Below are 72,089 nucleotides of genomic sequence, written 5' to 3' on the forward strand. Positions count from 1 at the left end.
TCCCCTAACAACTGTCACTGAGTAATGGGCTTGCTGCCTGACGTGCATGGAAGCCAATACTATGGCACCAGCTTTTGAGAAAAGAAAGGCTTTACTGTGTGTTGACTGGCAAGGAGTCAGGAGGAAGTGCTCAAATCTGTCTCCCAGAGCTGGGATCTGAGGCAGGTTTTATAAAGAGGGTAATGAGGCATGATCTGATTGGATCTTGCAATGAGGTGATGCTGAGAGGCATGATTTGATTGGATCCCACCATGGGGTGACACCGGGGCTTAATCTGATTGGAGCATGGATCCCGTTATGTGGTGTCAGTTTCTTTTTCTTTCTTTTTTTTTTTTTTTTTTGAGACAGAGTCTCGCTCTGTCACCCAGGCCAGAGTGCAGTGGTGTGGTCTCGACTCACCGCAACCTCCGCCTCCCGGGTCCAAGTGGATTCTTCTGCCTTAGCCTCCCGAGTAGCTGGGGCTACAGGCACGTGCCACCATGCCTAGCTAATTTTTGTGTTTTTAGTAGAGACAGGGTTTCACCATATTGGCCAGGCTGGTCTCGAACTCCTGATAACCCATGAAAATCATACCAAAAGAGAGTTAGTGTGCCCACCTCGGTCCCCAAAGTATAGGATTATAGGCACGAGCCACTTCACCTGGCCTACAGTGTCAGTTTCTTAATTCACTGCCCTGTTCCTTGGTCTAGCACTTAGGTTCTGCCTGTGGTTGCAAGCTTGGTTCATCTGGATGTGTTCAGGTAACTTGCAATCTGGGGTCCATGGCAACTGAAAAACAATTCACAATTTTGTTATATAAAAGTTGAGCCAGATTGGCCTGGTTCCACAGTTATACAACCACCAGCTAGCTTTTTGTCTCTCGGGCTTTGCCTATTCCTGACATTGTCCAAAGTGGGATCACACATTCTGTGGCCCTTTGAGTCTTGCTTCTTTCACTCAGCATCAGACTTTCAAGGCTCATCCATGTTGTGGCCTGAGTCATTTACTCCTTTTGATGGCTGAATGTTATTCTACTGTGTGGATGGCCCATGTTTGCTTTATCCATTCATCAGGTGATGGACACTTGGGCTATTTCCACCTTTGCCTCTCTTTTTAAATTTTATTTATTTATTTATTTATTTATTTTTGAGACAGGGTCTTTGCTCTATTGCCCAGGCTAGAGTGCAGTGGCACAATCACAGATCACTGCAGTCTCAACCTTCTGGGCTGAAGCAATCCTCCTGACTTGGTCCCCCAAAGCACTGGGACCATAGGCATGAGCCAGTGTCCTGGCCTTTCCAAAGTTCTCTGGGAGGCCAAGGTGGGAGGATCATTTGAACCCAGGAGTTTGAGACCAGCCTGGGCCACATAGCAAGACCCCACCTCTATAAAAATTTAAAAACGATTAGCCAGGTGTAGTGGTGTGTGCCCGTCATCCCAGCTATTCAAGAGGCTGAGCCAGTAGGATCGTTTGAGCCCAGGAGTTCGAGGCTGCAGTGCAGTGGCTCAGTCATAGCTCACTGCACCTTCAAACTCCTGGGCCCAAGCGATTCTCCCCCGTCAGCCTCCCAAGTAGCTGGGACCACAGGTGCACGCCACCATGCCTGGTTAATTTTTTTAATTTAAAAATTGTTTTAGAGGCAAGGTCTTGCTATGTTGCCAGGCTGCTCTTGAACTCCTGGGCTCAAGCAAAATCTGTCTCTCACCTTGGCTTCCCAAAGTGCTGGGATTAGTACCAGTGCACTCCAGCCTGGGCAACACAGTGAGACACTGTCTCAAAAAAAAAGTTCTTTGACTTGCTGGAATTAAATAGCCTTTTTCCCTCAGATGGTTTGTGCTTTTCAGCCTCTATGTGAGAGACTCTTCTCCAGTCCTTGGTTGCAAAGATGTTCTGCATTTTCGATTCCCATTTTAAGTTTTGTATCTAGGTCTTTAATTGGCCCTGTGGCCGTTTTCACGGGCGATGTTAGGTAAAATCCAGTTTTAGTTTTCTCCCTATAGCAAGCCCTGTTTCCTGATATGATCTACACTAAGCAGCCTGGCCGTTCCTTGTCTGGGGAGCACATTCATGCGTGCATCTGCTTGAGCTCTGTTCTGTCTCATGGGCCTTTTTGTCCTTCATCAAAGCAGTAGCTTTATTACTAAGACCACCATAGCTTTGAAGTAGGTGTTCATAACTTTATACTTAGCGTTCAGGTTGACTTAGCTATTTACAGACCTTTTGTTCCACCACATACATTTCCAGATTAAATTTGTGGAGTTCTTTCAAAAATATCCAATTGAAATTTTGGTTAAAATTGTTTTGAATATATGGATTTATTGGACGAAAACTGGACATGCGTTAATATTACATTGTCTCATGCAAGAGCATGGGATGTCTCGTTTCCTCTTCTTTGCCTTTCCTTAGAGTGGGTGTGCTTTCTCCATAGGAGTTTTATGCATACTTTATGGTTTTGTTTTCTTTCTTTGTGATTATATTTACTGGCTATGGCAATAAATGTAACTGACTTTTGTAGATTGATTGTGTATCTGGCAAACTTGCTGAATTTAAAAATGTTTGAAGAGTTTGTTGATTCTGCAGATTTTTCTAGGAGGATAGATCATCCCATCATCTGCCATAACATTAGTTTTATTTCTTCTCTTCCAGCCCTTTTCCTCTACTTGGTCAACATGCCCAATATGACATCTAACACATTCTTATATGGTTCCCAGTCTTTAGGAGAATTGAAACTTTCTACAAAAGTATAATGCTTTACTTTTATTTATTTTATTTTTAAAATTTTTACATCTTGCTTTTTCAAGAAAAAGTATAATGCTTGCTCTTGGATATTAACTGTAGCCTTTGCCAAGGTAGAAAATTTCCCTGATATTTCAAGTTTGCCCTACATCTATTTTAATCATAAATAGATATTGAACCTTATAAAGGCATTAATTGGGATAATCATATGTTTTTTTTCTCTGTGGGTTAATGAATGTACTTTCTGTTTCTGTTAATGGCTACGTAGTTCCTATCAGTTCAACCTTCCCATAAATAACTACGAACTGGATAAAATATTAACGGCGCAGCCTGCAGTCCCAGCACTTTGGGAGGCCAAGGTGGACAGATCGCTTGAGGCCAGGAGTTCGAGACCAGCCTGGTCAACATGGTGAAACCCCATCTCTACAAAACCATAAAAATTAACCAGGCGTGGTGGCACACGCCTGTAGTCCCAGCTACTCAGGAGGCTGAGTTAGGAGAATCACTTGTACCCAGGAAGTGGAAGTTGCAGGGAGCCAAGATTGCACTACTGCACTCCAGCCTGGGCGACAGAGCAAGACCCTGTCTCAAAAAATATGTAAAAAATAAAAATAAAAATATAAAACACAACTATGTGAAGACTTAGAAAAATGAACAGTTCTTTCAAAGTACCAAATTTTAACCTTATTGGCCCTCTCTCTCATGCATTAAATTTCTATTTAATAAATTTCTAATTAATTTTTGTTTTAGGTATGTCTCTTGTAATAGCATCTCTTTTCTTTTTTTTGTAACCATCTTGACAATCTTTGATTTTAACTGTATTATCTTGTAAGTTTAATGTAATTGCTGATGTTTTGGTTTTTATGTATACCTCCTTATTTTGTGCTTTCTATTTTTTCTTGCTTTTCTACATTTTCTCGTTTTCCCTGCCTTCTTGTGGATTGGCTGATTTAAAAAAATTTTTTTAGTTCTCCACTTCCTGCATTATTAATTACAATGACACACTCTGTTTCTATTCTTTCAGTGATTAGTCTTAAAATTACAGCTTGTAATCTTTAAAGTCTCAAGTTAATCAAAATCTTTACTCTCACCCTGGATAATACAAGACCTTAGAACACCTTAGCCCTACTCCCTCCACCCCAATTTTACATTTCGATAGCTAGTATTCTATTTTTCCCAAACCTCGTTAAATATTATTAATACCATTTTTCTATGATCAGTGTTCATTTACGTTTGTAAAGAGGACACTCCTAAGGGAACAGCTCAATGAATCTGTGTGCATGTGAGCCCACTTGTAACAACTATCTGGAGTCAGATCGAGGACATTCTGAGCTCCAGGGAGTCCCCTCCAACCCTATTCCCTTTTCATATCCCCCACCACAGCTACAACCCCATTCCCTTTTCATACCCCCCCATGGTAGAAGTTCATGTAAAGGCAGTGATCCCAAATTTAAGCATTGGACTGCAAGAAGGAATGGAGAAGAGGTCTTCTGGTTTTCCTGCAGTCTTTAACATTTGTAACTATCGTTACACCACTGGAGCACACCCTGTTATACACTACCGTCTCTCCCGTCTCATTCTCATTTATTATTAGTACAACAAGTGACTGTATTTAATGCTCACGACTCTTCCTTGGAGAAATGGCTTGTATGGAGAGGACCCTGAAGAGTAAATGTATGTGTGTGAGTAGAAAATAACAATGGTTGTTGAAAACAAATGAGGAATTCTGGAAGTGGCAGTGGCAATGACATAGAATTGAGGTCTCTCTGAATCTCCACATAAAATAGACAGAGCAGGCCAGGTGTGGTGGCTCACACCAGTAATCCCAGCACTTTGGGAGGCCAAGGTGGGAGGATGGCTTGAGGCCAGGAGTTTGAGACCAGCCTGGACAACATAGCAAGACCCTGTCTCTACTAAAAAATGTAAACAATTAGCTGGGCATAGTGGTGCACGTCTGTAGTCCCAGCTACTCTGGAGGCTGTGGTGGGAGGATTGCTTGAGCCCCGGAGGTCAAAGCTGCAGTGAGCTGTGATCACATCACTGCACTCCAGCCTGGGCGACAGAGCAAGACTCTGTCTCAATTTTTTTTTTTTTTAAAGAGCAACTGGAGAGTAAAAGAAACAGACGACATTCACAATAAAATTAGGTGATAAGGCTTGTCCTACTTCCCATATTACAAGCAGAGAAAGGTAAACCACCAACAGCCACAAGTCCCACTTGTTTACCAGTGTTGCTCGGTGGAAGCAGCATCGAGGGCCTGGAAATAGGAGATCCCTAGAGAGCCAGCAGCGGCTTACACATGGGCCAGCATAAGACAAGTAGCCCACACTACAGAAGGCACAGCTTGGGTAGGGAGTCGGCGGTGCTGGAGGGCCCCCCGAGCCTCCCTTCTGGGACCAGGTCCCATTGAGGAGACCCCATTGGCAGTGGAGGCAAAATTGAGCAGGTTATGGACAATAATGACAAAAGGAAGAGAAGGGCAGGAAAAAAGTCAAAGCGGGAAATGGAGACAGGGAATTTTGGAAAACAAGCTGCTACAGTTATGCATGGTACAGGAAAACAATGACAGATATCCTAAAGTATGCTTCTTTATGAAAGCTCGAAAAGACTTAATTTCTCACAAGCACAAGCAATGCAAAAGTGTTGAGATCAAATCTTCTGCAAGATTATTGCAAGAGAAAAGAGAATAATAATACCCCTACAGACAAGAAAGCATGCCAGAAAGAGAAGCACTCAAAAGAGGTGAAAACTGTAATCTACTATTTCAAAACAGATTTTAAAAAATGGCTGGGCTGGGTGCAGTGGCTCACACCTGTAATCCCAGCACTTTGGGAAGCTGAGGCAGGCGGATCACATGAGGTCAGGAGTTTGAGACCAGCCTGGCTGACGTAGCAAAACCCCGTCTCTACTAAAAATACAAAAATTAGCCGAGCGTGGTGACACATGCCTGTAATCACAGCTGCTTGGGAGGCTGAGGGAGGAGAATCGCTTGAACCCAGGAGGTGGAGGTTGTAGTGAGCCGAGATCGTGCCATTGCACTCCAGCCTGGGCAACAAGAGTGAAACTCTGTCTCAGAAAAGAAAAAAAGAAAATGGTTGGGTGTGGTGACTCACGCCTATAATCCCAGTACTTTGGGAGGCTGAGGCAGGAGCATCACTTGAGCCCAGGAATTTGAGGCCAGCCTAGGCAACATGATGAGACTTTGTCTCTACAAAAAAGAAAATTAGCCAGGCATGGTGGCACAAACCTGTGGTCCCAGCTAATTGAGAGGCTGAGGCGGGAGAATCACCTGAGCCTGAGTTTGAGGCTGCACGGAGCCATGATTGCACCACTGTACTCCAGGCTTGGCAACAGAGTGAGACCCTGTCTCAAAAAAAAAAAAAAAAAAAAAAAAAAAAAAAAAAGATACAAGACATGAAAAAAACAGCATAAGTCAGAATTAGAAAAACATAGAAATGAGGTGATAGTACTTGGGAAAATATTAAAATTTTAAAAAATCATCTCAAATGAAAAGCTAGCAGACAGGAAGGCAATTTTAAAAATGAAAGATGAATTAAGAAAAGGATAAGAAAGACTCAAGAAAATTGATAAGTAAAGTTTGATAAAATTGATTTAAAAATAAAGTAGGCAGAAGAGTTTAAAATAAAAACTAATAGAATTTCTAAGAAGAAAGGAAGATTCAGATACTAGAACAAATAATAAACTATAATTAAAACTTTTTCTAAATTAAGAAAAGTTTTGAAGCCAGGTGTGGTAATGACTCACACCTGTAATCCCAGCATTTGGGGAGGCTGAGGCAAGAGGATTGCTTGAGCTCAGGAGTTTGAGACCAGCCTCGGCAACATAGTGAGACCTGTCTCTACAAAAATAAATGAATAAATAAGCGCTAAAAACAAACAAACAAGAAACTCAAGTCTATATAACTTTAACAAGGGCTGGTAACCTGGAGTCAGTAAACTTTGGAGAAAAAAAGAAAAAGTTTGAAATGTTTTATTAGTGTTAAAATAGCACATTATCTACTTGGGACTCAATTCAGAAAGATCAACACTAAGACCAATGACATAGCGGAAAGAAAACGAATTTTTTTTTTTTTTTTTTTGTGACGCGTTTTCGCTCTTGTTGCCCAGGCTGGAATGCAATGGTGTGATCTCGGCTCACTGCAACCTCCACTCCTGAGTTCAAGCAATTCTCCTGCCTCAGCCTCCCGAGTAGCTGGGATTACAGGCATGCGCCACCATGTCCAGCTGATTTTGTATTTTTAGTAGAGACAGAGTTTCTCCATATTGGTCAGGCTGGTCTCGAACTCCCAACCTCAGGTGATCCGCCCACCTCGGCCTCCCAAAGTGCCAGGATGACAATGAATTATTAATATCAGATATTTTTGACAACAAGCCTCAATCTTATAATAAAATGGAGTTCCACATGTAAGATGCTTATTCAAAGAAAAAGGGAGCCAAGTACTTATATCCAGGAAGACTGCCCTTTGAATAAAACGAACACAGATATACTTGTAGGAAATCAGGGAAGGTTGCTTCCATGAGCCCTTCCTGAAACATCCATAAGAGACATTTATTCAAGGACCAGAATTAAATAGACAGTCACTTGTTGCACTAACACTACATGAGAGTTAAAGGGAAGAGAACGTAATTGGCGTGTGCTCCAGCGATGTAACTGTAGTTACAAATATTTAAGACTGCGAGGAAACGAAGGCCATACCAAAACATTTGAGCTGTTTTCAGTCATCATATTGGTAGTGTTCACATTAATGATGTGATTATGAGATTGTTGTGTGTGAATGTGTGACAAAACAAATGAATAATTATGGGCTATCACCTCCTTGAGAAACACATTATGCTCAATGGCGAAAATTGAGATTTCCCTCCAAGATCAAGAACGTGGCAAGGATGCCCACTCTCACCACTTCCATTTAATATGGTACTGGAAGTCTTTGCCACAGAAACTAGGCAAGAAAAAGAAATAAAATACATCCAAATAGGAATGGAAGAAATGAAATGGTCTGTTTTCAGATGACATTTCATTTCTTATGTATAGAAAACCCTAAAGGCTCCACCCAAAAAACCCCAACGAAACACTAAAACTGTTAGAACTGATGAAAGTATTCTCAATATGGAATACAAACTACAGATTGCTTTTTCTAAAAAAAGAATATAAGTAAAAACTCTGTAGCTCTGGACTTAAATTGGAATTTACATCCCAACTTCAGTAGCAATGATCTCCCAAGCACTCAGATCGTGCTCTTGTAATACTATGTTTGACTACAAAAAAACAAGACTTCTTGGGGAAGACATTCTTGGGGAATGACTGACTCTAGGTCTTAGGCAGGAAATAGACCAGATGAGCCTGAACATCTTATCAAACCATATAAAAGAAAGCTAGCAGATACCATTAGTACTATTATGCCCAGCACTGTTAAAAGGACTCAGGAACCAAGCTGGCAAAGCTCCTGTTGTACAAATATGGGGCAATTTGAGCTTTCATAGGAATAATAATTGCAATGAATTGAAACCCATCAAATATATTTAAATCCATGACCTAAAAATAACATTTAAAAGCTAATTGGCCCGCTTTAGATGGTGAAAAAGAACAATCACATGATCTCAAGAGCTTCTGAAGAAAAGAATAAGACATTGTCTTTTCTATATAAATTTGTCACTAGGCAACCAAATAGTAGATGACGAGATGTCTCTTTATAGAAGTATCTGAGTGACATCCAGCTTCCGGTTTGGCATGTAAACAAGTTGGAAGTTATCACTCCCATCCTTACAACAAGAAAAAAGGTGAACAAACTAAAAATCAACAACTTTTCTTAGATTCATAAGAGAAGTGAGGTCACAGAACAAAGCACCTCCCTGAACACTGGAGAGACAGAGAGGTGGACAGAGACAATCACAGCTTATGGGGAGGAGAAGCCCCAGCAGAGTCAGCACCAGTGGAAATACTTAAAGGGTAATTGATGAACTGCTGGAGACTAAGCATGGGTTAACTTGAGAGCTTAAAACTCCTCAGGGCCCACTTTTAGGGGTCCTCACACTTTTATGAGTTTTAGTCCTGGAAGCTACACCAGGCTCTCGGGGTGAAGAGCAGAGAAGAATCCCCCAGTGTTTGTGGCAGAGCAAGGAGAAAAGTAGCCAATTTTAAATATGCCCAGCACTGTCTGTTCTCATTAACCAAAGCCTGCCCTCAAGGGAAACTATTTAACCAGAGCCTAACTGACTTGGGTTCTATCAGTCTGACCCGTGGGAAGGGAAATACTGGAATCCAGCCTGCCCTAGCCTTGAATATTGGGAAATACCCAACGCCAGCCCATTATTTTCCCATCACACTTAAGGGGGGAAAGTGAAGGCAAGAAAAACACTTGGGTGGTGACCTTCTCACTAACAGACTGAGACCTAACCACAGAACTAAAGAATGCTTCCTCATCCCCACACCTTATCATTACATCCATGGGGTTCCTATGTAATATCAGAGGATTACAGAAAGAGCTACTTGTTTATTTAAGAAGGAGCCTCCAGGAAGACCCAAAGACAACAGAGGAGACAAAAACAAGATCATTAGGGGAAAGTTCAGACTCAAACACCACAGCTTCAGGAGGCGGTAAACAGCCTAATTGCTAGTCAGATAAACCTCACACCAATGGCCAGTTTACCTCAGATCCACTTACTTAATAGATCATGTCTGGCTTTCAACAAAAAGTTACAAGCCATGCTAAAAGACAAAATAAGCAAAACAAAAACCCCACACAGCCTGAAGAGACCAAGCATCAGAACAAAACTCAGATATGGCAGACATTTTGGAATTATTGGACTGGGAATTTGAAGTATTAGCATTAATATACTAAGGGCTGAAACGGGAAAAGTGGGCCACACAGAAGAACAGAGGGGCACTGAAAGCAGAGCAATGAAACTCAAAGAATAAAAAGAAATGCTAAAGACAGGAAATCAACCTGAGTGTCCATCAACAGATGGTTGGATAGAGAAAATGTACATATATATCATGGAATACTACTCAGCTACGTGGATGGAACTGGAGGCCATTATCCTACATGAAACAACTCAGAAACAGTCAATTAGCATATGTTCTCACTTATAAGTGGGAGCTAAATAATGTGTACACATGGATATAGAGAGTGGATAATAGATATTGGAGACTCAGAGAGGTGGGAGGGTGGGACGGGGATGAGGAAGGAGAAATTACCTAATGGGCACAATGTTCACTGTTTGGGTGATGGTTACACTAAAAGCCTAGACTTCAGCACTATGCAATATATCTATGTAACAAAACTGCCCTTGCACCCCTAAATCTATGAAAATAAAAATAAAATGTGAAGACAAAAACCAACCAAACAAAAAGAAATGCTAGAAATCAAAACCACTGTAACAGAAATGAAGAATGCTATTGATGTCTCATCAGTAGAGGAGATACTACCTGGGAAATGGTAGTGTTTTTTTGAAAGTGGACATAGATTAGTTGTAATTCTTTATTGTGAACTCTAGGACAACTATTTAAAATTGTAAAAGAAAGTCCAGTTGACCCTTGAACAATGTTGGGGTTACTGGTACCCCCATGCAGTAAAAAATCCATATGTAGCTTTTGACTCCCCAAAAACTTTTACCGGGGTGAGGGGGATATTCTTTCTTAAATGTCTCAATTTCTTCCACAAAAATTTAGTCTATTTAATAAAACTTCTCTAGCTCTCTCTCTCTCTGTTTTTTTTTTTTTGAGACAGGGTCTCACTGTGTGGTCCAGCCTGGAGTGAAGTGGCACGATCATATCTGCAGCCTCAACCTCAAGGGTTCAAGCGATCCTCCCACCTCAGCCTCCAGAGTAACTGGGATTACAAGTGTGCACCACCATGCCTGGCTCATTTTTTTTAGACAGGGGTCTTGCTATGTTGCCCAGGCTGGCCTTGAACTCCTGAGCTCAAGTGATCCTCCTGCCTTGACCTCCCAAAGTGCTGGGATTACAGGCATAAGCCACAGTGCCCAGCCTAAAACCTCTCTACTGGGGTTAGTTTTAGTAAACTTGTTTTCCTAAAAAGTGCTGCTTTTCATTTAAATTTATTTATATAGAGTTGTACACTCTCTCGTGTGGTTTCTTACCTTGTCTCAGTTGGTGGATCATTTTCACTTGTCATTTCTCATTTTGTGTATTTTTGTTCTCATGTCCTATCTTGGGTAGGTTAGTGACCTCCCCAACCCCTGTCCACTGTTTGATATTTTCCAAGGAGCAGACTTTTGAAATATGAGTTTTCGGTGCTTTTCTGACTTGGGGCTCCTTCATGCTTCTACCGTGTTTGTTCCTTGCTTGTGTCTACTTTCAGCTCAGGTTACCCCCGCAACACACTTTTTTTTTTTTTTCCATTGGCTGTTTAAATGTCTGCAGCTGTTTTATATGTACAGGTGAAGGCACGTAAGCAATGACCTTTCCCTGGGCCTGGGCTTTGACCTCATCCCACAGATTCAGAGGAGTGTGTCTGTGTCATCGCCGCTCTGTTTCTGGAAAGAGCTGATTCGGCCTGTGCTTCTCCTTTCCTGAGAGCCTCAGGAAGGGTGATAGTCCCTCCTTTCTGTGCATGGAAGAGGACAACGACTCCGGCAGGGGAAGAAGGAGCCACACCGGTGATCTCAGAGGCTTGCTTTGTAAATATTTAATGATCTCATCAAATCTCAGGTGCACTCTGCCCAAGCTGGGTTCTCCCTGGCCAGACCCTCTCCGCCTTCCCTTTTTTCTTTTGTACACTTGCTCATCAACTCCTGGACTCAGCATCCACCCCCGGGATAGGTGGCCCTTGCCTGCTTCAGAGAGACCAGGACAGGAGATGCTTAGGGGTCTGGAGGCAGCTGGGCTGGGGCAGGGTGTGCAGCCGTGAGAATGCTAGAGTGGGTATCCTGACCTCACAGCACTGACCAGCCAGCCAGCATGGCCACAAGGATGCTGAGAGTGGCCCCCAGAGCTGGAGAGAGAGCAGGGGCTGGCTGAGCAGGAGTGGGCGTGATTTCTATGTTATAACATATCCATTTTGAGAAATAGGAAACACTGGCATACACTCCAGGGTACAGAGGGTTGGAGCAGCCTCGGCCCCAGCTCACAATTCCAATCTGCAACCAGCTGCGGTTGAATTCACAGACAAGTGGGCCCCCGGAGTCGCCCTAGAAAGGAAGAGAGAGTTTTTTGTGAACTGGGAGTCCCAGGCCTGCCGCCTCCTGCACCTGTCCCCCAGGGTGCAAGGGGGTGGCTGTGCAGACCCTGCTGGAAGGGGCCAGTGCCCCCCTCTCACCCAGCCTCTCTACTGGCTGCAACACAGCCCAGAGCTGCAGGAGAGGCCTGCTGTGGGCATGTGGCGTTCACACATTGTCATACATCGCCCTGCTCAGCTCGGGGCACGGCTGCGGGGCTCCCGCTAGTCAGTGGGAGGCCAGAGTGGGGTTCCCTGGGGTCCACAGGCACAGGGCACCTGTGACCTCTGTCTCATGGACCAGGAGGGGCACACCTCACACACGGTCTTAACGTTCAGGATGTCCCCAGCACACAGCATGTCAGGCATGATGTAGGACATGTGTCCGTAGAGCAGGCGGCACCAGGGCTCCGGGATCAGCGGGAGCTGCACCTCCTGCAGCTCGTCTGAGGTCTCACCTGTGGGAGGAGGGCTCCCGTGAAGGGGCAGCACCTGCCTCGGGTGGGGTGGGGGGATCCCTGCCCCACAGTGGACACCAAGGGGACAGCCCATGGAGAGGGGCCCCACTACACGTAGGAAGGAGCCCTGATGACACATAGGGAGGAGTCCCACCACACATAGGGAAGAGTCCTGACCACACATACGGAGGAGCCCCACTGCACATGGTGAGGAGTCCCACCACACACAGGGAGGAGCCCTGACCCTACATAGGGAGGAGCCCTGACCATACATAGGGAAGAGCCCCACTACACATAGGGAGGAGTCCTGACCACACATAGGGAGGAGCCCCACTGCACATGGTGAGGAGTCCCACCATACACAGGGGGGAGCCCTGAACACTGGGAGGAGCTCCACCAAATGAGGAGGAGCCCTCACCACACATAGGGAGGAGCTCCATCACACAGCGAGGAGTCCTGACCACACATAGGGAGGAGTACTGACCACACATAGGGAAGAGTCCTGACCACACATAGGGAAGAGCCCCACTACACATAGGGAGGAGTTTTGACCACACATAGGGAGGAGCTCCACCATACATAGGGAGGAGCCCCACCACACAGGTAGGAGTCCTGACCACACATAGGGAGGAGTCTCACCACACATAGAGAGGAACCCTGACCACTCACAGGAAGGAGCCCCACCACACGTAGGGAGAAGCTTTGCCCACTCACAGGGAGAAAACCTCACTACTCATGGAGGGTAGGGGAGGAATCCTTAACCACAGACAGGGAGTAACCCCAATGACCCATGAATGAAGTCCTGACCACAGATGGGGAGGAGCCCAGGTCTCACTGGGGAGGATCCCCACCACATATTGAAGGAACACTAACCCTAAGCCTAACCGCTAGCCCTAACCCCAATCCTGTGTTTGGTTTCCTGAATATTTCTATCAAAAAAGAAACAAGTATAAAAGTTAAAACAAAAGATGTCAGACAGAGTAAGAGAGTGTTCCATGAAGGGTCAAATCAGGACAGAACAGTCTGGGGAGTAACACAGAGGTTTTTGTGTTTGTTTTGTTGTTGTCGTTACTGTTGTTTTGAGACAGGGTCTCACTCTGTTGCCCAGGCTGGAGTGCAGTGGTACAATCTTGGCTCACTGCAACCTCCACCTCCCAAGTAGCTGGGATTACAGGTGCGCACCACCACACCTGGCTAATTTTTATATTTTTAGTAGAGATAGGGTTTCACCTTGTTGGCCAGGCTGGTCTTGAACTCCTGACCTCAGGTGATCCACCTGCCTCGGCCTCCCAAAGTGCTGGGATTGCAGGCCTGAGCCACTGTGCTTGGTTGGTTTTTTGTTTGTTTGATATATATTTTTTTAGACGGAGTTTCACTCTTATTGCCCAGGCTGGAGTGCAATGCAATGGTGTGATCTTGGCTCACTGCAACCTCCGCCTCCCAGGTTCAAGCGATTCTCCTGCCTCAGACTCCCGAGTTGCTGGGATTACAGGCATGTGCCACCACACCCGGCTAATTTTGTATTTTTAGTAGAGATGGGGTTTCTCCATGTTGGTCAGGCTGGTCTCGAACTCCCGACCTCAGGTGATTCGCCCATCTCAGCCTCCCAAAGTGCTGGGATTACAAGCGTGAGCCACCACGCCTGGCTGGTTTTTGTGTGTGTGTGTGTGTGTGTGTGTGTATGTGTGTTCAAAGATTTGTTGGGTGTGGCAGAATGGGAGAAGAAGGAAAATGAAAGAGGAAATATGTGTTGTTGTGGAATTGGATATCATGTAATATCATCTAAGTGACCCAAATAAATATGAGGGCTACTTTTCAGTTACATTTGGTTTCCTGGCCTTGACTGGGGCACCATAAACCAAGTCTTGCAGGCTGCGGCTCACTTATGCATCCTGGAGCCCTGTGCTACATTATGTATGGATGGCTTTTTTACTAATTCTGCCAAGAGAAGGCTACACATGTCTCATAGAAAGGGCAAGGCTATTCCTAGTGTCCGTCTCAGGGTGTTGGGAAAATACAAAGGCCCGTCCTCATTAGAGACGGTGAAGTCTACTGCTCCTTTGATCAAGGTTGGAGCTTTCCAATCTGTGGGCTGTTGTTCCTGAGGGCAACGGATTCTCTGCAAAGGCCTGGGAATCCATGGATATACTTACTATGACTTGTCTGTTAAAGATGCATGGTAAGAAGTTCCCTCAGAGACCCGGCATGGTGGCTCACACCTGTAATCCCAGCACTTTGGGAGGCCGAAGCGGGTGGATCACCTGAGGCTGGGAGTTCGAGACCACCCTGACCAATATGGAGAAACCCTGTCTCTACTAAAAATACAAAATTAGTCAGGTGTGATACCACATGCCTGTAATCCCAGCTACTCATGAGGCTGAGGCAGGAGAATCGCTAGAACCCGGGAGGCGGAGGTTGCGGTGAGCCGGAGATCACGCCATTGCACTCCAGCCTGAGCAACAAGAGTGAAACTCCATCTCAAAAAAAAAAAAAAAAAAGAAGTTCCCTCAGAAGAGGAGAGGTGGAAGGCTAGATGGGGCAGGGCCATTATTGTCAATGCTCTAGTTTCCCTGTTGGATTGGTGTACATATTATTATAAGCAAGCAAACACTGAAAAAGCACCATGCAGGAACCAATGTAGAGTAAATTTTTTTTTGATCTGAGAATTAGAATGAATCCAATTCTGTGCCCCAAACAAACAGAGATAGACAGACACCAGACATATGAAATGGCATTCAGTGTCTAAGAAGGGAGAGAGGGTGGAGCTGAATTTGGGAAAGCTTTCCTGGAATGAGAGTACCTTGAAGCATGGATATGACTTGGGCCTACAGATCATAGATGGACCTGCAGGCACCACTCGCCTGCCCTGCTGCTGTAGTTGGGCATGTTAACATTCAACTCCAAATGTTCGAGGTGGGCCTGATGGGAGGCATTTTGGTCCTGGGGGGCACATCCCTCACGAATAGATTAGTGCTGTGGAGGTGGGGGGAGTGAGTTCTCATTCTATTAGCTTCCAACAGAGAGCTGGTTGTTAAAAGGAGCCTGGGAACTCCCCTCCCCTCTGGCCATGTGGTCCCTTCCCCTTCCCCGTGAGTGGAAGCAGCCTGAGGCCCTGAAGCAGATGCCAGCACCATGCTTCCTGTACAGCCCACAGAACCCTGAGCCAAACAAACCTCTTTTCTAGAAACTACCCAGCCTCAGGTATTCCTTTACAGCAACACAAATGGACTAAGACAACTGCCTGCCCACATGCCCTGGCAGAGAGGAGGAGGATGCACACATTTGTGAGATGGAGCTGGAGATTGAGGGCTGTTACTGGGAGGTGGGTGGTCCTGGTTTTGGGTGAACTGAATTTGGGCATCGGGTCAACCCTTTCCTGGTTGTGGTTAAAAATGAAAGACTAGTGAAAAATGTGGTCAAGGATTACTGGATTTAAAGCAGCATTCATGCCAATATAATGTATAGAAGAAAAATACAGAACAAAAGTATAAGGGGTTAAAGAAGAAAATGGAGTTACACTATTTAAAGTGTTTGTACTGCTGAGTAGTAAAATACAAGTTCAGGGAAAATGAACTGCACTAGTGGGTCCCCTTCCCCGCCTTTCCCACATGGGTGCCCTCTGCCATATGTCTTGCGTTTCCTCTCATCAAGGTGCGGTGTCACATTTCACCAGTCCTTGGATCTGAATTTTGCCACGGACATGGTTTGGTCAATGGGATTTAAGCAGGGGCTTGGAAAAGTGCTTGTTTCTCACTGTCTTGAATCTTCACCACTGCTGAGGGGTGCAGCCAGGCCAGCCTGCTGGATGGAGACAGTTGCATGGGGCAGAGTCCGGCCCCCCAGCTCAGGCTATGCCAGGCCAGCCAGCAGCCCGACGGGAGAAGCTCAGCCCAACCAGAAGAACCCACAGGTTACATCACTGACCCACAACTGCCTGAGCTCAGTAAAGGCCCATTGCTGGGTGAACCAGGACTGCTCACTCTTTATAATGCAGCATTCTTGTGGCAATAGATAAAATGATACACAAATGGTATCTAGGAATTAGAGGCTTCTCTAAAATACCAAAAACGTGGTCTTGGTTTTGGAAGCTGGTGGCTAGCAGCACTCACAGTAGAATCTGGAAAAATGAAGGGAAAACTGATATAGGAGGTTGGGAAGATGGTGGCTTGGGGGATGAAGTGGCACAAACTGTTGCTGATGGAGACATGGAAGGTACAAAATATGTTTGATGAACTTGAGAGACTTTGCAAGGTGACTTCCAGGCTGAATGATGAAAGCCAAGTGGCTGGTTCTAGCTGAGGATAAGGCACTACAGAAAAGAGAGGAACTCGAAAGAGAAGATGCCAATTTTCAAACAACTGTAGAGGACACACAATGAAGAAGGGGCGAGAAAACAAAGAGTAGACACTGTAGGCTCTGCAGGCCATCTCAGCTCTGCAGCCGCTGCTCCACTCTCCTGTTGTGGAATGGAAACAGCCAGAGACAATATGTAAATAAACGGGCATGTATATGCTGGAAGAAAAATGTAGGGACACTGAATTTTGAGTTTTAAATAATTTTCATGTTTTATGAAATATTCCTCTTTTGGGTTTTTTTTTCCCCCAACCATTTAAAAGTGTAGGCTGGGTACACTGGCTCACCTGTAACCCCAGCATTTTGGGAGACTGAAGCAGGAGGATCGCTTGAGCCCAGGAGTTCGAGACCAGCCTGGGCAACATAGTGAGATCCCCATCTCTACAAAAAATATAAAAATTAGCCAGGTGTGGTGGCACATGCCTATAGTCCCAGCTACTCAGGAGGCTGAAGTGGGAGGATTGCTTGAGCCTGGGAGTTTGAGGCTGCAGTGAGCTATGATCACCGCACTGCACTCTAGCCTAAGACCGTGTCTCAAAATATAAAATAAGATTTTAAAAACAAAAGTGTAAAAACCATCCTAAGCTCACAGACAACACGGAACCAAGCAATGGAGTGGATCTGACTCCTCATCTGTAGTTTACTGACCCCTGTAAGACAGGGGCTGAGGTTTTCTGGGTTGGAAAATTAAACTGCGTCTGTTCACAAGTCTTTCTAGCTAGCAAAATATTCTCAAGATAAAGCCGAGGGGCAAAGAGAAAATCAAGCAAGACATGGCTCGGAATAAAGATCTGCTGAGGGTGTGGCTGTTGGCACCTGTGCTAAGTCCTGGGAAGAATTAAGAAAGTGCCTGGTAGGCATCCTCTGCTGGATGTCAGTGACTCTAAGTACCCTCAGGGTGCTGTTCCTCAACAGTCTAACACACCCAAAAAGGCGGCGATGACATTTAGGAAGTGTTACCTCAGAAAGAGTGGTGGCACATCGAGGATGTCAGGAGAAGACATAGGAATCTGAGATCTGCACTTGTAAAACTGTCACCAGTCTGAACTACAAGATGTTCACAGTCTCAAAAGGCCACTAAGCCCTCAGGAAAGTCTGAGAAAGTTGCTCAAATGCAATACATATTAAAGACCTTTTAAAATTTTATTTTTCAGTTACACACCTTTTTTTTTTCCTGAGACAGGGTCCTGCTCTGGTTACATACCTCTTTTTTCTTTGAGACAGGGTCTTGCTCTGTTACAGGCTGGAGTGCAGTGGTGTGATTATGGCTCACTGCAGCCTGGACCTCCTGAGCTCAAACCATCCTCCTGCCTCAGCCTCCCAAGTAGCTGGGACTACAGGTATGCACCTCCATGCCTGGCTAATCATTTTATTCTATTTCCTTTTTTGTAGGGATGGGGTCTCACTATGTTGTCCAGACTGGTCTCAAACTCCTGGCCTCAAGCAATCCTCCTACCTCAGCCTCACAAAGTGCTGGGATTACAGGCTTGAACCACTGCACCTGGCTCAGTTGCATACATTTAAACAGGGATGTGTTTTATTAAAGCATTCAGGCAACACTGACTTCCTTAGGGCTGGCAGGAAAGAAGCATAAAAATGCAAAACATTGTTGGCTGAACCTGATTGTATCCACGTTACCTCGCATGGACCAATTTGTGCTGCCAGAACACTTATTCCTTGGCATTAAAATGGAGCAGTAGAGCCAGACATGGTGGCTCATGCCTGTAATCCCAGCACTTTGGGAGGCCAAGGCAGGTGGATCACTTGAGCCCAGGAGTTCGAGACCTGGGCCTGGGCAACATAGTAAGGCCCTAGCTCAATTTTTAAAAATAAAATAAAGAATTTTATTTGAAAAAAGAAATACAGATATTGCATGTATTTACAATTATCATAGGCACACAAATTGGTGACATACTACAAAGAAATAGGAGTTTTCACATTATAATGGCCAAAACATCCATCTAACTTGCTCAAAGCAAACAAAACTTAAAGCTGAGTATGTAAGTCCTGTAGCTTAAGACATCCTGACATCATGACAAATAGACAGAATGAACATTTTTCAAAGCCTGCTTAAGGAGTAGCCAAGGAGACGAACGCAGAAGAAAGGATGTCTCAGGGAACTAGACCAAGAGCCATGGAAAACAATGGATCATTCGAAACCTTAGCAGGCATTTTGTAGAAATGAGGGGGCTGACTCCAAACACAAGTGGAAATGCAAAGGGTCCAGAGTGCCCGTGCTAGCCCTGACTACTAGACTACAACGCTCATCTGCAGCGGCGGTGCTCAGGAGAGGGCAATGGACAGCACCACAAGCCCGGCGGGGGCCACGCATGGAATCACAGCAGGCGTGACACCGCCACCAGCTGGCTCAAACTTGGCCTTTTCCTCACACCGTATGCAAAAATTAATTTCAGATGGATCTTATGCCTAAATATAAAAGTTAAATTCAAAACGCTTCTAGAATAAATGTTGAAAATTATCTTTGTAAACTTACAATAGGCAAATCTTTATAAACAGAATATAAAAGACCCTATGTGTGAAACCAAAATATTAATATAAAAATAAATTGGACTTCATCAAAATCAAAAACTTTTTCCCATCAAAAGACACTACTAAGAAAATTAAAAGCTGGCCAGGTGCAATGGCTCACGACTGTCATCCCAACACCTTGGGAGGCTGAGGTAGGAGGAACGCTTGAGGCCAGAAGTTTGAAACCAGTCTGGGAAACAGAGCAAGACCCCATCTCTAAAAAAGAAAAAGTAAACAAAAAAAGAAAATTACAAACCAAGCCACAGTCTGGTAGAAAATATTTGCAATACACGTTGAAGTACATGTATCCAGAATATATAAAGAGCTCCTACAAGTCAGCAAACCTCAAGAAGAGGCTGTGACACATGATTAGCGTAACTGAAATGAAAAAGATGGCACTACCAAGTATCGGCAAAGAGGTGCAGCAACTAGCGCTCTCCTACATTGCTCATGGGATTGAAAAATGGCATGACCACTTTAGAAACATATTTCGCAGTTTCCGATAAAGTTGAATTTATCCCTACACCACAGCCAACAGATTCTACCAAGCATAGACCCCAGACAAACAAGTACCTATATTCCCCAAAAGACTTGCACAGTGGTATCTGTTGCAGATTTGTTCACATGACCTAAACACTGATGGCAACCCAGACGTCTATTAGCAGGACTATGGAGAGAAGAAACTTTGCCGCGTGCAAACACTGAAAGAAGACACAACAGGAAAAGAAGGATGAGCAGCTGATATGGAAACAACATGAATGAATCTCAAAAACAGTAGTCAGCGAGAAAAGCTGGGCACAGAGGAATCCATGCTGTGTGATTTCATTAACGAAGTTTAAGAACAGGAAAAACTGGCCGGGCACGGTGGCTCACGCCTGTAATCCCAGCACTTTGGGAGGCCGAGGCGGGCGGATCACGACGTCAGGAGATCGAGACCATCTTGGCTAACACGGTGAGACCCCGTCTCTACTAAAAATACAAAAAAAAATTAGCCGGGCGCGGTGGCGGGCGCCTGTAATCCCAGGAGGCTGAGGCAGGAGAATGGCGTGAACCCTGGAGGCGGAGCTTGCAGTGAGCCGAGGTAGCGCCACTGCACTCCGGCCTGGGTGAAAGAGCGAGACTCCTTCTCAAAAAAAAAAAAAAAAAAAAAAAAAGAACAGGAAAAACTACTAAATGATGACAAAATTCAGAATAGTGGTTACCTTGGCAAGGCGGATTTGTCACCTGGGGATACTGGAAGTTTTCTCTAGCGAGGAAATGTCCTTTATCTTGGAGGGTGGTGATGGTGATGCAACAGGACTATTCATGTGTAAAAACTATCCAGGCATGGTGGCGCATGCCTGTAGTCCCAGCTCCTCTGAAGGCTGAGGCAGGAGGATCATTTGAGCCCAAGAGTTAGAGGCGGCAGTGAACTATGACTGTGCCACTGCACTCCAGCCTGGGTGACAGAGCAAGACCCTGCCACTAAAAGAATAAAATAAGATTAAATAAATATATAAATAAAATGTTTGTCTACACTGAAATATTTATGGATGAAATGTAGTGTCTGGAATTTGCTTTAAAAATTCATTGTAACTCCAATGTTACAGGAAATGAAATTTTAAAAAATGGAAAAAGAATATGTTAAAATAATTGAGCTGTATACTTAATATTTGTGGATTTTAGAGTTTGTAAACGATGTCTCAAATAAAAATGTAGAGTATAAAATAAAGGCATTCTCACATGAAAGATAAGAGTTTCCAATGAAAATTCTGTTATGGAAGCTTTTAATAAAAACTTTTTTGGCTTGGTGTGGTGGCTCACACCTGTAATCCCAGCACTTTGAGAAGCGGGAGGATCCCTTGAGGCCAGTCCGGGCAGTAAAATGAGACCCCCATCTCTACAAAAAATAAAGAAAATTACCTGGGTGTGGTGGTGCGTGCCTGTGGTCCCAGCTACTCAGGAGGCTGAGGAAGAAGGATCACTAGAGCCCAGGAGGTTGGGGCTGCAATAAGCTGTGTTCATATTACTGCACTTCAGTCTGGGCAACAGAGCAAGACTTTGTCTCGAAAAAAAAAAAAAAGGTAAAAAACAAACAAAAACAAAAAAACCCCTCTTTTATAACCAGAGTCTTGCTATGTTGCCCAGGCTTGTCTCAAACTCCTGGCCTTAAGCTATTCTCCTGCCACGGACTCCCAAAGTGCTAGGATTGCAGGCATGAGCCACCACACCTGGACAGCACTTTTTAAAAATCAAGGCAAAATTTACATTACATAAAATTAAGCATTTTAAAGCAGACAGTTCAGTGGCATTTAGTACATTCACAATGCCATATAACCATTAACACCATCTAATTCCAAAACATTTTCATCAAGCCAAAAGTCACCCCAGACCCTGTCCTTGGTAGCCACCAATCTGTATTCCATCTGTATTATTTGCCTGTTCCAGATATTTCTTATACATTGAATCGCACAATATAGGACTTTTAGTGTCTGGCTTTTTCACTTAGCATTGTGTTTGTGAGGCTCGACAGTGTTGTAGCACGTATTCCATTTTATGGTTGAAATACTTTTCCATCCTATGTTTATGCCCCAGTTTGTTTCATTTTCCCACTGTGGAACATGTGGGCTGTTTCCACCTTTTGGCTACTGTGAATAGTTCTGCTATGAACACACATGTACACGTACTTGTTTGAACACTAGCTTTCAATCCTTTGAGTACATACCTAGCAGTGGAGTTGTTATGCATGGTAATTGGGCCATAGGTTAATTCTATGTTTAACTTTTTTTTTTAAAGTTGAGGTCTTGCTATGTTGCCCAGGCTGATCTCAAACTCCTGGGCTCAAGCAATCCTCCTGCCTTGGCCTCCCAAGGTGCCGGGATTAAAGATGAGCAGTGCACTTGGCCTGTTTAACTTTTTGAGGAACTTCTAAACTGTTTCTGCAGGGAGTATGTCATTTTAAATTCCCACCAGCAATGAACAAGGGCTCTGCTTTCTCCACGCCCTTGCCAGTACCTGTTTTCCATTTGTTTGATTACAGCCATTTTAGCAAGGGATGAATGGACGCTGAGGTTCTGACTTGTGTTTCCTAATGACTAATGACGTGGAGCATCCTTGCATGGGCTTGTGGACCATTTACATGTTATTTTTGGAGAAATGTCAGTTCAAGTCTTCTGCCCATTTTTAAATTGGGTTGCTTGTCTTTTTGTTGAGTTGTAGGAGTTCTTTATATATTCTGGATACTAGGCTTTTATCAATTCATAATTTGAAAGTATTTTCTTCCATTCTTATCAGTTTCTTGGTATTGTCTTTGATATACAAAAGTTTTTAATTTCAATGAAGCCCAATTTATCAATTCTTTTTTTAGACAATTTAGGTCTGTTACCTAGGCTGGAGTGCAGTCTTGGCTCACTGCAGCCTTGACCCGCTGAGCTCAGATAATCCTCCCACCACAGCCTCCTGAGTAGCTGGCACTACAGGCACTCGCCACCATGCCCAGCTAATTTTTTTTTTTTTTGAGACAGAGTCTTGCTCTGTTGCCCAGGCTGGAGTGCAGTGGTGCAATCTCGGCCCACTGCAACCTCTGCCTCCCGGATTCAAACGATTCTCCTGCCTCAGCCACCTGAGTACCTGGGATTACAGGTGCACACCACCACGCCCAGCTAATTTTTGTATTTTTTGTAGAGACTGAGTTTCACCATGTTGCCCTGGCTGGTCTCAAACTCCTAGGCTCAAGTAATCCACCCGCCTTGGCCTCCGAAACTGTTGGGATTATACACATGAGCCGCTACACCTGGCCAATTTATTTTGATGCTCATGTTTTTGTTGTATCTAAGAACCCATTGCCAAGTCCAAGGTCGTGATTTCTTGACCTATGTTTCTGTATTTGTTTCCTAGGGCTGCTGTCACAAAGTACCTCAAACTGGGCAGTTTCAAATGACAAAAAGTTTTTCTCTCACAGCTCTGCAGACCAGAAGTCTGACATTAAGGTGTCAGAAGGGCCAGGCTCCCTCTCAGGAGTCTCAGGGAGGATCCTTCTTTTCCTCTTCCTAGCTTCTTGCAGTTGCCAGAAATCCTTGGCATTCCATGGCTGGCAGGTGCATGGCTCCAGTCTCTGCCTCTGTCATCACATGCACACTCAATGTCTGTGTCCCTTCTCCTTTTCCTATATGTACATCAGTCATATTGGATAAGGTCCCACCCTAACATCCTCATCTTAACTTGATTACATCTGCAAATAGCCTATTTCTAAAATGTCCCATTTATGACTACTGGGGGTGTCAATGTCAACATATCTTTTGGGGGACATAATTCAACCAACAACAGTTTTATTCTAAAATTTTATACTTTGAGTTGATGTACTTAGTCTTCAATAACTTCTGTGGTAAATTTTGTATGTGGTATGAAGTAAGGGTCCAACTTCATTCTTTTGTATGTGGTATGAAGTAAGGGTCCAACTTCATTCTTTTGTATGTGAATGTCTAGTACAATTTGTTGAACAGACTGTTCCTTCCCCATGGAATGGACTTGGCACCTTCGTTGAAAATGAACGGGCCAGTGATTCTGGACTCTCAATTCTATTCCATTGGTCTATATATCTCTCCTTATGCCATAACCCATGATTTTGACTATTGCAGCTTCATGGTATATTTTGAAATCAGGAAGTATGAGTCCTTCAACGTTGCTTTTTTTTTTTTTGAGAAGGAGTCTTGCTCTTGTTGCCCAGGCTGGAGTGCAGTGGCACGATCTCGGCTCACTGCAACCTCTGCCTCCTTGGTTCAAGTGATTCTCCTGCCTCAACCTCCCAAGTAGCTGGGATTACAGGCGCCCACAACCACACCCGGCTAATTTTGTATTTTTAGTAGAGATGGCGTTTCACCATGTTGGCCAGGCTGGTTTCAAACTCCTGACCTCAGGTGATCTGCCCACCTCTGCCTCCCAAAGTGCTGGGATTACAGACATGAGCTACTGCACTCGGCCATGTTGTTCTTTTTTAAGATTGTTTTAGCTATTTGTGGCCTCTTCTAATTACATATAAATTTGAAGATTGGCTTTCTTATTTCTGCAAAAAGGGGCATTGGTATCTTGATAAGGACTGTGTTTGTAGATCACTTTGGGTAATATTGTCATCTTAACAATATTAAGTCTCCCAATCCATGAACATCAGCTGTCTTTGCATTTATTTAGGTTTTCAAAAATTTCTTTCTGTAACGTTCTATAGTTTTCAATGTAGTTTTGTAGTTTTCATCTCCTTGGATACATTTATCATAGGTATATTTTGGTTTGGGTGCTATTGCAGATGGAACAATTTTCTTAATTTCCTTTTTGAATTGTTCATTGAGGTTGCATAGAAGCACAATTTATTTTTTTGTGTGTTGATTTTGTACCCTGCCACTTGGCTGGATTTTAAAAATTATCCATAGTTTTATTTTGTTGTTACTGTGTGTTTGTTTTCAGGATTCATTGGGATTTTCTATATATATAAGATCATGTCTTCTGCAAGTAGAGATAGTTTTACTTCTGCTTTTCCAATTTGGATTTCTTTTATTTATTTTTCTCACCTAATTTGTCTGTCTAGAGCTTCTGGTATAATGTGGAATACCAGTGGTGAAAACAGGCATCTTGATTTTGTTCCTGATCTTGGAGGGAAAGCTTTCAGTATTTAACCATTGTTATATTTCACCAGAATTAAATCAGTATTAATCTGACTGGATTGTGATAAACAAAGCAAGCCCTACAACCACTGTTTAGAAAACATCTTTTGAAATATAGTCTAAAAAATCAAGGGAAGAATGAAAATGGCATACCAAAAGGCACTTTGTTAACATAAAAGAAGGCATGGAAAAATGAATACAGGAAAGAGAGTATATAGATATATAGAAAACATTTAGCAATATGGCAAATTTAAATCCACAAAATCAATAATTACATTCAAAGTGAAGATGGACTAAATACTTCAACCAAAAGGCAGAGATTTCCAGACCAGATAAAAAAGGAAGACCCAACTGCATGCCTTCTACCAAAAGATACACTTTGGATTCAGAGGCATATATAGATTGAAAGTGAAAAGATGAAAAAAGATATCCATGCAAACAGTAATTGTAAGAGAGTCTAAATGGCTAGATCAATATCAGACAAAACAGACTTTAAAACAAATGTAACTAGGGATAAAGAAAGACAGTTGATTAAATGATAAGATAATCAACACACCAAGTAGACATGATTATAAATATATATGCACCCAATCAGAGCCTGAAAATACATGAAGCAAAACCCGGCATAATTGAAAGGAGAAATAAACAATTCAGCAGTCATAGAGATTTTAGTATTCTAAATAACTGCTTTTTTCTTTTTCTTTCTTTCTTTCTTTTTTTTTTTTTTTTGAGATGGAGTCTCACTCTGTCACTCAGACTGGAGTGTAGTGGTGTAATCTTGGCTCACTGCAACCTCTGCCTCCCAGCTTCAAATGATTCTCCTGTCTCAGCCTCCCAAGTAGCTGGGACTACAGGTGCGTGCCACCACACCCAGCTAATTTTTTATATTTTTAGTAGAGATGGGGTTTCACCGTGTTAGCCAGGATGGTCTCAATCTCCTGACCTGGTGGAGTGCTGGGATTACAGGTGTGAGCCACTGTGCCCAGCCCAATAACTGCTTTCAAAAGACAGAAAACCAATAAGGATATGGAAGACTTAAAAACATTATCAGCCAACTTGACCTGTGACTTATAAAAATTTCCACACCAATGACAGCAAGACACATATTCTTTCCAAACACACACGGATCATCTCCCAGGACAGACCATATGCTAGGCCATAGTACATGTCTCCATAAGTTCAAAAAGTGTAAAATTATAGCAAGTATTTTTTTCTAAGCACAAGGGCATTAAAATTAACAATAGGAAGAAATTTTATTTGGAATTCACCAAATACTTAAAATTAAGAAACTTTGAAGAAAAAATTATGAGGGAAATTAGATAATAGCCTCAACTAAATGAAAACAAAAACACAGTATACCAAAATTTGTGGGAAGCATTTAAAACAGCGCATAGAAGGAAATTTATAGCTTTAAATGCTTATATTAGAAGAAGAAGAAAGGTCACAAACCACTCTAAGCTTCTACCTTAGGAAACTAGAAAAAGAACAATTAAATTCAAAGCAATCAGAAGGAAGAAAATAAGAAAGATGAGAGTGTAAATCAATGAAATAGAAAACAGAAAAGTAATATGGAAAATCAGTGATCAAAAATCAGTTCTTCGAGAAGACAACCAAAATTGATAAACCTTTAGTTATAATGACCAAGATAAAAATAGAGAAGATGCCAATTACCAAAATCAGAAAAGATGAAATATTACTACTATCCTTTTAGAAATTAAAATAAATAATGAGACTATTATGAACAACTGTGTGCTATCAAATTAGACACCTTAAGGCCTGGCCCGGTGGCTCATGCCTGTAATCCCAGCACTTTGGGAGGCCGAGGTGGGCAGATCACCTGAGGCCAGGAGTTCGAGACCAGCCTGGCCAACATGGTGAAACCATGTCCCTACTAAAAATAATAATAATAATAAAAAAATTAACAGGGCTTGGTGGTGGGTGCCTGTAATCCCAGCTACTCAGGCAGGAGAATCACTTGAACCCGGAGGCGGAGGTTGCAGTTAGCTGAGAACATGCTATTGCACTTGCCTGGGTGACAAGAGCAAAACTCCATCTCAAAAAAAAAAAAAAAGTAGACACCTTAAACTAATTCAAGCAGAAATGGGAATCTGAATACACCTGTATAAGAAAAAGTAAAAGTAATAGGACAATAATAAATACATAAAGTAAATAACAAATTAATAATAAAAATATCTTTCCATAAAGAAAAGCCCAGGCCCAGGTGGCTTCGTCCATGAATTCTATCAAATCTTTAAGAAGGAAACAATACCAATACTATAAACACGAATATTTTTCTTATACCAAAACCAGACAAAAACATCACAAGAAAAATTCAGCCAATATGTCTCATAAATATAGTTGCAAAAATCTTTAACAAAGTATTAACAAATTGATTCCAGCAACCTAGAAAGAATATTATACACAATGACCAAGAGGAATGCAAGGTGGGTTTAATATCCAAAATTGAATATAATATATCAATAATATAAAAATCAAGAGCCACAGGAACATATCAATAGATGTAGAAAAAGCATTTCTTACTCCTATTCATAACAAAGATACTCAACAAACTAGGAAAAAAAGAAGTCTTCCTCAATCTGTTAAAAGATACCTACAAAAAAACCCCACAGCTCACATCATTCTTGATGGTGAAAGACTAAACATTTCCCCTACTAAGATGAAGAACAAGGCAAGGATATCCACTATTCCCAGTTGTATTGAACATTATATTAGAGGTTGTAGCCAGTGTAATGAGGCAAGAGAGAGAAAGGCTACCCACATTGGAAAGTAAGAAGACTGTCTTTGCTCACAAACAACATAATATATGAAAAAACTCATAGTGAATTACAAAGAATTTAAACTAGGTTTCTCAAAATGAAATAAGTAAAAATCAAGTGTACTTCAATATCCTAACAATGAACAATTAAAATGAAATTGAGAAAATTGCACACAATAGATTCAAAAATCATAAACTATATACAATATACTGTATATAGTAAACATATGTACAATAAAAGTATAAGTATATACAATATACTGCCTAAGGCCCATGAGCAAGAGCTAGTGAGAATTTCTTTGGGAATGCTCAAAAGCACTTCTTGGACAAAGGAATAGACATTTTTCAAAAGAAGGCATACAAATGGCCAATAAGCATATGAAAAAATGCTCAATATCACTAATCATCAGAGAAATTCAAAACCATGGTGAGACACCATCTCACACTAGTCAGAATGGTTGTTATTAAAAAGTCAAAAAGCAACAGAAATTGGTGAGGATGAAGAGAAAAGGGAAGGCTTATACACTGCTGGTAGAAATGAAAATTAGTACAAGACCAAAATGGCCAATTAGAAGCAGCTGTGGTCTGTGGCACTCACAGAGAGGAATGAAAGTGGTAAGTGAATTCAGCATTTTCAACTGAAATATCCAGGTTCTCGCACTGGGACTGACTAGGCAAACAGGTCCACCCACAGAGAATGAAGAAAGGCAGGGTGGGGTGATGGCCCGCCCAGGAGCCACATGGACCCAAAGGAATCCCCGCCCTCAAGCCAAGGGAAGTGGTGAAGTGATTGTGTGATTCCACCCTGGGAAACCACACTTCTCCCATGAATCATTGCAACCAGCAGATCAGGTGATCCTCTCATAAGCCAGTATCACCAGGCCCCAGGATTCCCAGCAAGGTGGGAAATCTGTCCCTACATAACCCTGGGGGGGTGGTCCCTTGTGAGAAGGAACAGAATCAGGGACCCACTTATAGAAGCAGTCTGGCTGCTTCTTGGTAGTGCAGCTGTGCTGCATTGTCGAGGACCCTTCTTTATCCAGATTGTCTGGACTCTCCAGAGCCGGCAGGCTGGAACAGCTGAGTTGACTCAACTGCAGAGATGGCACTGCTCCTCTCCCTGGGGAACTGGTCCTTCTTAAGCAGATTCCGGCCTATCGCGACTGGCAGGCTGGAATTCCAAGCCAGCGGTCTTAACTTGTGGGGTGCCATGGAAGTGGGGTTCACAGAATGATGCTGCTTGGCTCCCTGGACCCAAGTGATGGTAAAGGATTCAACAAGAAGAGCTAACTATCCTAAATATATATGCACCCAATACAGGAGCACCCAGATTCATAAAGCAAGTTATTAGAGACCTACGAAGAGACTTAGACTCCCACACAGTAATAGTGGGATACTTTAACACTCCACTGACAATATTAGACAGATCATTGAGACAGGAAATTAACAAAAATATTCAGGATCTGAACTCAGATCTGGATCAAGTGGACCTAATAGATACTTACAGAACTCTCCACTCCAAAACAACAGAATATACACTCTTCTCATCACCACATGGCACTTACTCTAGAATTGATCATATAGCAAAAGTAAAACACTCCTTAGCGAATGCAAAAGAACTGAAAACATAATAAACAGTCCCTTAGACCACAGTGGAATCAAATTAGATCTCAAGATTAAGAAACTCACTCAAAACCACACAACTACATGGAAATTGAACAACCTGCTCTTGAATGACTTTTTGATAAATAATGAAATTAAGGCAGAAATCAAGAAGTTCTTTGAAACTAATGAGAACAAAGAGACAACATATCAGAATCTCTGGGATACAGCTAAAGCAGCGCTAACAGAGAAATTTATAGCACTAAATGCCCACATCAAAAATCTAGAAAGATCTGAAGTTAACAACCTAACACCTCAACTAAAAGAACTAGAGAACCAAGAGCAAACAAACCCCAAAGCTAGCAGAAGACGAGAAATAACCAAGATCAGAGCTGAAATGAATGAGATAGAGACACGAAAAACCCTTCAAAAAATCAATGAATTCAGGAGCTGGTTTTCTAAAAAAAAATTAATAAAATAGATCACTAGCTAGACTAATAAAGAAGAAAAGAGAGAAGAATCAAATAAACACAATCAGAAATGATAAGAGGGATATCACCACTGACCCCACAGAAATACAAACAACCATCAGAGAATACTATAAACACTTCTATGCACATAAACTAAAAAAATCTAGAAAAGAAACTAGAAAATAAATTCCTGGACACATACACGCTCCCAAGACTGAACCAAGAAGAAATTGAAACCCTGAACAGACCAATAACAAGTTCTGAAATTGGAGCAGTAACAAATAGCCTACCGACAAAAAAAGCCCAGGACCTGATGGATTTGCAGTTGAATTCTACCAGAGGTACAAAGAAGAGCCGGTTCCATTTCTACTGAAACCATTACAAAAGATTGAAAAGGAGGAACTTCTTCCTAATTTGTTCTATGAGGCCAGCATCATCCTGATACCAAAACCTGGCAGAGATACTACAACAACCACAACAAAACTTCAGGTCAATATATTTGTTGAACATCAATGCAAAAATCCTCAACAATATACTGGCAAACTGAATCCAGCAGCACATCAAAAAGCTTATCCACTACAATCAAGTTGGCTTCATCCCTGGGATGCAAGGGTGATTTGACATACGCAAGTCAATAAACATAATCCATCACATAAACAGAACCAATGACAAAAACCACATGCTTATCTCAATAAATGCAGAAAAGGCCTTCGGTAAAATTAAACATCCTTTCATGTTAAAAACTCTAAACTAGGTGTTGAAGGAACAGACCTCAAAATAAGAGCCATATATGACAAACCCACAGCCAATATCATATTGAATGGGCAAAAGCTGGAGGCAGTCATTGCCCTTGAAAACCGACACAAGAGAATGCCCTCTCTCACCACTTTTTTTTTTTTTTTTTTCTGAGACGGAGGTTCACTCTGTCACTCAGGCTACAGTGCAGTGGCACTGTCTCGGCTCACTGCAACCTCCACCTCCCGGGTTCAAGTGATTCTCCTGCCTTAGCATCCCGAGTAGCTGGGACTACAGATGTATGCCACCACACTCAGCTACTTTTTTATATTTTCAGTAGAGACGGGGTTTCACCATGTTGGGCCAGGCTGGTCTCGAACTCCTAACCTCAGGTGATCCACCCGCCTCAACCTCCCAAAGTGTTGGGATTACAGGCATGAGCCACCGCACCTGGCCTCACCACTTCTACTAAGCATAATATTGGACGTTCTGTCCAGGGCAATTAGGCAAGAGAAAGAAATCAACGGTGTTCAAATAGGAAGAGAGGAAGTCAAATTATCTTTGCAGATGACATGAGCCTATATCTAGAAAACCCCATCGTCTCAGCCCAAAAGCTTCTTAAGCTGGTAAGCAACTTCACCAAAGTCTCAGGATATAAAATCAATATGCAAAACTTGCTAGCATTCCTGTACACTGACAACAGGCAAGCAGAGAGCCAAATCATGAATGAATTCCCATTCATAATTTCTACAAAAAGAATAAAATACCTAGGAATACAGCTAACAAGGGAAGTGAAGGACCTCTTCAAAAAGAACTACAAACCACTGCTCAAAGAAATCAGAGGAGACACAAACAAACGGAGAAACATTCCATGCTCATAGACAGGAAGAATCAATATTGTGAAAATGACCATATTGCCTAAAGTAATTTATAGATTCAGTACTATTCCCATTAAACTACCATTGACATTCTTCACAGAATTAGAAGAAAACTATTTTAAAATTCCTATGGCACAAAAAAAATAAAGCCTGAATAGCCAAGACAATCCTAAGCAAAAAGAATGAAGTTGGAGGCACCATGCTACCCAATTTCAAATGATACTATAAGGCTACAGTAACCAAAACAGCATGATACTGGCACAAGAACAGACACATAGACCAATGGAACAGGATAGAAAACTCAGAAATAAGACTGCACACCTACAATCATCTGACCTTCAACAAACCTGACAAAAACAAGCAATGGGGAAAGGATTCTCTATTTAATAAATGGTGCTGGGAGAATTGGCTAGCCATATGCAGAAAGATGAAACTAGATCCCTTCCTTACACCACATACAAAAATTAACTCAAGATGGATTAAAGGCTTAAATGTAAAACCCACAACTATAAAAAACCTAGAGGCCAGATGTGGTGGCTTATGCCTGTAATCGCAGCACTTTGGGAGGCTGAGGCAGGCGGATCACAAGGTCAGGAGATAGAGACCATCCCAGCCAACATGGTGAAACCCTGTCTCTACTAAAAATACAAAAACTAGCTGGGCGTAGTGGTGTGTGCCTGTAATCCCAGCTACTCCAGAGGCTGAGGCAGGACAATTGCTTGAACCAGGCAGTTGGAGGTTGCAGTGAGCTGAGATCACTCTACTGCACTCCAGCCTGGTGACAGACCAAGACTCTGTCTCAAAAAACAAAAAAATAAAAAACCTAGAAGAAAATCTAGGCAATACCATTCAGGACATAGGCACAGGCAAAGATTTCATGACAAAAACGCCAAAAGCAATTGCAACAAAAGCAAAAATTGGCAAATGGGATCTAATTAAACTAAAGAGCTTCTGCACAGCAAAATAAACTATCATCAGAGTGAACAGACAACCTACAGAATGGGAGAAAAATTTTGCAATCTATCCATCTGACAAAGGTCTAATATCCAGAGTCTACAAGGAACTTAAGCAAATTTACAAGAAAAAAAACAAACAACCCCATTAAAAAGTAGCAAAGGTCATGAACAGACACTTCTCAAAAGAAGACATACATGCAGCCAACAAACATGAAAAAAAGGTCAACATCACTGATCATTAGAGAAATGCAAGTCAAAACCACAATGAGATACCATCTCATGCCAGTCAGAATGGCTATTACTAAAAAGTCAAGAAACAACAGATGCTGGTGAGGTTGTAGGAACAAAGGAACATCTTTTACACTGTTGTTGGGAGTGTAAATTAGTTCAACCATTGCAGAAGACAGTGTGGCGAGTCCTCAAAAACCTAGAGGCAGAAATACCATCTGACCCAGCAATCTCATTACTGGGTATATTCCCAAAGTAATATAAATCATCCTATTATAAAGATATATGCACACAAATGTCCATTGCAGCGTTATTCACAATAGCAAAGACATGGAATCAACCTAGATACCTATCAGTGATAGACTGGATAAAAAAAATGTGGTACATGTATACCATGGAATACTATGCAGCCATGAAAAATGAGATCATGTCCTTTGCAGGGACATGGATGGAGTTGGAAGCCATTATCCTCAGCAAACTAACACAGGAACAGAAAAGCAAACATCACATGTTCTCACTCATAAGTGGGAGCTGAATTATGAGAATACATGGACACAGGGAGTGGGGAAACAACACACACTGGGGCCTGTTTGGGGGGATAGAGGGAGGGAAAGCATTAGGAAGAATAGCTAATGGATGCTGGGATTAATACCTAGGTGATGGGATAATTTGTGCAGCAAACCACCATGGCACATGTTTACATACATAACAAACCTGCACCTCTTGCAATATGTACCCCTGAACTTAAAAGTTGAAGAAAAAAAAAGAAAATTAGTACAACCTCTATTGAAAACTATATAGAGATCTCTCAAAGAACTAAAAATAGAGCTACCATTCAATCCAGCAGTCCCACCACTGGGTATTTATCCAAAGGAAAATAAGTCACTGTACAAAAAAATACCTGCACTCACATGTTTATTGCAGCACTATTTGCAATAGCAAAAATACGGCTATTAGTCTGTTTTGCATAGCTATAAAGGATAACCAAGGCTGGCAAAATTATAAGGAAAAGAGGTTTATTTTGGCTCACAGTTCTGTAGACTGTACAAGAAGTATAGTGCCAGCATCTGCCTCTGGTGAGGACCTCAGGAAGCTTACAATCAGGGCAGAAGGTGAAAGGGAAGCAGGCATGTCATATGATGCCAGAGGAAGCAAGAGAGATGTTAGGCTCTTAAACATTAGTCCAGCTTTTGCAAAAACCAAATGGAGCAAGAATTCACTCATTACTGCAAAGATGGCACCAAGCCATTCATGAGGAATCCACCCCTATGATCCAAATACCTCCTACTGGCCCCATCTCAAACACTGGGGAGCACATTTTAACATGAGACTTGGAGGAAACAAACATCCAAACTATGTCAATATAGAACCAACCTTCGAGCCCACCCAGGGACAGCATGAACAAAAAAGAAAAAAATAGAACCAAACTAAGTGCCCATCAACAAATGATTGGATAAAGAAAATGTGGTGTGTTTGTGTATACATATTATTTTATATTATATGTATAAATAAATAATACGTATCATACACATACACCATGGAATACTACTCAGCCATAAAAAGGAATAAAATCATGTCTTTTGCAGCAACGTGGATGGAACTGGAGGCCATTATCTTAAGTGAAATAATTCAGAAAGTCAAATAATGCTTCTTCTCACTTATGAGTGGGAGCTAAATAAAGTTCACAACACAAAGAGTGGAATAATATGCACTGGAGACTCGGCAAGGTAGGAGGATGGGAAGGTGATGAGGGATGAGAAATTACCTACTGTGTAAAACACTCACTATTTAGGTGATGGTTACTCTAAAATCCCAGACTTCACCCCTATGCAATATATCCATGTAACAAACCTGCACTTATACCTCCTAAATCTATAAAAATAAAAAATATATAATTTAAAAAGTAAATAAATTGGAAAAGATTTTTGGAAAAAGCACCTCTGTACTTGAGGGAATTTGGAAGGCCATGAACATGCCCAGGGTAAGACACACGCTCATAAGTAAACCTGAGAAAACCAAAGCTTTCACCTCAGGCTGATCCCTAGGCTTGGTGCAAGCATGGCTAAGTATTGAAAAAGTGCCTTGGCACAGAGCCAACCTGCAAAGGTCATAAGAAGAGATTTTTGGTTTTGTTGGTTTTTAGCTCCTGGCATTCAAGAAAATACTGTCAAAACAGTAGATAACAGAAGCTAACAGAAGCTAAGGAATAGCGACTTCAGTGACCACACATGAAAAAGAATACAGTCTTTGCAAAATAGTTTGGGAAAATCATTAAACAGACTACTATAGCTTTCAACAATCAAAACACCACAGAAAACCCTGGGGTTGGAGATAATCTTATTTCCAGAGTTAATACATTATTATAATCAATACTCAGCCACATATAACATTCATTATATATTCAAAAGTATAAAACTCAATACTCCTGTTTTCAATAATAGTAGTAATAACAACAAAAATCAGAAAAAAGCTATGGCCCACTTAAGAAAACAAAATAAATGGACAGAAACTGTCCCTGAAGAAGTCTAGACAAAGACTTTAAACAAGTGTATTAAATATGCTCAAAGAGCTAAGGGAAAACATAAACAAAGAAAGAAAATCAGGAAAATGATATATGAACAAAATGATACTATTAGTAAATAGAAATTATCAAAGGAACCAAACAGAATATTTGGCATTAAAATGCCAAATAATTGAAATGAAAACTTCACTAGAGGGGCAAAGCAGACAATTTGAGCAAGCACAAGAGAGCACAGGTGAACTTGAAGATAGGACAATTCAGATTATAAAATCTAAGGATTAGAAAGGACAAAAGAGGAAGGAAGGTAAAGAGAGCCTAAGAGACTCCTGGGACACCATCAAATGAACCACATATGTGTTATGGTATTTTCAGAAGGAGAAGAGAGACAGAATGAGGTAGAAAGAATATTTGAAGAAATAATGGTCCAAAATTTTGCAATCTGCTGAAATATTTAAATCTACAAATTCAGATTGAACAAACTCCAAGTATTATAAACTCAAATAACCCCCAACAAGACACATTATAATCAAACTGTCTAAACTAAAGGCAATGAATCTTGAAATGAGCAAGAGAGAAGTGTCTAGTCATGTACAAGGATCCTCAGATTAATAGCTAATTTCTCATAAAAAACTAAGGAGATCAGAAGACAGGGTTATGATATACTTAAAGTGCTAAAAGAAAAAACCTTTCAACCAGGAATCCTATATATCTGACAACATCATCCTTCAGAAATGAGGGAGAAATTAAGTCGTTCTTGGATAAACAAGAGCCATGGAAGTCTGCACCACTAGATCTTCCATAGAGGAAATGCTAACTGGAGTGCTTCACATTGAAATGAAAGAACACAAAACAGTAAGTCAAAGCCATATGACAAATTAAAGGACTTTGGTAAAGGTAAATGCATGGGCAAATATAAAAACCATTAAACCATGATATAAATCATTCTATTATAAAGATACATGAATGCATATATTTATTGCAGCACTATTCACAATGGCAAAGACATGGAATCAACCTAAATGCCCATCAATGATAGACTGGATTAAAAAAATGTGATACATGTATACCATGGGATACTGTGCAAAAAAAATGTGATCATGTCCTTTGCAGGGACATGGATGGAATTGGAAGCCATTATCCTCAGCAAACTAACACAGGAACAGAAAACCAAAACACCACATGTTCTCACTCATAAGTGAGTTTGGTTTTTAATTCCACTTTTTATTTGGTTTTTAATTCCACTTTTTATTTGCAACAGGATTCAAAAAACAAATGCACAAAAATGATTATAAATTTGTGAAATAACTTATCTCACAAATGAGATAACTTGGATGAAATAGACAAATTTCTACAAACATACGAATTATCTAAACTTACACAGAAGAAATAGGAAATCTGAATAGATCTATAACAAGTAAAGAGATTGATTCAACAATAAGAATCTCCCAACAAAGAAAAGTACAGGACCAGATGGCTTCACTGGTAAATTCTACCAAATATTTAAAGAAGAATTAATCAATCTTTATCACACTCCACCAAAAAATAGAAGAGGAAGCAACACTTCATAATTCATTCTATGAGACCAGAATTATCCTGATGCCAAAGCCAAAGACACCATAAGAAAATATAACTACAGATCATACCTTAAGAATATAGATATAAAAACCCTCAGCAAAATATTATAACCAACAGCATATAAAACCATGACAAAGCGAGATTTATCCAAAGAATACAAGGGTAATTCAACATAAGAACATCAATCAATATAATATACATTAATAGAATAAAAGAAAAAAGACAACATAGGATCATCCCAATTGATGTGGAAAAACTTCATCAACATTAAGGCATTTATTTAAAAACTGACAGCTAACATCATATTCAATGGTTAAAGACTGAAAGCATTTCCCATGAGATCAGAAACAAAACAAGGATTTCCACTTTGATCACTGCTATTTAATTTGTACTAGAAATTCTAGACAGACAATTTAGACAAAAAAAAGAAATAACAGCCATTCAAATTGGAAACAAAGAAGTAAAACAATCTCTATTCATAGATGACATGATCCTATACACAGAAAATCCCAATTAATCTTTAAAAAAAAACAAAACTACTACATATAATAAACAAATTCAGTAAAGTTGCAGGGTATAAGGCCAACACATAAAAAATCAGTTGTGTTGCTTTTTTTTTTTTTTTTAGATGGAATTTCACTCTTGTCGCCCAGGCTGGAGTGCAATGGGGTGATCTCAGCTCACTGCAACCTCCACCTCCTGGGTTCAAGTGATTCTATTACCTCAGCCCCCCGAGTAGCTGGGATTACAGGCACGTGCCACCACACCCAGCTAATTTTTGTATTTTTAGTAGAGACGGGGTTTCACTATGTTGGCCAGGATGGTCTCAATCTCTTGACCTTGCGAACCACCTGCCTTGGCCTCCCAAAGTGCTGGGATTACAGGCGTGAGCCACTGCGCCCAGCCAAAAATCAGTTGTGTTTCTATACACCCCCAAAGAACAATCCAAAAAAGATAGTTATAAAAGCAATTTCATTTATAATAGCATCTAAAATAATAACATATCTTGGAAACAAATTTAATGAAGGAGGTGAAAAACTCGTATACTCGAATCTACAAATCATTGCTGAAAGAAATTAAAGACTCAAATAAATGGAAATACATTCCATGTTCATGGATAGGCAGGTTTAATATTGTTAAAATGTCAACATTACTCAACATGGACTGAATATTCAATGCAATTCCTATAAAATTTCAATGGCCTTTTTTGTAGATATGAAAAATTTTGTCCTATACTTTTGGATATAGAAAAAATTAAAATAGGGTGCACATACTTTTGAGAAATGAATAACAAATATGTAAGAATTCAAAGCCTGTAACATGACCAAAGGAGACTTTAAAAGACAAGTTATAATCTTCAATTTATTCATAGAAAAAATATGAAATGTTGAATATCTTTTGTATTTTCAGCTCAAAAAATTAGAAAAGTTTGGTTAAGCAAACTTAGAGTATAAAAAGTTTAACAAATGAATAGATGGCTATAGGAGTGAATAGCAAAGCACCCAACATATAAAGTCCCATGCACCACCATCTCCCCACATACACCAATGCAAAATCTGTAGCAGGTAGTTTTATATAAAAAAAGGCAATAGAATAGACAATTTTGGCAACTATGATAAGGAATGAAGAGAGGTCAGAAAAATAATAAGAGCACATGAATTACAATCTTATACAATATCATTTTATTCAAAATCTGGAATAAAATGAACAACTTTCTAGAAAAATACAATCCATCAAAATTGGCCTAAGAATAAATTTAAAAATTGGAATGAACCAGTAGCCATTAACAGAGAGTAAGATAGAGTAATCATTTATACCCACAAAAGGTACTAGGATCAGAGTGTTTTATGGCCACATCAAACCTTCAAGAAATAGCTAATCTTTACTTTAATAGAAACTATTGCAGAGAATACAAATAGATGGGAAAGTTTTGACTCATTCTACAAAGTCAGCAGTACACTGATGCCAAAGATAAAATCAGCTAAGAAAAAAAATTCTAGACCCATCTCACATTAAATACCTTTTTTTTTTTTTTTTTTTTGAGAGAAGGTCTCACTGTTGCCCAGGCTTTGGTGCAAATATGCAGTTTTGGCTCACTGCAGCCTTGACCTTCTGGGATCAAGAGATCTTTCCACGTTAGCCTCCTGAGTAGCTGGGACTACAGGCACATGCCGTCAAGCCCAGCCCAGTCAGCATTTTTTGTAGAGACAGGATCTCACTATGTTGCCCAGGCTGGTCTCAAACTCCTGGGCTCAAGTGATCCTCCCACCTCAGCCTCCCAAAGTGCTGGGATTTACAGGTGTGAGCCACTGCACCCAGCTTAAATGCCTATTCTTGGCATCAATAGATTAAAAGAACAAAACTATATGATCCTCTCAAGAGTTGCCGCAAGCATTTCAATAAAATCAATAATTATCTATAATTTTTAAAAAATTAAGTAAATCAGCTATAAAAGGTAACTTTCTTAATCTGGTTTAATATATCAACCTGAAATCTCCAGGCCAGGCCACAAATGCTATAGTGAACCATTATAAGCATTTCCAATCAAACCAAAACCAAGACAAGATCTGGCATCATTTCTACTGGAGGCTCCAACCATTGTAAGAAGACAAGAAAAATAAAAGATAAAATATGGGAAGAGAGTGATAAAATAGTCTTTGCTAGAAGAAAAATATTATCTTTTATCTAGAACTGTCAAAATAATAAGTTGATAAACTACTAAAAATAAATTCTATAAGATGACTGGATATAAGATCAATGTGCAAAAATCAATAGCTGTGACTAATTAGCAAATGCAATTTAAAAAAATCTCTTTAAAATAGACCTAAATATTGAAAAGTGCCTGGGTATAAATCTAGAAAGAATGCACAGGACTTTCTGGAGAAAAGTTTAATAACAAATGGTTTTTAGATAAGCTAAAAGAGATTTCTAAGTTCCATTTACAATCTTAAGGAAAACTATGCTTTTAAATTTGTGTTCTTGATATACTGCATACCAACTTCACATCAAAGTAGCTGTATTTTTCTGCATACAACAAAGCCAGTCAGAAATAAAACAAAACAACAAAATATCCACACTGACAAACAAATAAATGTTGATTGACGGGTGGGGATTCCAGTCCCCAAACACCTGGACCCCCTTAGCTGGCAGAGCATTTTCTTCCCTGTGGTGGAAGAGAAGCCTTCATCCTGCCCACAAAGCCCTGCACTGTATTCCTACCTTGTTGTGAGACTAGTCCCCATCCCGTAGCCCAGCAGTTGGCACCGGTAAGGTTCACTTCTGGAGTTGCAAGGCAGACCGGGAGCACGGAGTCAGAAAACACAATGCGAGTCTTCAGCTGCACCAGGGCCACGTCACCTCCGATGGGGTGGTGCACCTCATATGTGGGGTGCAGGATCACCCTGTTCACCTCATACCACTGGGTGTGGTTGCTGGCCACCCTGAGGTTTACGAGGCCTACGTACATGTCATAGATTTTTATATTCTTGTCCCTGTGGGAGTGAGAACAGAGGCACAATGCCCGCAGCTTCCTGTGTGGTCAGCCCACAGGCCTGGAGAGGCCAAGTGCAAGGGGCTGGCACTCACTCGGTGGGATTGAAAAGCCAGCTTCTTCCTGCAGCATAGTAGGGACCTATCTGGCTGTCTGGCAGAGTTGCCCCCTAAAGAGTCGACTTGGCCCATGGAGGCTCTGGGGACCCAAGTCTGTACACGACCACCAGCTGTACAGGCCAGCAGCCCATGCATGTGAGACCTGCTCTGACTCTTACCGACAACCTGGCTGCACACATCCCTCTGGAGGTCAGATGACCACAGAAGAGGCATGCCTGCTGTGCGGGGCAGCATGCGGGGCTGTTGGAGGAGCAATCGGGAAGGCCAGGTGCTTAGAGACCAGCCTTGCTTATGGGGACCTGGCTGTGCACTTGAGGAGCAGCCTCATTTTTGAGGGGCCTGGCTGTGCACTTGAGAACCAGCCTCACTTGTGGGAATCTGGCTGTGCCCTTGAGGACCAGTCTCACTCGTGGGGACCAGGCTGTGCATTTGAGGACCAACCTAGCTCATGGGAACCTAATTGTACACTTAGGGGATCAGCCTTGCATGTGAGGACCTGGCCGTGATCTTGGGGACCAGCGTCACTCTTGAGGACCTGGCTGTGCACTTGGAGGACCAGCCTCAAGGATGGGGACCCAGCTGTGTGTTTGGGGACCAGCCTCACTGGTGGGGACCTGGCCTTGTGCCGGTCGACAGTGGTGAAGGGGGTCGATAGTGGTGAAGGGGGAGGCTTGCGTGGGGTCCATCCAAGCCGCTGTGGGCACACCCTGCAGGCCTAGCTACCCACACCGTCCCAGGCCCGCGCCCCCTTACTGGCGAAAGCAGTGCGCAGCCGACAGCACCCAGTACTCATTGAGGATGGAGCCACCGCAAACGTGGAGGCCCGCGTAGTGCACGCTGACCTGCCACGGCCACTTCCTCTCGGGCGCAGGGACGCCTCCCAGGATCTTCCCCTCCATGCTGGGCCGACCACAGGCTGCAGGGAGAACGGAGCTCACGGTGGAGCCACGCTGGAGCCACGGGAGAGGTAGGGCAGGCAGGGGACGTGGGGGAGGGGCAGGGGACACAGGAGGAAGGGAAGGCAGGGGACATGGGGGAGGGGAAGGGGCAGGCAGGCGACATGGGGGAGGAGGCCCCGGCACTGAGAGAAGCCCCAAGGGCACTGTCTCCAGCCGCCCATCCGCCCCTGGGGCAGGGCCTACCCACGCTGCCAGTCAGGGAGATTCCCTGGTTCTCTGGGTGTCTGTGGACCGAGGCTGCGACCCGGGGAGGGGGCACCACCAGGAGCAGCAGCAGAAGGCCCAGGGCAGAGGGCCCGAGTGGGCCCATGCTGGAAGCAGGGGCAGCCATGAGGCTCGAGGCAGCGCCCCCAGCGGGTGACTAGCTCCTGACACGTGACTGTGTCTCCAGCACAGGATTGCGCCCCCACCAGGTAGTTGCACCCCAGCAGGTGACTGGCTCCCACTAGGAGATGGCACTCCCAGCAAGTGAGGGCACCTGACCTGGACATGCGACTGCACCCCCAGCACATGTCTGCGTCTCGTGGATTCACCTCTCCTGACCTGGGCACATGATGGCTCCCAAGCTGGACATGTGACAGTGCCCCAACCATACCTCGTATGCCTAGGTGTGGCATTCCATTCCACAGTCAGGTCTAAACACACTGGTCCATTTGAGAATTCTGTGTTTTAAATCGTGATGTTCTCAGTTTTCTCCATGGCCCAACTTAATTCTGTTAGGTCAATGACAATTTATACATCTGCCACCCAGCTATCAAAAAAAAAAAAGAAAAGAAAAGAAAAAGAAATAGGCCAGGCGTGGTGGCTCATGCCTGTAATGCCAGCACTTTGGGAGGGTGAGGCAGATGGATCACTTGAGGTCGGGAGTTTGAGACTAGACTGGCCTACATGGCGAAACCCCATCTCTACTAAAAATACAAAAATTGGCTAGGTGTGGTGGTGTGCAACTGAAATCCTGGTTCCTTGGGAGGCTGAGACAGGAGAATCGCTTGAACCTGAGAGACAGAGGTTGCAGTGAGCCGAGATCACACCACCACACTCCAGCCTGTGTGACAGAGCAAGACTCCGTCTCAAAAAAAAAAAAAAAAATTCATCAAGCCTTCATTTATACCTGCTAAAATTTATCCCATTGATTTTACATTATGGTGAGTTGTATAATTATTTCATGATATATTACAATGTAATAATAGAAATATAGTGGACAATAAATGTAATGTGCTTGAATCCTCCCAAAACAATTTCCCTGCCAGGAGGCAACTTTGGAACTGTGTAACAGGCAGAGGTTGCAACAGTTTGGAGGGCTCAGAAGAAGACAGGAAAATGTGGGAAAGTTTGGAACTTCCTAGAGACTTGTTGAATGGCTTCAACCAAAATGCTGATAATGATATGGACAATGAAATCCAGGCTGAGGTGGTCTCAGATGGAGATAAGGACTGGAGTAAAGGTAATGCTTGTCACGTTTTATAAAGAGACTGGCAGCATTTTGCCCCTGCCGTAGAGATTTGTGGAACTTTAAACTTGAAGGAGATGATTTAGGATATCTGGTGGAAAAAATATCTAAGCAGCAAAGCATTCAAGAGGTGACTTGGGTGCTGTTAAAATATTCAGTTTTAAAAGGTAAACAGAGCATAAAAGTCTGGAAAATTTGTAGCCTAATGATGTGATAGAAAAAGAAAAACCCCTTTTCTGAGGAGAAATCGAAGCTGACTGCAGAAATTTGCATAAGTAATGAGGAACCAAATGTTAATGGCCAAGACAACAGGGAAAATGTCTCCCCAGGGCATATCAAAGAGCTTTCTCACAGCCCCTCTCATCACAGACCTGGATGCCTGGGAGGAAAAAATGGTTTTTTGGGCCAGTCCCAGGGCCCCCATGCTGTGTGCAGCCTAGGGACTTGGTGCCCTGCATTCCAGCTGCTCTAGCCATGGCTAAAAGGGACCAAGGTACAGCTCAGGCTATGGCTTCAGAGGGTGCAAGCCCCAAGCCTTGGCAGCTTCTACATGGTGTTGAGCCTGTGGGTGCACACAAGTCAAAAACTGAGGTTTGGGGACTTCCACCTAGATTTCACAGTATGTATAGAAATGCCTGGATGTTCAGACAGAAGTTTGCAGCAGGGGTGGGGCCCTTATTGAGAGCCTCTGCTAGGGCAGTGCAGAAGGGAAATGTGGGGTTGAAGCCCCCATACAGAGTCCCCACTGGGGCACTGCCTAGTGGAGCTGTGAGAAGAGGGCCACTGTCCTCCAGACCCCAGAATGGTAGATCCACCGACACCTTGCACTGTTCACCTGGAAAAGCTGCAGACGCTTAAGACCAGCCTGTGAAAGCAGCCAGGAGGGAGGCTGTACCCTGCAAATCCACAGGGCAGAGCTGCCCAAGACCATGGGAACCCACCTCTTGCATCAGCATGACCTAAATATGAGACACTCAAATCTCATCTTGAATTGTAGCTCCCATAATTCCCATGTGTTGTGGGAGGGACCCCAGTGGTAGATAATTGAGTCATGGGGGAAGTTTCCCCCATACTGTTCTCATGGTGGTGAATAAGTCTCATGAGATCTGATGGTTTTATAAGGGGAAACCCCTTTCACTTGGTTCTCATTGTCTCTTGCTTGCCACCATGTAAGATATGACTTGCTCCCCCTTGCCTTCCTCCATGATTGTGAGGCCTCCCCAGCCACGTGAACTGTGAGTCCATTAAACCTCTTTTTCTTTATAAATTACTCAGTCTCAAGTATGTCTTTATCGGCAGCATAAAAACGGACTAATACAATGCAATTCCATTTGTCTATTTTTCTTTTGTTGCCTGAGCCTTTGGGGTCATATCCAAAGATTCCTTGCCTAAGCCAATGTTGTGAAGTTTTTCCCTGTGTTTTCTTCTGGTAGTTTTATAGTTTCAGGTCTAAGTCTTTAACCCATTTTAAGTTGAGTTTTGTGCAGGGTGTAAGATGAGGGTCTAATTTTATTCTTCTGCATGAGGATAACCAGTTTTCCCAGCATCATTTATTGAATAGTCTGTCCTTTCTCTAATGTATGTTCTAAGCGTCTTTGTCAAAAATCAATTGACTATAAATGCACAGGCTTATTTCTTGGCTTTCTATCAGATTCTATTGGTCAGTGAGTCTGTTTTCTTTTGTTTGTTTGTTTGGTTGGTTTTGTTTTGTTTTGGCCAGGATCATTCTGTTTTGATTGCTTCATAATATATTTTGAAGTCAGGTAGTGTTGATGCCTCTAGCTTTGTTCTTTTTGCTCAAGATTGTTTTGACAATTTGAGGTCTTTTGTGGTTCCATATGAACTTAAGGATTATTTTTTTCTATGACATTTTCTATGAAAAATGACACTGGAATGTTGATATGAATTGCATTGAATCTGTAGATTGCTTTGGGTACTACAGACATTTTAACAATGTTAATTCTTTTACTCCATTAACATGGGATATCTTTACATTTATTTGTATTTTCTTCAATTTCTTTCACAAGGGTTTTATAGTTTTTAGTATACAAGTCTTATAAAGAAGTATTTGACAATAAAATATGAATATAAATAGACAATAAAATAAGTATTTTGTTATTGTTGCTATTGTAAATGGAATTGTTTTCTTAATTTCTTTTTCAGATAGCTTGTTATTAGTGTATAAAAATGCCACTAATTTTTATATATTGATTTTGTTTCCTACGACTTTACTGAATTTATCAGTTCTAATGGCTTTTTGGTGGAGTCTTTAGGATTTTCTTTGTATAATATCATGTCATCAACAGAGACAATTTCATTTTTTCCTTTCCAGTTAGGATATCTTTTATTTTCTTGTCTTCCCTAATTGCTCTGGCTAGGATTTCCAGAACTATGTTGAAAAAAAGTAATGAAAGTGGGCATCCTTGTCTTGTCCCTGATTTTAGAGGAAAAGCTTTCAACTTTCACTATTGAATATAATGTTAGCTATGCATTTGTCATCTATGGCTTTTATTGTGTTCAGGTATATTGCATGTATACCTATTCTGTTAACAGTGTTTATCATAAAAGGTATTGAATTTTAGGCTGGGCATGGTGGCTTACACCTGTAATCCCAGCAGTTTGGGAGGCCAAGGTGGGTGGATCACCTGAGGTCAGGAGTTCAAGACCAGCCTGGCCAACATGGTGAAACCCCATCTCTACCAAAAATACAAAAATTAGCCAGGTGTGGTGGCACATTCCTGTAATCCCAGCTATATGGGAGGCTGAGGCAGGAGAATTTCTTGAGCCCAGGAGGCAGAGGATGCAATGAGCCGAGATCTCACCACTGCACTCCAGCCTGGGAAACAGAGCGAGGCTCCATCTCAAAAATAAAAAAGGTATTGAATTTTATGAAATGCTTTTTCTGCATCTATTGAGATAATCATGTGGTTTTATCCTTCATTTTGTTACTGTGATGAATCACATTTATTGATTTGCGTATATTGAACCATCCTTGCATTTCAGAGATAAATCCTACTTGATCATAGTGAATGATCTTTTTAATGTGCTGTTGAATTTGGTTTGCTAGAATTTTGTTAAGGACTTTTGTATCTATGTTCATCAGGGATATTTGTATTTGTATCTGTTCATCTGTAATTTCCTTTTCTTGTAGTACCTTTGTCTGGCTTTAGTATTACAGTAATACTGGCCTCATAAAATGAGTTTGGAAATGTTGCCTCTTCTTCAATTTTTTGGAAGAGTTTCAGAGGGATTGATGTTGGTTTTTCTTTAAATTTTTGATAAAACTTAGCTGTGAAGCCATTAAATCCTGGGCTTTTCTTTGATGGAAGAACTTCATTATTGATTCAATCACTTTAGTTGTTATTGGTTTGTTCAGATTTTCTATTTCTTTATGATTCAGTCTTGGAAAATTTTATGTGTCTAAGAATGTATTCATTTCTTCTAGATATCCAATTTTTGGTGTACAATTGTTTATAGTAGTTTCTTGTGATCGTTTTTACTTCTGTGATATCAGTTGTTATGCCACCACTTTCCTTTCTGAGATTTGAGTCTTTTCTTTTTTTTTCTAGTCTAACAAGGGTTTGTCAACTTTGTTCTTTTCAAGAAACTAGCTATTAGTTTTATTTATTTTTTTCTATTGTTTTTCTAGTCACAATTTTATTTATTCTGCTCTAATATTTGTTATGACCTTCCTTCTGCTAGCTTTGGGCTTAGTTTTTTCTTTTTCTGGTTTCTCAATATGTAGCATTAGTGTGTTAGGCCATTTTTGCATCACTATAAAGAAATACTAGAGACTGGGTAATTTATAAGGAAAAGAGGTTTTTTGAATTGGCTTACTATTATTCGGGCTGTATAGGAAGCATAGCACCAGCATCTGCTTTTAGTGAGGGCCTCAGGAAGCTTCCAGTCATGGTGGAAGGTGAAGGGGAGCAAGCATGTCACATGGTGAGAGCAGGGGAGAGAGGAGGAGTCCCAGGCTTTTGAAAAACCAGATCTCATGTGAACTAACTGAGCATGAACTCACTTATTACCAAGGGAATGCTGCTAAACCATTCATGAGGGATCTGCCCACGTGATCCAATCACCTCCCACCAATCCCCACCTCCAACACTGAGGATCATATTTCAACATGAGATTTGGAAGGGACAGATATCCAAACCATTTCAATTAGAATGTTTATTCAAGATCTTTTCTCTTTTTTGCCATAAGCATTTCTTGCTATAAATTTCCCTTTTAGGACTGCTTTTGGTGCAACCCATAAGTTTTGGTATGCTGTGTTTTCATTTTTTGTCTCAAGGGCTTTTTAAATAATTTCCTTTGTAATTTCTTCTGTGATTTGTTGGTTGTTTAGGAACACGTTGTTTAATTTCCACATATTTGTTAATTTCCCAGATTTCTCATTATGATTTCTAGTTTCATGCCTTTGTGATCCAAAAAGATACTTGATATAATCAGTTCTTCAGTTTGTTAAGACTTGTTGTGTGGCCTAGACCTAACATAGGATCTATCCGGAAGAATGTTCTGTGTGCACTTGAGAAGAAAGTGTATTATGTTGCTGCTGAGTGAAATGTTCTGCATAAGTCTGCTAGGTCCAAGTGGTCTAAAGTGTAATTCAAGTCCAGTGTTTCCTTATTAATGTTCCATCTATATGATCTGCTCATTGTTGAAAGTGGGGTAGTGTATTATTGTAAAATACTATTATTGTATCAAGTCTATCTTTCCCTTCAGTTCACTTAATAATCATGTTGTGTATTTAGATGCCCCAATGTCAGGTGTGTGTATATTTACAATTATTATTTCCTCTTAATGAATTCAGCCCTTTACCATTATATAATGACCTTCTTTTTCTCTTTTTATCATTTTTGACATAAAGTTGATTTTATCTTATATTAATATAACTACCCCTGCTCTCTTTTGGTTTCCATCTGTGTTGAATATTTTTTTCCAACCCTTCACTTTCACTCTGTGTGTCCTTACTAGTAAAGTGAGTCTCTTGTAGGCAGTGTATAGTTGTTTCTTGTTTTTTTAAAAAATCTATTCACCCACCCAGTGTCTTTTGATTGAATAATTTGATTCATTTACATTCCAGTCAAATATTGATAGGACTTACTGCTGCCATTTTGTAATTTGTTTTCTGGTTGTTTCATAGATTATTTGCTTCTTCCTCTCTTGGTGTCTTCCTTTGTGATTTGGTGGTTTCCTGTGCTGGTCTGCTTTGAATCCCTTCTTTTTATATTTTTTGCATCTACTATAGGTTCATGCTTTGTGGTTACCATAAGACCTATTGGCTTAGTCCCTTTTCTGTTTTTATACCAGAATACCACAACCTGGGTAATTTATAAGCAATAGAAGTTTATTTATCTCATGGTTCTGGAGGCTAAGAAGTCCAAGAGCATGGTGTTGGTATCTGATGAGAGCCTTTTTGCTGAGTCATGACATAATGGAAGGCATCACATGGCAAGAGACCAAAATCAAGAAAGCCAGAGAGAACTGCTTTTGTAATAAAGCCAGTCTCATGATAGTGACATTAATCCATTCATGAGGGCAGAGGGATTACATTTCCAACACATGAACTTTTGGGTGGCACATTCAAATCCTAGCATTTATATAAAAATCTTATAATTAAAACAGGCTTTTTTAAGCTGATAACAACTTTGATTGCAAACAAAAACTCTACACTTTCACTCCCCCCAACACCTTTTATGATTTTTTATGTTAAAATTTACCTTTTTTTCTAATTTGTGTCCCTTAACAATTTCTTATAGCCACAGTTGTTTTCAATAGTTTTGTCTTTTAACCTTCATAATAGAGGTACAGTTGCTTTTCACACCACACTTACAGTATTTTGAATATGACTATGTATTAGTTATGCCATTGAGCTTTTACTTTCATATGTTTTATGTTATTAGGTAGTAGCCTTTCATTTCAGCTTAAATAACTTCCTTTAGCAATTCCAAGCCTAGTGCAAGCCTAATGGTGATCAAATCCCTTAGCTTTGTTTGTCTGGGAAAGTTATTTCTGTCTTGCTTCTGAAGGAAAATATTCTTGGATAGCAGGGTCTTTTTCCCTTCAGCACTTTGAATATATCATTCTACCCTCTCCTGGCCTGCAGGGTTTCTGCCAAGAAATCCACTGACAGCTGTATTGGGACTCTCTTGACTGTGATATGTTTTTTAGCTCTTACTGCTTTCAGTATTCTTTCTTTGTTTTTGATTTTTGATAATTTGATTATGATGTATTTTGGTGAACTGTTGGATTGGATTTAATTGACAGCCTCTTAGCTTTCAGTACCTGGATGTTGTCATCTTTCCCCAGATTTGAAAACTTTTCAGCCATTAGTTCATTAAATATACTTTCTGGGCCTTTTTGTCTCTCCTCCAAGGACTCCTATTTTGCATAGGTTAGTCTCTTGATGTTGTCCCATAATTCCCATAGACCTTTATTTTTCTTTTCCTTTTGCTCGTCTGACTGGATAATTTCAAAATTCCTATCTTTGAGTTCACTGAATCTTTCTTCTGCTTGATCAAGTCTACTATTGTAGCTTTCTGTCAAACATTTTAGTTCAGTTATTGTATTCTTTATCTCTAGGGTTTCTATCTGATTTTTATTGTTACTATTTTGCCCAACATAGCTTTTAAATGCACACTAAAAATTTATTTTAAAAGTTATAATTCATGTGGAAGAGTAATGGTTCAAGAAGAATAAGGCAGACAAAATTTCCCTATAAGATACCAAATCTTATTATGATGCTACAGTAATTAAAACCTCAGTGGTGCATATGCAGAGACAAAAAAATATTGATCGAGAATGCAACTGTCTTAGTCAATCAGGATGCTATAGCAGAATACCATAAGCTGGGTGGTTTATAGACAACAGACATTTATTTCTTATAGTTCTGGAGGCTGGAAGCCTGGGATCCGGGTGCCAGTATGGTTAGGTTCTGATGAGAGCTCTCTTCTGGGTTGAAGACTGCCATTTTCTCACTGTGACTTCACATAGTAGAAGGAGGATAAAAGAGTACTCAGGGGCCGGGTGCGGTGGCTCACGCTTGTAATCCCAGCACTTTGGGAGGCCAAGGCAGGTCGGGAGTTCAAGACCAGCCTGACCAATATGGAGAAACCCTGTACTAAAGATACAAAAAATTAGCTGGGCATGGTGGCTTATGCCTGTAATCTCAGCTACTCAGGAGGCTGAGGCAGGAGAATCACTTGAACCTGGGAGGTGGAGGTTGCGGTGAGCCAAGATTGCACCATTGCACTCCAGCCTGGGCAACAAGAGCGAAATTCTAAAAAATAAAAATAAAATAAAATAAAATAAAATAAATTGTACTCAGGGGCCCCTTTTATAAGGGAACTAATACCATTAATGAAGACGCCACTCTCAACCTAACCATCTCCCAAAGGCCCCACCTCCTAATACCATTACACTGGGGGTTAGGATTTCAACATCTGAATTTGGGGAGAACACAAACATTCAGTCCATTACAGGAGCCGAGCTCAGAATTAAATCCTTATAGATATGGAATTTCAATACAGACTGAGGTGGCATGGGAGATCAGTGGGGAAAAGAGGAACTATTCAATGAATGGTTCTTGGAAAAGTGGTTATCCACATGGGGAAAAGTGAAATAAGAACCCTACCTCATGCTGTATTTTTTAAAAAAGCAAACCCTTAAATGACAAAGAGAACACTTTATGACTTTAGATTGAAATACAGACATGTTTCCAATAATGGTGAACAATGTAATAAGGGCCAGCCCTCCCAGTGAACACAATTTTTTTTTTTTTGAGACAGAGTCTCATTCTGTCACCCAGGATGGAGTGCAGTGGCACAATCTTGTCTCAGTGCAACCTCTGCCTCCAGGTTCAAGTGATTCTTGTGCCTCAGCCTCCCAAGTAGCTGAGATTACAGGCGTGTGCCACCATGCTGGGCTAGTTTTTTTTGTGTTTTAGTAGAGACGGGGTTTCGCCATGTTGGCCAGGCTGGGTGTTGAATTCCTGGCCTCAAGCAATCCACCCGCCTCAGCCTCCCAAAGTGCTAGGATTACAGGAGTGAGCCACTGTGCCCGGCCACAACTAACAATTTATGACAAAACATAAAAGCCATCTCCATAGAAGCAGGAAATATCAAAAACATGGCAATGAATCACCAGAATAATATCTAGAGGAGTGAGGAGATCTAAGCATTCAAGCCTGTTTCTGCCCTTTAAGAAAGGGCAGCCAAGTGACTTTGTGTCATTTTTTTGGCAGTGTTTTTAGGCTAAGGAAACACATGTGGGAGTCTAGGATTCACCAAGGGTGTGGACCATGCTAAACCACACCTGCTTTGGGCTGAAAACAAGAATGGATGCACCCTAGGAGTAAGGGTGAATCAGAAGTAAACCAACCCTTTGATGGACTGAAGCCCAGCTTTGAGTCATCTTGGTGGCTCAGAAAATCTCAAACCCTGAACTTGGTGTAAGGTAAATCCAGATTCCTAGCGCCCCCATGTGCTTAGCAGAAGCAGATAATAATCCTCTTAAGGTGATGATAATATCACCCCTAGCTTTAAATTATTTCTAAAAATAAAATTTAAACACCTTTCAGTACATAAAGATGACCAGAAATGTGAGATATCATACCATGACCGAGAAACAATAGAAATCAGACCTGAAGAAATGCAAATACTTGAATTATCAGCCAAAACTGTAAAATGAATGTGCTTATTATGCTCTAGGGGATAAAACTAAGCTTGTGAATTTTTTGCAACAACTGGAAACTATAAATTTGATGGAAATTATTTTTAAGAATCAAAAAGAAACTTCAAGAAATGAAAGGCACAAACTCTAAATTCAGAACTCCCTGAATGGCTTTAACAACAGTTCAGACCCAGATAAAGAGAAAATTCATGATTTAGAAGATAAATCAGAAGAAACTACCCAGAATGGGAAGAAAAAAAAAGGATGCTCGAAAAGAAAAAGTATGAATGTACTTCAATGCTATATACATGTACGGTTTTTAAAGCACTATTTTTGTTTTAATTTTGTTTGAATCAAACAATAAAAATAATTTATACTTCTGGTCGCCAAGATGTAGTAACAAGAGCCAAATTTACCTTTCATCTGAAACAACAACAACAAAGAATAAATATAGAAAAATGAGTTTTCAGGACCTGAACATCAAGCAATGAATGACTGCCATCCCTGAGAGACAGGAAAGAAAAGGAATTAGCCCTGTGATTGTCTCAGCTTCCAGACCATAGCACAAGAAGAAGAAACCCATATTGAGCCTAGCAGAGTACCTGAATTGATGAGACAGGTGAGAGTCCAGGAGACCAAGATGACTAGAGTTCTCAGGACAGAGTACCAGAGATGTAAGATATGCATACAGAGAGAACCTTAGAGAACTGAAGAAAGTTTACTTTACATACTTAGCTGAGTGCTGATCCTCATGAGCATATGAGAAACATACCCTAGGCTGGATAAAGAATTTCCCAAAAGAAGGAAAATACTACTCAGTGCTTATATCCAGGGCTGGGAATAGTGCCTGTTTCTACTAACCAGATATGAAAAGTTCATAATTCGTGTTCGTATGATGTTCCTGCCTGAGCAATAAGGAATAATTCACACTAGACTGAGCAGTACTCAAATGTCTACTCAAAGAATACCAAGCATACAAAGAATCAAGAAAACACAACCCATAATGAGTAGAATAATTGGTCAACTGAAACTGACCAGTGGCTGACTCAAATGTCAGAATGAGTAGACAAGGACATTAAAACGGACATTATAACTGCATTCCATGAGATCAAAAATTTACATGGAAACCTGAAAGATGTAAAAAAGACAAACAATTTATAGAAATGAAAGAATAATGTCTGAAATTAAAAGTACACTGGATAACATTAATGGTAGATTAGATATTATAGATGGAAAGATTAGTAAACTTAAAACCAGCAATAGAAACTATATAAAAAGAAACGCAAAGAAAAAAGGTGACAAAACAGGCATGAGACATATAGAACACAGAAAGCAAAATGAAAGACATATATCCAACAATATCAATAATAACGTTAAATATAAATGAATTAAAATATCCAATCAAAATGCTGAGATTGTCAGACTGACAAAAACAAAGCAAAACAAAACAAGATCCTACTACATGTCCACAGGTGACATATTGTAGATTCAAAGATACATAGATTAAAAATACAAGGACGGAAAAACATATATTATGAAAACAGAAAGCATAAAAGGACTAGGGTAGTTATAATATGACCAGACAAAATTGTCTTTAAAACAAAAATTATTGCTAGAGAATAAAATTAGACACTTAAAATTATACAAAGGGTTGATTCATTATAAAGATATAGTAACTCCAAACATATATGCATCTAACAACAGAACCACAAAATCCAGGCAGCAAAAAATTGACAATTGAACAGAGAATAGACAGTTAAACAATAATGAGCTAGAAACTCTAATAGCCCACTTTTAAGAATGAATAAGAGAACTAGAATAAAGATCAAATAGGATGTGTAAGAATGGAACAACACCACTAACCAGCTAGCACTAACAGAGATTCTGTAGAATACTTCATGCAACAATAGCAGAATACATATTTTTCTCCAGACACATGAAATATTTCTCAGAATAGACCATATGCTAGACCAAAAAAAAAAAAAACTCAATGAATTTAAAGGATTGAAATCATGCAAATAAAATCTTCTAGCCAAAATGGAAATAAATCTGAAATAACAAAAAAAAAACTGGGAAATTCACAAATACGTAGAAATTAACACACTCAAATAACCAGTGGGTCAAATATATCACAAGATAAGGTAGAAAATATTTTGAGATAAATGAAAAGGAAAGCAGAACATAAGAGATGTAGCTAAAGCAAGTCATGGAGGTAAACTCATAGCTTTAAATGCTTACATGAAAAAAAAGAGAAAGTTTTAAAATCAATAACCTAATCTTCCACTTTATGCAACAGAGAGAAGAGCAAACCAAACCCAAAGCAAACAGCAGAAAGGCATAATAAAGATCAGAGTAGAAATCAATGAAATAGAAAATAGAAAAAATATAGAAAAATCAACAAACTAAAAGTTTGTTATTTGAAAAGATCAATTAATAAACTCAGCTAGAGTGACAATAAAAACAGAAAGACTCAAATTACTAAAATCAGGGATGATTTACAGAAAAAAAGGCTTATAGGGGAATACTATGAAGCACTTTATGCCAGCAAATGAGGTAACTTAGATGAAATGAACGCCTTCCTAAAAAGATACAAACTACCCAAACTGACTCAAGTAAAAATAAAGCAGCTGAATAGGCTATTACAAGAATAATTTTAAGACTTCCCACAAAGAAAAGCCCAGGTCTAGATGGCTCCAATGATTAATTCTACCACATAGTTAAAGAATTATTAATCTAATTCCTTCATATACTCTTCCAAAAATAGAAGAAGAAAGAACCTTTTATTTATTTATTTTAGAAGTAGGGTATCACTATGTTGCCCATGCTGATCTCAAAGTCCTGGATTCAAGCGATCTTCCTGCCTCAGCCTCCTCAGCAGCTGGGACTACAGGTGCATGCCACTGAGTCAGGCTTTCAACTCTTTCTTTGAGGCATTTCCCTGATGCCAGAACCAGATGCAGTCATCACAAGAAAATAAAACTACAGACCAATATCTCTTACGATAGGTACACAAATTTCTCAACAAAATGCTAACGAACTGAATCCAACAATATATTGAAAGTATTATACACCATGGCCAAGTGAGATTCATCCCAGGAATGCAAGGTTGGACTAACATTCAAAAATCAATTAAGTTCATCTGTCATGGTTGCAGTGTAAAAAAATAAATATAAAACAAACAAGCAAAAAACCACAAAAGTCAATTAAGAACAAAATCCACGTGATCATCTCAACAGGTGCAGAGAAAGCATTTGAAAGAAGTCAGGCGGAGTGCGGTGGCTCATGCCTGTAGTCCCAGCACTTTGGGAGGCTGAGGTGGGTGGAGAGCCTGAGGTCAGGAGTTCGAGACCAGCCTGGCCAACATGGTGAAACCCTATCTCTACTAAAAGTACCCAAAAAAGTTAGCTGGGCGTGGCAGTGGGTGCCTGTAATCCCAGCTACTTAGGTGGCTGAAGCAGGAGAATTGCTTGAACCTGAGAGGCGGAGGTTGCAGTGAGCCGAGATCGTACCACCGCACTGCAGCCTGGGTGACAGAGTGAGACCACATCTGAAAAAAGAAAAAGAAAGAAAGAAGTCAACACCCTTTCATGATAAAGTACCCAACAAACTAGATACAGAAGGGAACTTCCTCAACCTAGTAAGAGGCAACTACAAAAACCCCACAGCTAATATACTTAATGGTAAAAGATTAAATGCTTTCTCCATAAGATGTGGAACAAGACAAAGGTATCTCCTCTCACCACCTGTATTCAACATTGTACTGAAGGCTCCAGCCAGGAAAATTTGGCAGGAAAAGAAATAAAAGACATCCAGATTGGAAAAGAAGAATTAAAATGATCTCTATTTGCAAACATAATCCTGCATATAGAAAACTCTCAGGAATCCACTTAAAAAACTGTTAGAACTAACAATAGTTGCTGGATACAGGATCAATATATGGGGATTGATTTATTAATTTATTAATTGATGGCAAAACCCTCTCTCTGCTAAATATATACTAGCAATGAACAATTCAAACAATTGTTCATTGCTAGTGTATATATAAAACAATTCCATGTACAATATCATCAAAAGGAATAAAATACTTAAAAATAAAAGAAGTGTGAGATTTGCACATTACAAAATGTTGAAAGAAATTAAAGGATATCTAAATAAATTCACGGACATTTAATGTTCATAGATCAGAAGATTTAATATTAAGATGGCAATACTCCCCCAAATTATCTACAGTTAATGAAATTCCTATCAAAATCCTAATTGCCTTTTAATTTCTTTCAGAAATCAATAAACTGATCCTAAAATTCATATGAAAATTCAAGAGATCCAGAATTGCCATAACAGTCTTTATAAAGAACAGAGTTGGAAGACTCACACTTCCTGATTTCAAGGTTACAAAGTTACACAAAGAGCACTGGCTGTCTGTTGGTGTTGGCATAAGGATACATATAGAGGTCAATGGAATACAATTAAGGATCCAGAAATAAACCCTCCCATTTACAGTCAAGACAATTCAATGAGGAAAGAATAGCCATTTCAATAAATGTTGCTGGGGATGACTGGATGCTTAGCTGCAAACTAATGAAGTTAAACACCACCTCACACCACACAGAAAACTTAACTCAAAAGGGATCATAGGCTGAGCAAAGTGGCTCACACCTGCAATCCCAGCACTTTGGGAGGCTGAGGTGGGAGGATTATTTGATCCCAGGAGTTCGAGATCAATCTGGGCAACATAGCGAGACCCCATCTCAAAAAAAATGTATATATATACACATATATATATACACACACACACATATATGTATATATGTGTATATACGTATATAGACTATATACACATCTATACGTGTATACAGACATATATACGTCTATACGTGTGTGTATATATATATAGACGTATATATACGTCTATATACGTGTATATATATATCCAGGTGTGGTGGCACGTGCCTGTGGTCCCAGTTACTCAGGAAGCTGAGGTGGGAGCATTGTGTAAGCCTGGGAGTTCAAGGCTGTAGTGAGCCATGATCATACCACTGCACTCCAGCCTGGGTGACAGAGGAAGAAGAAGAGAGAAGAAAGAAGAAGGAGAAGGGGGGGGTGGGGGAGGGGGGAGGCAAATGAAAGATAGAAAGAGCCGGGCATGGTGGCTCATGCCTGTAATCTCAGCACTTTAGGAGGCCAAGGTGAGCAGATCGCCTCAGGTCAGGAGTTCGAAACCAGCCTGGCCAACATGGCGAAACTCTGTCTCTACTAAATATACAAAAATTAGTTGGGCGTGGTGGCACACACCTGTAATCCCAGCTACTCAGGAGGCTGAGGCATGATAATTGCTTGAACCTAGGAGGTAGAGGCTGCAGTGAGATGAGATTGTGCCACTTCACTCCAGCCTGGGTGATAGAGTGAGACTCTGTCTTAAAAACAAACAAAAAGAAAGAAAGAAATAAGGAAGGAAGGAGGAAAGGAAGGAAAGAAGGAAGGTAGGAAGGAAGGAAGGAAGGAAGGAGAAAAAATCATAAATCTAAATGTAAGAGCTAAAACTGTAGAACTCTTAGAAGAAAACATGAATAAATCTTCATGATTTTGGATTAGGCAATATTTTCTGATATGCTGTAAATTCCACTTCATTATGGTACATAATCCTTTTTATATGTTTTTCTTTACTAAATACTCCTTGGGTTTTGGCAAACTTTTGATTAATTTCCAGAGTTCTGAAAAAGTTGGTTTTGACAATATTTGTCATTGCTTTATGGAGAAGTGGATTTTTGGGGCAGCATGACTCTACACAGTGGTGTAAGAGCTCCTTGGAGGCGACAGAGCTGTTCTGTATCCTGGTGGCAGTGGTGGTTCCAAGAATCTCCACACAGGATCCAGTGGCATAGAACTAGATGTGTTCACACACACACATGCAAGAACGAAGGTTTTAAAAAAGGCTGAAAACGGAATAAGGTCTGCAGTAAAGTTGTCTGCATTGTACTCTACAGTTAAATAAGATGTCACGATTGGGGAGGTTGAAGGGCAATGGGGACTCTGAGTACTACAGCTGCAGCTCCCTGCAGGTACCTAGTCATTTCAAAACAAAGACACTGGATGGTTGGACAAGCATACACGTTCGACAGGTTACAAGAGGAGCTATGAAGATTCACAAATTCTTGTGGTGGGGGGGGACACACCCATGCATACTGAACAAACATGCATGTAACATATAGTGCATGTTCACTTTGGGGTCGAGACTTAACATTTAAATGTACTACAGTTAGGCTCTAGACATCAAAAGGTGAAGCAGGGACATGATGGCGTGGAAGTGCACAGCCTCTATAAACCGGCCAGAACCAGTTCGTAGTCACGGTCTCTCATCAGGAGAAAGCTCCTGAAATCAGTGTCCCATCCAGTGAATGCTGCAGTCATGGCTGGTGGAGCAGGGGGTCAGAGAGTCAGCCTCTGTGAGCTGGAGGAGCTGCAATTGTCTTAACGTTGCTTAGCTCGAGGCCAATGCTTGTTTGGCTGCTGGAAAAAAAGAAAACCCTTGTAGCACAGCCAGAACACAGTTTATTCTTTAAGTGTAGGGTTGTGTGACTTAACTCCTTGCCTGGCATGGTCTTAGGTTTTTTTACAATTTGGCACCTTCTGCCACAAAAAGTTTGTTCCGTCAGTCTATGGCCTCTGTTTTAACAGACCACAGGGACAAATCAGTCTCCAAGGTCTTCATCTTGACAATGGCCATGTCATCTCCAGAGTCTTCCAAAGAGTTTGGTGCAAGCCACCTGCTTTTGTCTGTAATCTTTGAAGACATGGTGCAATCTCCCATGGTGTGGTGTCTACCTGGATTCAGTAAAATTCGCCCAGCTGGACCTGCAGCAGATGCCACGTGTTGGGCGTCTTCCACATGTCCAACAGTCACACGGCAAGAGAACTGCCTACACGGACCCCACACGGTGTTAGGACAGATGCCTTATGATCTCTATGTCTCGTGTGACCCTCTATCACACAAACCAGCTTTAATCTCAGAATATGGGGTCTGGGAGAGTTATACAGCCTTCACATTAGAAGTGAATGGGATCCGCAGAGCCTACCGCCAGAAACGGAAGACACCCTGCCGTCCAGGTGCACAGCTGCCCAGCAAGGCCCCACTCAGAGGCACGAAGCTCCTGTGGCATCTTAGATGCCTCCCAAGCTTCAAAGACGGACAGGCCTAGAGCATCACGCATGGCTCCACTGAAGCCAGAGCTCCCAGGACCCAGGTCCCTCTGAGGGATGGCCCAGGGAGAAAGCAACGCAGCCACATGGCCCTGGTCCCACCACAGTGATCACAGAGGTCCAAAAGGGGCATTTCTCTTCTCTTCGTGTCTTCCTGTTCCATCTGGTGAATATGTCATCCTCATTCCTTTGGATTTTGTTAGCGATTACAAGAATCCAGTTGTGTTGGGTCACAGAAGTTGCTAAGGAATCTGGATCACCGTCACTTTCTGGATCTGTTGGGTGCTGTAGTCTGGCTCTTCCCCTTATGTCACTGGCCAGGTAACTAGACTCAAATATGTGGGTGAATTTACCGCCTCCCTTCTGCCTCCTGCTTTTTTTTTTTTTTTTTTTTTTTTTTTGAGACAAGGTCTTGTTCTGTCACCCAGGCTGGAGTGCAGTGGTGTGATCACAGCTCACTGCATCCTCCCACTCCCAGGTTCAAGCCGTCCTCCCACCTCACCTCCCAAAGCAACGTGACTACAAGAATGGGACACTATACCCGGCCCACATTTACCCTTTTAATTGATTTGTTTTCTACTGCCTTTTTGCATCACATACTTTGAAATGCATACATTCTTTGGGTACAGTTTAATGATATTCTACAAATTTACTTACAGCTGTGTTTATCTCCCCAACAAAGACACAGAATGTTTGCATCTCCTTGGAAATTTCCTACAGTTATCTGTGATTTTGTGCCCACCGCTACCCTCACAGGGACATCTGCTTCTTTCTTGTGGGTGGGTGAGGAGGCTTCTGTGTAAACTTACCTGGGCAGGTGAGCATTCAGGAGCGAAGCGGCCCCAGTCCTGTAGCAGGGCCATTGCCCCACAGACCCTGCAGTTATCCAGGCCAGCTGGAGCTGCAGGTGGTCCCTGAGCCATCGCCACACCCACCTTCCTCCTGTGCCCCCTCTCTCTCGAGGATCTCACAGCCCCCACCTGTGTGGAAGAGTGGAGTGGGGTCAGTGGTCCTGGGGCCCCCAGGCCACAGCAGCAACTCGGGCTTCCCGGGTCTTCCTGTCTGTGGACTGAGGATGCTACAGAAGTGAGGCTGTGGTCCTGGCACCACCCCTGCTGTGTCTGGAGCCACCTGACCCATCCTGGGTGTCTGCTGGCCACTCACCACGTGCCACCTTATTTTCAGCTGGGCAGAAAGAAGCTTGTAAGGCCATCATAGACAGAGAAACTGAGGCAGAGGAGAAGCTGGTCCGAGCTGGGACAGCCTGAAGCCCGGATGCTCGACAGATCCAAGGGCGAATGAGGGCTGCAGCAGGTCTGGCCTCGAGGTGGGGTGAGAAGGTACATTCCCAACCCCAGGAGGGTGAAGTGGGGGCAGCTGCATGCTGGAGGGTTTCATGGTCCCTTTGGAGGAAGGATTATGGGAGGCGCTTCTGGGTCTCTCTTGGGATGATGGGATTTGCTACAGAGACATCCTGGGCTAGGCCCCCTGGTCACTAAGCACAACTCCAGACTTTTTGAGTTAGGTGCACCCAACACCTCCACCCAGCCCCTTACATAGAACATGCTTCGTCAGGTCTCCTACCACCAGCCCATACCACCAGCCACCCCTGGGGTCATCCAAGCGCTCCTCAGGGACCCACCTCCTCCTGCTCTGCAGCCCATCAGGGCTCCCCCTTGACAGATGAGGCTGGAGAGGGCTGTGTCCAGGAGGGGACCGGACTGTGGGTGGGGCCGGCAGCAGCCCCAAGGAGACTTTGGGCAGCTGCTGTGAGTAACCAGCCTACCATGCACCATGCAGGGCACATCGCAGATACATGGCAGGGGGCTCCAGAGAGGGCCTGGGGTTGCAGGGAGTTCCAGAGCAGGCCTGGGGGTGCAGGGAGTTCTAGAGAGGGCCCTGGGGGGTGCAGGGAGTTCCAGAGCAGACCTGGGGGTGCAGGAAGTTCCAGAGCGGGCCTGGGGGTGCAGGGAGTTCTAGATCAGGCCCTGTGGGTGACAGTGGCTTCTGTTTGGAAGGACTTTGAGAGAGGAATGGGGATGTTAAGGGGTTTGTCCACCCAACTCTGCAGCCCTGTGGCAACTGTGCCCTGTATGTGAGACCACTGATAAGCCTCTGCATTGGGTGGGTAGATGGTGTGTGGATAGGATGTGAGGGGCTTTGGTATTTGACCTCTAGGCCAGAACACCTGTCCCTGAGCCGTGCAGGCTCCGAGAGCCCAGAATGTCTTACCAGTCACTGGCCTCTCTCAGGACGGGCTAGAAGCTCTGAAGGCCACACACAGTGCCCACAGTCCAAATCCCAGCGGAGCTGAGTCCCTGTGTCCAGCTGAGCTACAATCCCTGGGAAGCAGCTCTGCTCCTACACCTGGGGCCCTGCAGAGGCACTGGAGCACATGTTCCTGTGTGCAAGGAGCTCCCAGAGTGTCCCCAGGTCCCAGGCCACTGCGCACCCCCCTCAGACCAGAGCCCCAGGTCTGCTCTGCACCAGAGGCCAGGAAGGGGTAGGGGAGCTCCTGAGGAAGGAGGGGGTGGGGGGAGCTCCCGAGGGAAGGAGGGAGTGGGGGGAGCTCCCGTGGGAAGGAGGGGGTGGGGGGAGCTCCCGAGGGAAGGAGGAGGTTGGGGGAGCTCCCGTGGGAAGGAGGGGGTGGGGGGAGCTCCCGTGGGAAGGACAGGGTGGGGGGAGCTCCCGTGGGAAGGAGGGGGTGGGGGGAGCTCCCGTGGGAAGGAGGGGGTGGGGGGAGCTCCCGTGGGAAGGAGGGAGTAGGGGGAGCTCCTGTGGGAAGGAGGGGGTGGTGGAGGGAGCTCCTGAGGGAAGCAGGGGATTGGGGGGGCTCCTGTGGGAAGGAGGGGTTGGGGGCACCTCCTGAGGGAAGGGGGAGTTCAGGAGGTTGTGGGAAGACCCCTGCCGTGGCCCTGGCAAGGCTGTGGTGCCTTTGCTGCCCGCTGGGCTTGGAAGGCAGCGAGAAGGGACCTGCCCTGGGGCCCAGCCCCGCCTGTGTGTTGCTGCCTCTCCCCACAGCTGGGCCTGTCCCAAGGTGTCTTCCTCCAACTCTCTTTGCCCCTCATAGGAGAACAGCAGTGTGAGGCCTGGTGCGGGGCTGCTGGGTGGCCTGGAGGATCCCTGCCTAGAGAAGCCCCTGGGGTCTGGAGCGCAGGTGTCTGAGCACACTGCTTCCTTTGGAGCTGGGCCCTGCAGCCCCTGCCCCAGTGCCTGACCTTCCCAGCTACCCTCTGTGTCCTGCCAAGGACCCTCCTGCCAGGGCCACACCACCCCTCAGCCCTGAGCCAGCCACAGTGCCGCTCTCACCCTCTGTGATCCCCCACTCCAGGGCCCAGCCTCTGTGTAAGTCTCAGCCAAAGTGGAACTGATCTGTCTCCTCCCCAGCACCCAGTGGGCCCACCCACCTCGGCTCCCCGACTGAAGGCCAGCCTGACTTCCAGCTCCTACAGAGCCGTGGCCGCCCACGGCATTGGTCCTGTGCCCAAGCTGGTGTGGTGGAATTTGGCCCAGCAGCCCAGACATGGCTAGATCCTCCCTCTGCAATGGCTGGGGTGCCGGGGGGCTCCCAGTATGAAATTCCCTTCGCCACAGCTGTGGTGTTCCTGGGACGGCCCTCTGCAGCTGGCCTGAGGAGCATCCCAGTGGGCGATGCCCCTGCCCCCCGCTGCCAAGAGGCACAGAACCAGCTCTGATGGCACTGGGTGCTGGGGAAGCTGGGGGCCTATGGAGGCAGCCAGCGTCTCTCAGGGCAGGGCCCCGTGTGGCTGGACAGGGGTATGCTGCAGCTCCGCACCCCAGGCCTCAGTTTCTCCCACCGTAAGAGCTTCCTGGGGATTTCCTGGGAGCTAGGAGGGAGTGCATGGCCCTGCTCTCCCCGCAGGCACATCCCCCACTGCTGCAGCCAGCACAGCTGGTCCTGATTAGAGTCGGGCCCAGCTCCCCTCCTGAAATGAGCAAGTCAGGCAGGGGAGGAAACCCGATCCCAGTCCCTCATCCCACATTCCAGCCCAGCAGCCGCAGGCAGCATGGCTCCTGACTCCTCTTGGCCCCAGAGGGCTGGGGGGGCTCCTGGGAAGTGCGGCTGGGATGTGGCTTCCAGCAGGAGACCTGTTTGGAAAGAGGTCTCCTCCCATGGCCTGGCTTCCCAGGGATGCTGGCTTTTGGCTCAGGCCTCCTCGGAAGGCATGAGGGCTGCCTGTCTTCCTCCCAGGGCCAAGCACTGGCTGATCCCAGCACAGTAGGCTCCGAGCTCTGGGGCATTCGAGAAGATAGCCCCTCAGGCCACCTCCCATCCCCTAGCACCACAGGGCCTGCCCAGCAAAATGGAAGGGCAGAAGCCCCCAGGACCCTGGGGCAGCCCAGCCCTGACTTGAGCGGCCCCACCTTTCCTTCCCAGTCCCTCTTCCATACAGCTGGCTGGAGGCTAGGCTGCCCTGGCCCAGCATCGGGAGAGCAGTGGGTGGCACACTCGGTCACTTGTGCAGGAGGTTGTGCTGGAGTGACCAGGACTTCCCAGGACCCTTTGAGGAGCCCAGGCCCTGATTCCCAGCCTCCTTGGAAGAGGATCCTGCTGGTGTGGGATCTACCCCTGGGAGGTTTATGGGACACTGCACCCCCGTGAGCACAGGCCCCTGGGGCAGCGAGATGGCCCCATGCAGGGGGATCACCCACATCAGGCTGTGCCTCTGTCTCCAGCAGAGCGTTTGCCATGGGTTGGGGTGAGCTGTGCCTGCCAGAGATGCCACAGAGAGAGGCCCTTGACCCCCGCGAGGCCTGGCACAGCCCTGAGGTGGAGGGCTTCAGCCTCCAGACCCATGCTCTGGAGCAGAGGCCCCTGGAGCACCTATGATTGGCTAAGGCCCTGGCTGAGGAGCCTGTGGTCAACCCCTGGGGCCTGTGTGTCCCTGAGTTGTCCCCAGCTGGGGCAGCAACCCAGGATCCCCTCCCCAGGCTAGGCTTCTGTGGCCTGAGGTTGGCTGGGCATCTTGAAGGCTCCAGGCTGCCCCAAACACAGCCAGCAGACACCCAGCCTCAGCTGCGGGGTCCGTGTGGCTCTCAGCATTCACAGTGGGAGAGGTCGAGGACACAGCCCTGGGAGTCTCCGGAGCCCCGCTCAGACCCTCGGCCCTGCCCCTCCACCGGATGCTGGACACTCATGCACAAGGACCTGAGCAGCAGCAGCTCCCTCTGCTGGGCCGCTGAGACCCCCACTGTACAGATGGGGAAATGGAGGCCTGTGGAGGGAGAGACATGCCAAACTGCACATGGTGACCCAGCCTGGACAGGCCTCTGGGCCATGAAGCCTTCCTCTGTCCTGACACAGGGAGGAGATTGGACACGGTGTGTGTTGGGGGGTTTCCAAATGCGAACCCTGCCCTTCCTCAAAGTACCCGCTGTGAGCCCCACATCACATTTGGCCCCGAGAGGACAGCCCCTGACGGCCCAGACATTGAAGATTACAAAGCATGGAGATCTGGGGCATTGCAGCCTGGATGCAGGGTAGGCACCACAGGACCTCTGAGGCCTCTGGAAGGAGCCTGCTGGGGCCAGGGCCTCTCCTGGACTGTTCACAAATGAGATCCCAGGGCCCCTGCAGGGGGGTTCTGTGCTTCACCTGAGGAAGCAGCCTGACCTTCTGGTAACTCCATATTTACTTTCTGATATGTTCTGTGCATCACGGTGCTCCGTGCACATGCTGTGTGTGTGTGTTTCCCCGTGTGTCTGTGTGTGCATCCCATGTGCCTGAGACAGTCTCAGCATCTGCCTGCTGCTGTGCGTCTGTCTCTACGTGTTTGTGGATTTCAAACTTACTTTTGGCAATGAATCAAATGAAATCAGTATTTTGAATTATGCATTTTTATGTACGTCAAGCAGAATACCTCTAAAGGCAGTGAGGATAACAAGACTGTTTTGATACACACAAAAATGCAAAATCTGGGACTCTGAATGGCCGTGTGGTCTCAGCTACAACATATTGTGTTTTGTCCAATAAATTCAATGGCTTTTTAAAAAGCTTGACTTGCAACAGCAAAGCACATTTTAATTAAACTGACCCAGAAGTCAAGAGAAGGAAAACATTTGCTGCAAAGCTCAATCGTAGCTGCTTGTGTTTGTAATTATAAATAATACAAGTCAGCAAGATGCATCCAAAACTTACAAGAACCTTAAAACATCCCTAATACGTGAAGACATTTAGTTCAAACATAGGGTTAGGGCCCTGGTCAGGGTCGGGGTCGGGGGGTCAGGGTCAAGGTTAGGGCTAGCATTAGGATCAGAATTAGGTTAAGGACTAGAGTCAGTGTCATAGCTAGGTTCAGGGTTAGGGTTAGGATCAAGGTCATAAGGTCAGGGTTAGGGTTGGGGCCGTAGTTAGGGTTATGGTCAGAGTCAGCATTAGGGTATCAGTATCATAGGGTCAGGTTCTGGGTTAGGGTTAGAGCCTGGGTTAGAGTTAGGGTCAAGTTCATGGTCAGTGTTAGTGTTAGGATCAGGTTTAGGGCTAGACTTAGGGTCAGGGTCTTGGTCACAGTGTCACAGTGAGAGTCAGCGATACAGTGAGGGTTAGGGTCAGGGTTCATGTCAGGATCACTGGTAGGGTCAGTATTAAAGTCAGTGTTAGGGTCAGGGTTAGTGTCAGGGTTATTGGTAGGGTCAGTGTTAGGTAGAGGATCAGGGTTAGTGTTAGGGTCACAGGATGAGTGTTATGGAGCTCCTAGACACCGGGGCAGGTTATGAAGAGCACTGGCCTCAGGTGTTCTGCATCTCCTGCAAATCCCATTGCAGCCGTAGGTATCTGGGACCCCACCCAGCCAGCATGCCTTGGCAGAAGACCCTGCCTTGACCTCAGAGAGGCCCTCTGAGAACAGCTCTTTGTAGAAAGCAGTGCCTGGATTAAGCCTGCTTCTCCCAGGAAGCATCACCTATCTAGGTTCATGCTGTGAGGCACAGAAACACAGATCTATCCATCCTTGGCTTCGGCCCCAGGCATCTCAGAGGCCAGAGCCGTGCTCCACGGCCGCCTGTCTACCCAGTTTCATTGTCTGCCTTCTCTTCCAAACAGTGAGCACTCCCTGATTTCTATTCAATGTTGGTAGACCTGTTCTATCTCAAGCGTAAGAATACATGCCTTGGCTGGGCATGGTGGCTCATGTCTGTAATCCCACCACTCTGGGAGGCTGAGGTGGGTGGATCACCTGAGGTCAGGAGTTCAAGACGAGCCTAGCCAACATGGTGAAACCCAGTCTGTACTAAAAATACAAAAATTAGCCATGTGTGGTGGCGGGTGTCTGTAATCCCAGCTACTTGGGAGGCTGAGGCAGGAAAATCACTTGAACCTGGGAGGTGGAGGTTGCAGTGAGCCAAGATCGTGTCATTGCACTCCAGCCTGGGCGACAGAGATTCCCTCTCAAAAACAAACAAACAAACAAACAAACAAACACATGCCTTGGGTAAAGGGATTGGCCCATCAATTATGGTAGACCCTCATTATTCCATGATTCCGTATTTGTGGCTTTATTTTTCTCCTCCTCTGTTTGATTTTCTTAAACTTTTAAAAACCTGTTTGGCCTCTTTCAGGGAAGACCTGGAAAGGCAAAAATTGAGTTAAGGACAGCTTCCTTGGGCAGGGATGGTTTTGCCCAGTGGGGCTACTCAGGGGTCGACCACTCGAGGTGCTGAGTGGGGTCAAGCCATCTGGTTTGGTTTCTAAGAGGGCACCTTGCTGCAGTGCTCCTAGAGCGGAAGAACTTTGTGGGGCCTGCTGGGCAGGTGGCCTCAGGCAGCCTGAGCTCCCTTAGAGGGTCTCCGCTTCCTGTCTATCACAAGATCAGGCTTAAACCAAGGGCCTCTGCTTCTCATCAGCTGGGTTCCTAATCCACCTGGCTCTGGGCTCTGTGCTCTGTGCAGGCATTGGCTGCTCAGGAAGGAGGTAAGCTGGGCTTTGAAAAAAATGAGAGCCACAGTGGGGTGCAACCCTGGCCAGAGCCTCCTGTGGCAGCCACAGAAAACACCATGCGCTTCACAGGGATGTTCTGACCCACGAGGCATGGTGGACCCGGATGGTGCCTCCACACAGGGCCTGTCCAGCAGTCCGCAGTGAGGCCACTGAGGGTCTCCTGCCCCTAAGAGGGGAGCCAGGGGAAGCGGGGGCCCAGCCTGTGAGAGCTATGGCCACCAGGTGGCCAGCCTGGGCCTGGAGCCAGCCGCTGACATCGTCATCCCTCCCAGCCCTCAGCTGCTCAAGGAGGCACCCAGGCCTGGCCAGTGCCATGCCCAGAGCCCAACCCAAAGTCCTGGCATGGGGTCTGAAGGGCGGTGGCCAGGAACTGATCAGCTCATGCCCACCTGGACAAGCAGCAGACAGCCTGGAGGGGCCAGGGCTCAGGGCTGTGGCTGCAGGAGCCAGCACCTGAGATCAGGCAGGTGTGGGTGTGAAGCCCACTTCTCTGCATCTGCTGGGGCCTAAAGACGGGCATTGGGTGTCAGAGTCTTCTCGATGAATTAGGGAGAGTGCCCAGACCCCTGATCAGGAGGAGCAGGAGGACAGAAGACCGGGCCTCAGACATGTAGCACCCCCAGAAGGCTGCAGGAGGGCAAAGGGCAACTGGGGCGGGTAGGCCTGCAGGGTCTGGGAGGCAGGAGGGGAGTCTGAGCGGGGTCCACTCCCTGGCTCGTTTGAGGAGCGCCAGGGGGAAGGTGCCCTGAAGTCACTGGGGTGGTGAGCTGCGAGCTGATTCTCTGTCGACCACGTGGATCCCAGATGCACCCAGGGCTCCTTCCTGGTCAGGTTTGGGAAGCTCGGTCTTGGTTTGCTCAGGGCTGTCTGGTTCAGCACTGAAGCCCCACAAGCAGTGAAATCCCTCCTGCCATGGGAAGACGCCAGTGTTTGGGGAGGAATGTGCCAGACTGGAAGAAATGTGAAAAATCCAGAATGGTCCCCAAATGGGGGCTTGAAAGCAACAGAGTTCTTAGTGTCCGGTGGATACGGCCCCGCCCCCACTCGCACAGACAAGCAAAAGCCGAGCGCACACACACCACGCAGTGCACACACACCCGAGCACACACGACTCACCTTCCCTAGGCAGCAGGGTCCCTCCATTCCCTCAGGGATGCCCCACCTGCCCCAAGCCACCTTTGGAGCGGCGGGGAGGACGCACGCTCTGGTAGAGCTCCCGGGCGAACTCCTGCAAAGCCCTAGGTCCCGGGCGCTGGGCAGGCTGCGGAAGACTAGCCGGCCCGGGACTCCGAGGCGGGGGCGAAGGACGTGGGTCCCTTGGTCTTTCCTCCCCCACCCTGACACTCCAAGGCAACGCAGCATCCCTTCCGCTCCTCCGCCGCCCCGGCTCCTGCCCTCCACTCGCGCCCACGCGGGGCTCCGGCGGCCGGAGGGGGCTCCTGCGCTACCTGGAGGAGCCCGTATCTCCCCTCCTCTGCCTTCTCCGCTGGCCGCCCTGCTCCCACCCCCGGTCCCGGGCGCGGGCCCGGGCTGGACACTCCTTCCGCGCCGATCGCCCCGCCCAGATCCCAACGCGGGTGTCTACAGACCCCAGTCCCAGGCCGACCACTTCGCCCGGCCACGCCCTCCGTCCCCACCCCACGCCTTCTGCGCCTACCCACGGCCCGCCCACTTCGTCCCAGCCCCGCTATCACGCCCGCACCTAGGACCCAACCATCGCTTCCCACGCCCTCGGCCCGCCCCTACCCACCCAGGACCCCGCCCATACCCACCTAGGACCCCGCCCACCCTGCCACCCATACCATGGCCCCGCCCTTCTCCCCACCCACTCCCTCCCCTCCCACCCCACGCCTTCTGCGTCCACCCAGGGTCCGCCCCTGTGTCGTGCTCACCCCTAGGCCGTGCCCTGCGCATACCCCAGCTCACGCTCCCCGTCACGGCCCACCCAGGCCGCGCCCTAACCTCGTCCCCCGCCCGGCCACACCCACATCCCCTCCCTCGCCCGCCGCGACCTGCTAGCTCTGCCCTGGCTGGTCCCGGCGCCGGCACCTGCGGCGCACACTCCTCCCGAGCGAGCTCAGGAACTAGCCGGGAAGCGCCTCCCCAGCGCGCGTCTGGAACCTAGTCCACGCAGCGTAGCCCTCGGGGCTGTTGTCCCAACAGGCCCGGTCGCTACCGGTCTCCAAAAGTAAACTCTGGAGGGATCGCTTCCAAATCTAGGCCAAGACCTTGGTTTTGGAAGCGTCTCCTTTGAAATCACGGAAAGTCTATGCCGACAGGCTTTCTTCTGAAAATGCTGAACCATTGGTTCACTGGGGCTGCGCGCTCGCCGGGACGGCCGCTGAGCGTGTGCTTTCGGTGAAGCCCGGCTCTGCCGCGGACACTCTGGGCCTTGGATCGGAATCCGGCGGCCTCAGGACCGTGCTTCTGCTGGGCTCGTCCTGCCTGTCGCGGCCCGGCCCTGCAGGGCCGCCCTCCTCCCTCCTGCACTCGGATTCCTTCCCACTCATGGTGGAAAATGGAAAGAAAGCAAAGGAGACCGGTATCGTGGGTGCCAGACAGTGAATCGCTCCGGCCACACCGAGACCCCTACCTTCTCCGGCTCCCAGAGACCCTACGGAGGTTGGGCACCCTGGCTTTTCTGGGGACACGCCGGTGTCAGCGTCTGTGCCTATTAACAGCGCCCACCTCTCCGCAGCTGCAAAGCTGCAGTGTCTTGCTCTGTCTACTGCATTTCAGTCAGAGGCACCGCGGCCTGCCAGGCTGGCCCTGCCCCACACCCTGGTTCCCTCAGACTAGCTGTGCCCTGTGCCCTCCTGAGACACCACACACACCCACCTCTGGCTCTGGGCTCCTGCTCGGAGTCACAGTGGACGCTCCCGGTTCTCCCCACCAGCGGCCTTGCCTCTTCCTGATACCACCGGGGACCACGTTCTCCCTCCTCCGCAGGGAGGCCGGTGTGTCCGTTCCTTCCTCCCGGGACTCCGAGTCGCCTCGGTCCAGGGCGGCCTTGCCTCCTTTCCAGGGGGTGAGTGTGGCACGATCTCAGGGCCGCGCTCTGGAGTCTCCCAGAGTGGTTGGTGCGGGAGGGTGGCCTTGGCCCCGAGCCTCTGGCCATGCAGCATGCACAACCGACCCAACTCCCCCAGCGCCAGAGGGCCGGGGAACCCTGAGTGTGCGGAGCAAGCGGCTGAAGGCCGGGCCCCTGGTACCGCCGCCTCTCCCGCGGTCTCCTCCCTGGGACTGAGGTGCCCATTAAGCGTTCCGTATTCGTGACCAGTGGGCAAACTATGACGTCCCCTCTCGGGCTGGCCAGCAGCAGTGCCCCGTGTACTGGACAGGACTCCTGACCTCACTGCTGTAAATACTCCACCGATAGAAACCACTGAATTAAAACATGTGGGGCAAATTCTAGCCTCTCCATGGCGGAGGCTTGTATCCATCCAGCTGGCCTTTTTCACAGCAAGTCAACAGAGCAGAAGAAGCCCTCCTTTTCCTGGGGCTTACAGTTGCTGTGGGCCTCCACACCTCCCTGGCCCATCCTGGCTTTCCGAGCTGGCTGCCACCCTGCAGCCGCCATGCCCGGGAACTTGTAGCAGCCAGAAGTGCCTATGACAGGTGCCACGCCCTTCTCAGCAGCAGGGTCTCTCCACAGTGCGCTGCGTGCCTTCCACCTCCCTCAAAGACACCAAGGGAGGGGAAGGGAGGGGATGTCTCCCAGGCTTACCACCTCTGTGGGACTTCTGAACACGAGTGACCTTCAGGAGGGGCATCAGTACATCTCCATCAGCCCCTGAGCTGAGGGAGGAGGGCAGCAGTGGCGGGTGGTGACATGTGCTGTGAGTGGGAGAAGAAATTGCAGAGAGGTGGCAATGCCCACTCACTGGGACCTGCGTGTGGGGTTGGGGTGAGGTTCCCAGTGGGTGGGACAGTGTGTCTTCAGAACTGTGTGTGGGATGTGTGGACATCCCCACGTTATTGATTCAGAGACAGACATTCAGAGACAAGAGGTACTTTCCTGAGGCCTGGCACACAGTACATGGAGGGATGAAGCATCCACCCCGAGCAGGTAAGCGAGAGGGCAGGGCTGGCCCATGGCCTTCTGGATGGAGGAAACGCTGGGCAGTGGATCCCAAGATGCCTGAGACTCCTGGCCCTGGTGCACTGCAGCTTCTTTCAACCCCTCAGTCAAACACTAATTAAGGGCTGGAAAGGATTCTGCAGGTGTCATTAAGGCCCAATGATATGGGTTGGCTGTGTCTCCACCCAAATCTCATTTTGAATTGTAATCTCCGTAATCCCATGTCGTGGCAAGCGACTGGATCATGGGGACAGTTTCTCCCATGCTGTTCTTGTGATAGTGAGTTCTTATGAGATCTGATGGTTTTATAAGCATCTGGAAATTCCCCTGCTTGCACTCACTTACTTCTTCCTGCCGCCCTGCCAAGGTGCCTGCTTCTGCTTTGCCTTCCGCTATGATTTTAAGTTTCTTGAGGCCTCCTGGGCCATGCGGAACTGAGTCAATTAAACCTTTTTTTTATATATAAATTACCTAGTCTCAGGTATTTCTTAGACCGGGCGCAGTGGCTCATGCCTGTAATCCCAGCACTTTGGGAGGCCGAGGCGAGCAGATCACGAGGTCAGGAGTTCGAGACCAGCCTGATCAACATGGTGAAACCCCGTCTCTACTAAAAATACAACAATTAGCCGGGTGTGGTGACATGCGCCTGTAATTCCAGCTACTCAAGAGGCTGAGGTGGGAGGATCGCTTGAGCCCAGGAGGTCAAGGCTGCAGTGAGCTGTGATCGCACCACTGCACTCCGGCCTGGGCAACAGAAGCACTGTCTCAAAACTGGTAATAATAATTAAAAATAATAATAAAGAGGCCGGGCACGGTGGCTCACACCTGTAATCATAGCACTTTGGGAGGCCGAGGCAGTCAAATCACCTGAGGTAGGGAGTTCAAGACCAGCTTGGCCAACATGGTGAAATCCCGCCTCTACTAAAAATACAAAAATTAGCTGCACATGGTGGCGCATGCCTATAATCCCAGCTACTTGGGAGGCTGAGCCAGGAGAATTGCTTGAACCCAGGAGGCGGAGGTTGCAGTGAGCCAAGATCATGCCACTGCACACCAGCTGGGTGACAGAGTGAGAATCCATCTCAAAAAACAAAAAAATAAAAAGAGGAATAGTTTTAGGTTTACGGAATAGTTGAGTGGAAGATACAGAGAGTTTCCATATACCCCAGCTTACACCATCAGCCTCCCCTAATATAAAAATCCCCCACCACAGTGGTATATTTATTACAATCAATGAGCCTAGCTTGACACAGTATCACCCAAAGTTTACAGAATATTGTATATTCTAGGGGTTTTGACAAATGTATGACAACATGCATCCATCACTAGAGCATCAAACAGAACAGCGTCACTGCCCTAAAACTCCTCTGCACTCTGCCTGTTTATCCCTCTCTGCCTCCAATGCCTGACAACCACTGATCTTTTCACTGTCTCCATAGTTCAGCCTTTCCCAGTGTGTCCCATAGTTCTCACATTGGCTTCTTTCACTTAGCAATATGCATTCATGTTTCTTCCATTTCCTTTCATGACCTGA

The 72,089-nt window shown here is 44.4% G+C and overlaps 1 protein-coding gene across 1 annotated transcript; it reads right to left on the reverse strand.

Annotated features, from left to right (window-relative positions):
* Positions 1 to 11,631: 11,631 nt before the first annotated feature.
* PRSS38 (serine protease 38) lies at positions 11,632 to 41,525 on the reverse strand. The gene is made up of 5 exons (XM_030812763.1): positions 41,378 to 41,525; positions 40,989 to 41,151; positions 39,846 to 40,117; positions 12,228 to 12,370; positions 11,632 to 11,886 (listed from the first exon to the last, which is right to left on the reverse strand). The coding sequence occupies exons 1-5, from the start codon at positions 41,523 to 41,525 to the stop codon at positions 11,632 to 11,634; spliced, it is 981 nt and encodes a 326-aa protein (XP_030668623.1).
* Between the last annotated feature and the right edge of the window lie 30,564 nt (positions 41,526 to 72,089).

The sequence above is a fragment of the Nomascus leucogenys genome, chromosome 5 (assembly GCF_006542625.1).
Source record: "Nomascus leucogenys isolate Asia chromosome 5, Asia_NLE_v1, whole genome shotgun sequence".
In the NCBI taxonomy this organism is placed as follows: domain Eukaryota; kingdom Metazoa; phylum Chordata; class Mammalia; order Primates; family Hylobatidae; genus Nomascus; species Nomascus leucogenys.

Excerpts from the sequence above, each read along its gene's own strand:
- PRSS38 (XM_030812763.1), bottom strand. The coding sequence starts at position 41,525 with ATGGCTGCCCCTGCTTCCAGCATGGGCCCACTCGGGCCCTCTGCCCTG. Across the intron at positions 41,152-41,377 it reads CTCCCTGACTGGCAGCGTGG|CCTGTGGTCGGCCCAGCATG; the intron begins GTAGGCCCTGCC and ends TTCTCCCTGCAG. Across the intron at positions 40,118-40,988 it reads GCTGCGCACTGCTTTCGCCA|GGACAAGAATATAAAAATCT; the intron begins GTAAGGGGGCGC and ends TCACTCCCACAG.